Source organism: Dendrobium catenatum, unplaced genomic scaffold (genome assembly GCF_001605985.2).
Source record: "Dendrobium catenatum unplaced genomic scaffold, ASM160598v2 fragScaff_scaffold_47, whole genome shotgun sequence".
NCBI classification, from domain to species: Eukaryota; Viridiplantae; Streptophyta; class Magnoliopsida; order Asparagales; family Orchidaceae; genus Dendrobium; species Dendrobium catenatum.
In genome coordinates, this window is record NW_021318509.1 from 96,948 (window position 1) to 169,036 (window position 72,089).

The 72,089-nt window shown below is 34.1% G+C and overlaps 2 protein-coding genes across 3 annotated transcripts; one reads left to right on the top strand and one right to left on the bottom strand.

Moving 5' to 3' along the window:
• Positions 1–4,355: 4,355 nt before the first annotated feature.
• On the bottom strand, positions 4,356–33,092 carry LOC110105874 (protein CHROMATIN REMODELING 19). 2 transcript variants are annotated; one of them, XM_020835543.2, is made up of 12 exons: positions 32,396–33,091; positions 32,187–32,304; positions 25,580–25,620; positions 25,244–25,494; positions 24,978–25,158; positions 15,931–16,116; positions 15,654–15,827; positions 15,378–15,536; positions 7,574–7,651; positions 6,340–6,476; positions 6,038–6,256; positions 4,356–4,940 (listed from the first exon to the last, which is right to left on the bottom strand). In XM_020835543.2, the coding sequence occupies exons 1-12, from the start codon at positions 32,945–32,947 to the stop codon at positions 4,778–4,780; spliced, it is 2,259 nt and encodes a 752-aa protein (XP_020691202.1). In that variant the 5' UTR covers positions 32,948–33,091; the 3' UTR covers positions 4,356–4,777. The 2 variants fall into 2 exon arrangements, with proteins under 2 accessions (XP_020691202.1, XP_020691203.1); XM_020835544.2 differs by lacking the exon at positions 4,356–4,940 and having other exon boundaries at positions 6,126–6,249; positions 32,396–33,092.
• Positions 33,093–49,063: 15,971 nt separating this feature from the next.
• LOC110105875 (plant UBX domain-containing protein 7-like) lies at positions 49,064–58,822 on the top strand. The gene is made up of 14 exons (XM_020835546.2): positions 49,064–49,286; positions 50,733–50,828; positions 50,923–51,044; positions 51,148–51,231; positions 51,316–51,387; positions 51,470–51,535; positions 51,671–51,751; positions 52,822–52,942; positions 56,547–56,615; positions 56,706–56,774; positions 56,869–57,015; positions 57,603–57,693; positions 58,003–58,175; positions 58,593–58,822. Exons 2-14 carry the CDS (start codon positions 50,742–50,744, stop codon positions 58,755–58,757), a joined length of 1,347 nt encoding a protein of 448 aa, XP_020691205.1. The 5' UTR covers positions 49,064–49,286; positions 50,733–50,741; the 3' UTR covers positions 58,758–58,822.
• Positions 58,823–72,089: the final 13,267 nt, after the last annotated feature.

A 72,089-nucleotide genomic window follows, 5' to 3' on the forward strand; every position in this document is an offset into this window, starting at 1 on the left:
ACGATTGACGGTGCATATCTCGTACCGCCTGGACTAGGGCGAACCTGAAGGCCGAAACGACAATTCATTTTGTTTGATCGATTTACTCAACCAAATGCTATGAAATTTTAAATCTAGTATCTATACATTAAGAGCAATCTTGGGGAAGAAATTTTTTTTCCTGGAACACACTTTACAGAAAGCTATTTAGATCTAGGTGTTTGATCTAATCTAAGGGTTTTTAGGGATTATACCTTGGGGTTTTATGGATTTATGAATACTTTGAGCTTGTAGATTGTCCGCATATCTCCTCCTCCCAAAATCGCTGCTTGAAACGCCTTGGATGGACGGGAATCTGTCTAGGGACGTTCGTAGCTTCGGTTGGCCAGAATCCTCTCCATCGGCAAGGATTTAATGATGGGTTTTGGTCGAGAAAGGTGAAGAGAGGTGGTGGGAGTGCTCTCGCAAAGTCTCAGAGCCTAAGAGGGTCTAGAGAGAGAGAAGAGAGAAAAGTCCCTCATTCAACCTTAAAAACATATATTTAAATGTCTAGGGTTGGAACCAACAGCCCTGATCAAATCCTGGGTCAATTGGGAGGGAAATCTACTTGATTTGGTCGTAGTTTGGGTTTGAAATCCAAGGGGGGGGGTAAATGTCATTAATGGGCTCTTAATGGGCTTAAATAGGTCATTTTGACCTATTTAAGACTTGGGTTGACCAGGTCAATGGTTAACATGGTCAACCTAGTCAAATAGGTCAAAGGGGATGTGGGTTTGAGCCTAAGCAAGGTTTGAATTGATTTGAATTTGATTTGGACTCTAATGGGTCTTAAATGGGTCAAAATGACCCATTAAGGCTTGGATTGACCAAGTCAAAGATTGACTTGGTCAACCTTATCATTTAGACCCATTGAAATGATTGGAATGAGTCCAAGAAGGCTTGAAATCAGTTTGGAATCAAATTGGGCTCAAATAGGATAAAGGGGTCAGTTTGGGTCAACCAGGTTGACCCATGACCTGGGTTTGGGCTCAACAAACTCAGATTGACCCATTGAATCCAATGGAGGAGATCTTGGGTCCTAGCTTGTTTAATTTGACCAAGTCAAACTCTTTGACTAAGGGTTTTGACAAAATCAAGGTCAATATTTGTATTGACTATGGCAAATATATGGAGGTCAACAGTACTGATGCACAAGGTAGTCACTACAAATACCGAGAGATTCCTCAAGTATGTTTGGATATGTGTTCAAAATTAAAATTTTGTAATGACTTATAAGAATTAATATAAAAGATACCTCTTGAAGAGAGAGTTATTATTGGAAGAGATTTAAATGAATATGTTTGTAGAGATATTGATGATTTTAAAAGCATTCATGATAACTATGAATTTGGAGAGACTAATGAAGGTGGCATGACTATAATAGATTTTTCTTTAACTTATGATTTTATAATTGTTAATACTTTATTTAAGAAAAGAGATAAGCATCTAATCACTCATAAAAATGGATATATTATAACTCAGATTGATTATTTTCTTATAAGAAAAATCGGTCATTTAGATTGTAAAGATTGTAAAGTTATTTCGAGTGAAAGTTTATGTACTCACATCACTTATTAGTTTTAGAATTTAACATGAAGGGGCATAAAATAAAAAATAAAGTAAAATATTATCTTAGGGGCATTTAAAGAATATTACCAAAAATATTTTTGAGAGTAAGATTATAGATCTTAAGATTTTGTCTGTAATAAATGTTGTGAAAAAGTAGCTAGTGATATTAAGAATTTTGTAAAAGATATACTTGGAGTATAAAAAAGAAAAATTCTTAATAGTAAAAATAGTTTGTGGTGAATCAAAATGTGTAAGAAAAGATAAAAAAATAAGAAGATTTGTTATAGAACTTGATTTAAATGTAAAAATTATGATAATTGGGAAAGATATAAAACGGTTCGTAAAAAATCTAAGAATATAGTATGCGATACAAAGATCTTAGCTTTTAATGATTTATATAATAGATTAGATACTAATGAGGGCGAAAGATATATGTATAATTTAGTCAAACAAAGAGATATAAATATAATAATTTAGTTAAAATGAAGTGCATTAAGGCTGAAGATCAAAAAGTTCTTTTATTAGAAGAGGATATTCAACAAAGGCGAATGAGATATTTTACTAAACTTTTAATGAAGATTATGAGAATACGATTGACTTAGTGATCTTAGCACCCTAAATAAAATTTTTTTTATCGACGTATTAATAAAATTGAAATTAGAGAGGTTATTGGTTCGCTGAAAATACTTCATAAAGATATTTCCAACTGGATAAATTTTAAATTTAATCTACCGGAGAGAATAAAATGTCCTTGTACCATTAGGGGATGTTTGATTAATGTGAAAATTTATATATACAGTTATCTAAATGCAAAAAAATTTAAAAATTTAAAACTTTAGTATTTCTTTTGATAAATAAAATATATAAAGTAAAATTTTCCAGATCTTGCTTATTTTCGCCGGATTTTTTTTTCGCAAATGACAACAGTACTGAGTGGTGGGTAATGACCCAGAGCAAATGCGGACGGTGATGAACAAGCGGCGGTTACCAGTAGCGATGGTCGGCAGCAAGCCGTGACCAATGGCAAGCAAAGAGGTAACCGACTATGCGGATGGGCAGCGGTTATGACAATTAACAATATATTTTTAAAATCAATAAAATTTAACTATTTTCAAATACATCAAAATTAAACTAGAAAGCTTAAAGAGCTCTTCTTTATATTATTATTTGGGTAAATCTCTAAGATTTCATTTGGAATGACTTACTTATTGCTTCTCAAATCAACTTTTTAGTACATTTTTTTTTTTCTGTTTTTAATTAGAAAGCTAAAAACTATCTCAAACAAAACCTAAAATAAGCGGCAAACAAAAAATTTCAAGATGCATGCATACCATAAAATAAAATGAGGGATAACAGAAAATTTTATATCAGATAAATATGATCGAAATAGAGCTATGTTTGGAAGAAAATACACTTAATTGTTTTTAAAAATATAGCATAAGAACAATTATAGATAAAAAAGCGTGAATTCAACTATAGATAAGAGTGATACAATATCAGTTGTAGATCAAATTCCACACAGCTAATCAATATTTAGTTAAAAGATCACTGCCACAGATCTGACCTTACCTTAATCTAGAGAACCAAAATCTTTACCCTTAGTTCATTTGGGATAACTTTTGACCACTTTCGAAATAAATTTGTACTAAAAAACAGCTTGAGAAAATAATAAGAAAATTGTCACAAACGAAATCTTAGGTTTCAGTTGGAACGGTTTTCTTAATGCTGCTTAATACAGTTTTTTATACAAAAATTTTAATTTTTATATTAAAAAACTGCTTTAAAAACAGTAAGAAAGCTGTCCCAAACAAAACATTAATTTAAGAACATACAACATAGAATGAAAGATACAAGAATAAGATAAATATCCCAAATTAATGCGAAAGAATCATGAATCAAAGAAAAATTCAATAATAATATGAACAGAAATTACATAAAAATTTTTGAACCACAGAAATAACACCTCATAAAATACAGGAGAATGAATGAAGGGAGAAAGATAATCCATAAGGCCAGCACAATAGAGTAACGTTAAAAGGTTAATGATGAAGACACTATGTTACATATCCTTAATATAGTATTTATAGAATAATAAGTATAACAATTCTGCATTAAAAAAAAAAAGTATAACAATTCTACATACCTAGCAGAAGCTTTTAGTCTTTCAGGCCATCATCAGTTTTGCCCTGCACGGCACTAAATGCAAGAGGTGGTTTACAAGATTCGATGTAATGAGTTTGGCTTAGACCATCTCCAACCGAAAATATCATTTTTCACTTCACAATGCCGTGAAACTAAAAAAAATGCTGTGATTCATCAAATCCAACTCCAATTTTGCGAAGGTAACATTTTTTCTTCTTTTCGCGCGTTTCTTCAGCAAGTTAGGTAGATATAGAAAAATAGCGGAGATGAACGGTGCAACGTCAATATTGGCGTCCCACTGTTCACCCGCAAGCAAATAGCGGAAGTTTAACCATTCCACTGGAGCTCTGCGGCAACGTCATTCAAGCGTTTGGAGTTCGGTTGGAGATGCCCTTACAATAGTTCTTTTCTTTTCCTTCTCTTTCCAATACACGTTTAAATTCCTTTCCATACCAACATATAAAGGAACCTCGGTGTAAATTCTGTACAAGATGCAATTGTCGGGGGGAAAAAATCTAATTTCAGTTCAGTAATTATAAGGTTAGCCTAACACGGAATTTAGAGCTGAGAAATAGAAATTCAGATCCTCATGAAACAGTTTTGCTCGTCGTAATAAAGAGCCAAACTTCAAGAGAAAGAAAACTTATCTATATTGCTCAAGAACATGAATGAAGTTATCATGAATATCTGAATCTGAAATTGGATATTTGCAACATTGCATTAATCTGCTAAGCTAATCAAAAATTCTGAGAGTTTAATATGTCACTCAAATCGTAGTGTTAGCAGAAACTTCCTAAAACTTGCTTTGCAGAAACCTTGAAATGTAAGCTCTATCTCCTGTCATTAAGTTTGTTTTATATGCAAAAAAAAAATGACTTTTACAATAGAATAAAGCCTCATAGAAGCTCATGGAGGTGCAACTAGTACTCTTTGTGAATGTAAACCCACTATTAATTTTGAATTTTGACTATTCAACTGAGGATGGATATGAAAGCATGATGGTTGAAAAAGAATTTGATTACTTAGCACCTATTCTGCGCAGCCAAACTCAAACAAGAAGAAGGGATGACAATATCTCTCCCATAGTCTTTTGAGGCACATCATTTCCATTTTCCAATTCTGTGCCTGACTCCAGAACAGCAGCATCCAATACCAGCTTCCGCCTGGCAATTTCATATATGTTTTCATCAACCGTGCCTTTAGTCACAAGCCTGCAAAATAAATAATATTTATACTATAACAATTTACACTGAAATTCGTGTAACCTACACAATAAGCATTAGAAAATGTTGATTGAATACTAACGCTGTATAGGAAAAAAGATTTTTCCTCCAAATTCTAAATTTAGACTTAAAAGGTATGCTAATTACACTACAGGATCAAAAGTTCATATATATAATAGGTACTTCCCTATTTTAGTAGAAATTAAGCTATTCAGTTGAGAAAGGACATGGAAGCATGATGTTTCAAACAATTTTGGACCTTACACAAGCCTCATATGAAAACACATTACACAAATATCATAAATTAAGAAAGCTTCACTAACCAGTAAGTACTTGTTTTGAGTAACTTCCTCAGGAGTTCACAAGGGCTATCAAAATCAGGTCACGGGTCGGGTTCGGATCCAACCCGGAACTGACCCGGCACTATTTGACCCGACCCGTTTTTGCAAACGGGTCGGTTTTTTTGGACCCGAACCCGACCAGCTTCAAGTATGTTTTACTAAAATTTTGTTATTTAATTCAATTTATTTAAACCTAAATCGAATTAAAGTACTTGTTTTGAGTAACTTCCTCAGGAGTTCATAAGGGCTGTCAAAATCAGCTCACGGGTCGGGTTCGGATCCAACTCGGACCTGACACGACACTATTTGACCCGACCCTATTTGACCCGACCCGTTTGCAAAAACGGGTCGGTTTTTTTGGACCTGAACCTGACCAGCTTCAAGTATGTTTTACTAAAATTTTGTTATTTAATTCAATTTATTTAAACCTAAATCGAATTAAAGTAATATTTACTTCAATCAATTTAAAATAAACCAAGCTTAATTCAGTTTTGACAACATGATTTATTATTATTTTTTGGAAATAGCATTTACTTATTTCATAACAATACTTTAAAAGCCTCCTAAATCAATTAAAAATGGCTCAAACCGGGTTTCTGGGTCAACCCAAACCCAACCCGGTTCAGGTTCGGGTATACACGAACCCGAAATTTTTAGGTCGGGTCTTTGGATTGCGTCAAATATTATATCCTAACTCATATTCCCGAAATGCACAAATCATAATTCTGATAATTAGCAGGATACCTGTAAATAGTAACAGGCTTAGCTTGTCCTATACGATGACATCTATCTTCAGCTTGACGATCCATTTGCGGATTAAAATCCATATCATGTATGATAACTGTATCAGCTCCAACTAAGTTCAGGCCCTGCCCACCCGCCCTCGTGGAAAGCAAACATGCAAAGATGGAAGGGTCATTGTTGAAAGTGTCCACAATTGTCTGCCTCTCAGTCACCTGAGTACTAAAACATACAGATGAAACAGTAACATAACTGGTTTCAATCAACAGTAAGATAAAGATGCTAAACATGCAAAAAAGCGTTACCTTCCATCAAGACGTCTGTATGTAACTCCAATGACCTCCAATGCCCATTCAAGTATGTCCATCATTGCTGTCCATTGACTGAATATAAGAACCCTATGGCCTTCAATGCTTAAACGGGGCAGAAGCTCTGCTAATACCTACATAGGCAAATAATCAACAAGGAGATAAAATGAATGACAAACATAATTTGTTTAACAATTTCTATAGGATGAACATGGTAAAGTTCTCCGTTGAATTAATATGAGAAACCTATGCCCCTCCAATGCTTAAATGAAGAAGACTTACAGTTCTTCTAAATCTTACATAAACAAATAACAAAATAAGAATGCGAATGAGTTCAAAAGTAACTTGTTTTACAATTCTTAAGATTTTTCATAAGAATGAATTAAATCGATAAATAAAAAAATAAATCATATAACTTTAGGATGGGTCTTCTGCAATAAATGCACATGTAACTCCTTAACAGCATGATCGATCTGTACAGAAAAAGAAAAGCATGCCAATAATATGTCGCCAAAATGCTGCAACTTCGTTAGTGTTTCATCGAAGAGATTGCAGGATTGTGATGGCAGGCTTATCATACTCACCAATTAAAGGACTTTAGAAATTGCAAGTTTTGGGATTTAAACAACCAGATGTCAGGCTTTATAATGACACATCACAGCAAGTGAAAAATTTTGCTCAGAGGTAATAATGGTTTCATTTGAGCTAACAAAAATGAGAGATGTCAGCAATAAGAGGACAGTGACTGGAGGGGGGCTGGGGAGTAATATGTGCACAAAAAAAAAAGAAGTCGAGCAAGAGAAGAGAAGGATTATAAAAATGATAAGCAGCTTAACAGAGATTGGTAAAGATCCACATAGTGGAATAGCAGGGTGCATGCAGAGCATAACTAACCAAGGTGAAAGTTGTAGCAAGAGGTTGGGAGATTTTGGTAAAGATACAAGGTAGTAAAATGGTAAAGGTCGTGATAGATTTCTGGCTTAAAAATGGCAAAAGTTTTTGCAGTTACCAATGAAACTGATCAATAGCAATCTGGGAAGTGGATTTGTTTATTTCAATATGAAAATGACCAGCAAAATAGATATAATTAGCAGAAATGAACCTTCCAAACACAAAAGCTTCAGTTTTTACAAATTCCCACTATCCTGGGGGCTCTATAAAAAAAAATTTAGAAAAGAAAAAACCAAGAGGAAATTCAAGTTGGTGCTAGCCACACAAGGAGGATACAAACCTGACATTTTGCCGATCCCAAAACATGTTCATTTGTAAGAGCATCCTTAACACCCGAATCACAATATGATAACAAAAGCTGCAGATTTACAAAAGAAGAAATAAGTAGAGAATTTCATGAAATAACCAATCTAAGACCAGTTTAACTGAAAGCCTAGAAGCAAGGCTAAAGTCGATGATGAACAAATCTGAAATGGTAGGCCTCATTTGAGCCAATCATTCTAATATCCATATGAATAAATGGTTAGAATGAGACCAATAATCATATTATTACAGCATCTCCTATAACTCTCAGCACTCAATGTAAACGTGAAGAACTAAATTGTACCTTTATGCATCATCTTCAAAATTATAACAACAATATGACGTAGGACTTAAATGCTTAGGTAATGTTAAATAAGAAGTTGCACACTTTTATTTGAGAGCAATATTAAATATTAAACTTGTAGTAATTTTAAACAATGAACGAAAACGAGAGGGGTGAAACTAGCTTAAGGCCAAGTCACACAATTAGAAGTTAAGATCACAAAATAATCGATTATTCAAGCATAGCATACATGAAGGACTTTCAACGAAAAATCCTTAAATTAACAATGAGATTAGTAACTAGTTGGGCCCACTCACTCACTTGAAATAATTTGGCTTATGGAGAAAGCATTCACAATCTAAATAATGCCACAATCAAGGGAGAGTAAGTAGGTAAAAGGGAAAGGGGAAGAGTTTACCCAAAATCAGAAGATATGAGGCAACGGCGACGTTATGTTGGTTGCTTCTGAAAGAGGACAGCAATAGGAAGCCTTCTCACAAGTCTGGACAACAAAGTAGTGTATTCCAGATGGCGGGACAACAAGTGAAGGTGTGTTGGACGACTGGACAGCCAACTCAAATGTTCTAGTCAACAAGATACCAAGCTACCGTGTGCTGTAATTTCTGGACACCAATTTGATTGGTTCTCGAATACAGGAAAGCAATCTTGCGATGTTGAAATCTTGTAGTAGTTGATGCTTGAAAGGATGAAATTAGGGTTTGGTCGATTAGTTTAAGTGGGAGGGGATGGGGTAGTGGCCGACCATAGGAAGGAGGGGAGGGAAACAAATTCAAAAGTATGAAATTAATTTCAGCCTTAAAGGGAGGAAGTAATTGGGAATTGATAGATTGATTTGAGGAGCATTAATGGGCCTAATAAATAAATGAGAGAGAGAGAGAGAGAAAGAGAGAGGGGCAGCCAAGAGGGGAAGGGAAGGGCCCACAAGCTTTAAAGAAGATTGGAGGGAATTGACGGGATTAAATAAGTTTCCAATCTAATTCACGTTAAATTAGGAAAGATAACTTAATACAAATTGTCCTTCTAATTTAAGTCCAAATTTGAATGGCCTTTGATTGGAGGGAATTTCCTAATATAATTCATCTTATCTTAGGAAAGAAATTTGAAATTCAAATAAAGAGAATATCTTCAAAACTCCCCTAATTGAAAATGTGTCATGAATGGAAAGTATCAAATGTGGGGCTTGGAATTTGGATGCTATGGCAAGGGTGATGTGGCCGACGGTTAGGAGGGGACTAGGGCTAGGACCGGCGGCTCGCGGCTTGTAGGGTGGAAGAGGGGGTGGCAAGTCTAGGGTTTGAGGTGGTGGTATGGGGGGTTCGGCCGAGAGAGGGATATGGGAGGTGGTGGTGTGGGGGGTTTGGCCGAGAGAGGGATATGGGAGGTGGTGGCTGACAGTTTAGAGAGAAGAGAGGGGAAGAGGTTGGTGGAAGAAGTGGACCACGAGCCCGGACGCTTCCAGCGGCTAGTGGGTAATACGCTGCCCTTACCTAGGGACTTCAAACTCTCACCAAACTCTCCAAGCACTCAAAACACAATTGCAAAAAATTTCTTGATAATATTCACCTCCCTCTCAAAGAAGGAGGCTTTAAATAACCAATACAATGAAGAAAATACAAAAGACCAACTTGCCCCTAGGGCATACACATGACTAGGCCCTAAAGTGAGGGTATAAAAGGAAAGTTACAATATAATTCATAACCATAATAAACTAATACATCAATAATAAATCTAATACAATGATAATGAAAAGTAAAGCGGTGCCATCGTGGCCGTAGATCGACGGCTCCGTCTCTGGTGGACTCTCCAAGGTCGGACGTCCTCATCACAATACATTTTCAATATCATAAAATGCATACTTGATAATTTCCTTCATATTACTTTTCTATAACAATATCTTTTATTTAACATGTTCTTTAAATAGAATTTCTTAATAAGCTAAATTACATGCAATTCATTGATGTATAGATTGCACTTCAATTTGGTAAGTACTTCTAAAAATACTACATTTGAACCTATGAATGATATTACATTAGGTTCCATGCATACCTATTCTATTAATTTTTTTATGCCTAAAATGCATGTTTATAAGCCTATCTTAGGGATCTCAAAGTAACGAAGCAAGGCATCTCTCCATGCTTCATCTACCTCATACACAATTCCCACAACTACATCAAGATTTTAGGCCAAATTTGAATATCAACCGCACAGTAGTGCAATAAAAATTTATTTTAAAGATACTCCAATCATTCTCAACCATATTAGAGTTTTTTTTTTTTTGCTCACATTTGTCGAGTTTTTCTTAGTTCTGATGTTTTCTTTTTCAATCTTTTTTATGGTTTATTCCTTATATTACTAGTATTCTCCTAAATCCTTTTACATTTTTTCATAATGCAGCATTTAAGGGGTCTTCAATGCATTCATGTTTTGGAAAGATTTAGGATTTTGTCACGCAATGTTGCCTTTATAAATTTTTTTGGAAGAATCTAGTTTTTTAGTGTACTTCATTCTTCTTGCTACTTTGTGAATGTTATACGTTTAACTTATAAATTAAGAATAAAAGCAAACCAAAAATCGTAGGCTTTTAGCAAAGGAGGATGGATTTATATCATTCCATATACATTATAAAGAGGATGAAGGAAAAATAGAAATTTTGAGGATACTGATAAAGATCTTATCAGATAAAAAAGGGAAAAGCTGATTAAGAGTTTTGAATGGAATCATATAAATGGAATATTTACCATGAAAAGTTATTATGAGCATAGTTGATGTAGAATGGGAAGAGGTGGGGGAGATAATTTCAAAATCTTAAATTAATTGCCAATTTTGGTGGGAGAGATTTAAAAAAAAAAATTGAATTTCAAACATGAAGAATAAATGAGGGAAGAGGTAATTAATATTCCCTAATCTTAGGCCGTAAATTAAGGAATAAATAATTAGAGAATGGGAGGGAAGGTGGGCTGGCCAATGGAGGGAAGAGGGGAGCGGCCACATTCAGCGTATGTGGATATTTGCATGGAATGTTGATTGATAATTTCAAATCTGAATTAATTTCAAATTTGCATCTATTGAGGATGCTTCCTAAAATAGATGTAATAATTAGGAAAGCATTTGAAATTTGAGTATGGGATTAATTAATCAATCAATTTCAAAATTGATTAATTAATTAAATAAAAAAACTTCCCAAAATTAATGTAATTAATGAGGGTAAATTTGAAATTCAAATTAGATTAATTCGAATTTGAAATATTTCCAAGTTAATGACAACTTAAATAAAGAAAGAGGGATTTTTTGGAGGTAAGTGAGGCTCAGAAAGGAGCTGGCCGGCGGGTGGGCGGAGCCTTGGTGGATTTTGGCCAAGGGGAGGGAGGAGGAAGGGAGGGGCTGGTGTAGGACAATGGCGTGGAGGTGATGGGGTGAGAAGATCAGCGCCTTGGTGGAGGGCTTGAGGAGATGGCGGTTTAGGGAAATTAGGAAAACAAAACAAAGAAGAAAGAATATATATATATATATATATGTAACCGCGAGCCTTGAAATCTTTTGAGGACTAACGGGTGATGCGTTGCCCTTCACCAAGAGACTTCAAGCCACGAGCCCGAACCCATCCTACAGCTGGTGGAAACTACGATTTCCTCCATAGGGATTCTCACTAACCACCTCTCAAGGAACAAAAGTGCAGAACAAAATTTTATTAAAACTCCATCATATTATTACACTAGCAAGGGCCTCTATATAGAGGCATCAAAATAAAAGAAATTAAAATAAGACGATTATGCCCCTAGGGCTTACATAATATTAGACCCTTAATTAAGGGTAAATGCAAAATTAAAATAAAAATTACAAATAAAAATTTAAGATAATGTAGGACGATTAAAGTCGTTGATCTTCAATTCCTCGGATAGGCATGGACGATAGGATGTCCGCATCATTCTCCCGGGGTGAAAAAGAGCTCGACTCCGTCGAGTTCATGTCCCAGGTGAGCAACCATTCTCTGATACCAAACTGATGTAGAAAGGGAGGAGGTGGGGGAGGTAATTTCAAAATCTGAAATTAATTGCATATTTTGATGGGAGAGATTTAAAAAAAAAATTGAATTTCAAGCAAGAAGAATAAAGGTGGGAAGAGATAATTAATATTCCCTAATCTTAGGCCGTAAATTAAGAAATAAATAATTAGAAAAGGGGAGGGAAGGTGGGCCGACAATTGGAGGGAAGAGGGGAGCAGCCACATTCAACATATGTGAATATTTATATTGAATGTTGATTGATAACTTCAAATCTGAATTAATTTCATATTTGCATCAATTGAGAATGCTTCCTAAAATAGATGTATTAATTAGGAAAGCATTTGAAATTTGAGAATGGGATTAATTAATCAATCAAATTCAGAATTGATTAATTAATTAAATAAAAAAACTTCTCAAAATTAATGTAATTAATGAGGGTGGATTTGAAATTCAAATTAGATTAATTCGAATTTGAAATCTTTTCAAATTAATGACAACATAAATAAAGAAAGAGGGATTTTTGGAGGGAAGTGGGGCTCGAGAAGGAGGTGGCCGGCAGGTGGGCGGAGCCTTGGTGGATTTTGGCCAAGGGGAGAGGGAGGAGGAAGGGAGGGGCTGGTGTAGGCCAATGGCGTGGAGGTGATGGGGTGAGAAGATCAGCTCCTTGGTGGAGGGCTTAAGGAGGTGACGGTTTAGGGAAATTAGGAACACAAAACAAAGAAGAAAGATATATATATAACCGCGAGCCTTGGACTCTTCTGAAGACTGACAGGTGATGCGCTGCCCTTCACCAAGGGACTTTAAACCACGAGCCCGAACCCATCCTACGGCTCGAGCTTGAACCATCCTGCGGCTGGTGGAAACTAGGATTCCCTCCATAGGAATTTTCACTAACGTCCTCCCAAGGAACAAAAGTGCAAAACAAAATTTTATTAAAACTCCATCATACCATTACACTAGCAAGGGTCTCTATATATAGGCATCAGAAATAAAAGAAATTAAAATAAGATGATTATGCCCCTAGGGCTTACATAATATTAGACCCTTAAGGGTAAAAATTGGAAAAATGCATAATTAAAATAAAAAATTACAAATAAAAATTTAAAATAACGTAGGACGATCACGGCCGTCGATCTTCAGCTCCTCAGATAGGCATGGACGATTGAATGTCCGCATCAATAGCTTTATTTTGTGTTGCACAGGGTGTAAATGAATCAATTTGAGCTCAAGTCACCTCCACTTGAGCTTGAGCTTGATTAAATAATAAAGTTCGAAATCGAATTAATTCTATGAGTTTGAGTCAGCTCAGGAGCCAACTCATTTATTATGAAAGAGAAAAATCATTTTGATTTGAACACCTATTGTAATGAATGACAAAAAAAGAGACATTATAGGAGAAATAAGTAGAAATCACTTGATGTAAGTTAGTCAGATGTCATTTATAAATACTTCGGTAGGTGACTTCCCATGGATTCAACATTTACTAAGAAATCAATATGTATACTTAATGTATTTTTGGTTACACATCTCATGCATTTTACAGAAAATACTTGTTAAGCTTTGCTATGTACTCAAAATAAAATGGCCATTCTAGAAAATAAAGGTTTTATCGAATCTTGAATTGATATAGTTATGCTCCAAGTGATAGATGGATTTATAAGCTCAATAGTAATAAGAGTGGATAGCATAATATCACATAATACATAATAATAGAAGATAAGTTTTATCAAATCAATGATAAAGAATGTACATATAGATGAGAATATTACTAATATCAATCAAAATTAGGTGGACAAAATGAAAAGGTGCCCCTAAAATATTAATTAATAAGATAAAACCCTGAAAAAAAAAAGAAATTTTTTATTTAAAAAAAGCTAATAAGAGTAGTTTCATAGCATGGAATTCTATAGTGGACAACAAGTCACAAACAATCAAGTGTGGTAAAAATGAGAGTAATGATGAAAAAATAGTTGCGCCTAACTTTACAACATGAAATGAGTGGTGGAAAAAGAAAGTCCATGATACCAAACTGATTGGTGTAAGAAAACTAGAATATTATGATGAGTGAAGGAACAAGGAAGGATATTGTGCCTAGTGTTATTAAAAACACGCTTAAAATCTTGCTTTAGAAGCAAAATGAAACGATGTGCTGCATATACATTGCTTGCCTGCAAAGTGTGAGATCACAACAAAATGTGGGTTACGTCTTTTTATGAAGCCTTACCGTTGTTCGCTCATCCTTGGCTCAATAAAATATCTCATACCAGACTATAGGATCATATCAACATCCGCCATAATAAATTAAACACAAATGCTCGCTTATCCTCAATTCCTCATTGGTTCATGTAGTCACTACTCATTGATTATCTGTTCTCTCCTTTAAGAGCTAGTTGCTTCTTGACGGTTATCTTCACGCTCCCTTGCCTGTGGATTTTCTTATATGCTTCTCATTCATTTTTGTTGCTAGCACTTGCAGCTGCTTCTCGAGAGTAGTCTTTAGAATACTTTGCTTCATCTTCACGCACTTCGTCACTTCACCCTATCTCCATCTCTCAATCTCTAGCAGACTTGCCATCTTAAAAGCATTAATGATTTTTAAATATTTTTTCATCACTTCATTATTTTTTATTCTTTTTTAACTATGAATCACTATTATTGAATGACTCATTATTATATGTAGTTTAAGTTTGTTTAATTAAATAACTATTGTAAGAACAAAATGCATGGCATATTTGACTTACAAATCATGATTGTTCTAGTTCGTAAAAAAGTTGCTTCGTTAAATGAAGCAAAAAGGAACCCTTAAGCATTGCTCTGCACCTGTGCTTTAAAAACATTAGTCATACCAAATGACCATATGACAAATCATGATAGAGAAAACATTTGAAGATATACCTATAGATACCTAGATTCACATGATTTGATACAAACAACAAAAAAATAGAAAATGAAGGCATAGAAATAAAACTACTCTATAGGAAACTATGTTAGAATTTGTTTAAAAATATTTACATAAACTGTATTAGAAGACACTTGCAGCTCTCACCAAGTATGAAATAAGGATAAACAAAGTCAACCCATTATAGTTGCTAAGGCTAAGGATGATAATGATGATGTTGCAAAAAAAATTTAAATAACAAATAACTTATTAACAATCTTAAAAAAGTAATTGAAATTAAGGCATCCCTAAGAACATAAAAAATATCCAAACTTTCAGTATAAATCAACCGTCCCAAATGACATAATGATAACCAGAACATCTTTTCCCACATAAGTTTTTCCAAAGTCGAGGCTAAATAATTAGTCAAAACTTATTTATATCCAACGGAAGTGGATTGTGCTATTTGACGCATCAATCAACCTACCACAAATAATTAACAGAATGATTCATGTAACAAGCATAACCATATCTATATTTGATCATGAACTTGAAAATATGACAAATAATAATATAAGGCATGGAAAATAAAATACCTGATGAATGGAAAAATCATTGTAGCCATTTATTTCTTGAATAGCTCTCTCTACGGTACATTCAAAGCCAAATACACCCTTTGAATATAATATTTTAGCAATTCGAACAACATCTTCGTCACAATAAATACGCCGAACAAGTAGGGGATGATTTGCAATCTGAATATCACAATGCACTAATAAGTAGAAGTTTTTAATAAAAGATCCATGAAATGTTAGTTATAATGTTGTCCACAAAATATTTGAGATATAGTAAATTAATAGGAAACATAGTACCTTACGGAATTGCATAAAATAATTGGATATCTGACGACTGGGAAAGAGGCTACAAACATTATTGGGTGTCCTAACTGAAGATTTCATGGAACGAGATTCAGAAGCTGCACGATAATCATTTATGGCATCATTATATGCTGCAGATTGTTCCTTTCCCATTACAACATACTCAACCTGCATAATAAAAATGTTCACCACTTAGCAAAGGAGAAGTAAACAGATTGTTAAACTCTGGGAAAAAGCAACGGTTGCAAAAATAAAAAGCCAAAGGACTCACATGCTGTATCTTCGGTACAAGCTGCTGCATTACATCAGATTTTAAGCGCCTAAGAATGAATGGGCCCAGAATGGATTTGATACGGGGAATTAGATCAGTATCTTCCGCAATCAGCAACTTTTTCAAGTCAATATCTCCGGTTGTAAAAATATCAGGCATCATAAATTCCAATAACGACCACAACTCCTGTGTAGAGGATGCCAATGTTTTAAGCACATAAAAAAAATTTTATGAAAATTTCAAGGTCTATAATTTTTCTGAAATTATAAGAAATGGTGTAGGCTCGGAAAATTCGCACCCCGGCCTCTCAACGCCTATTTTGTTGACTGAGAGAGTTTTAACGAGTTTAGGTTCCGAGAAAGATTTTCAGAAGATATATTAGATTTTTAGATAAGACATTACTCAGAGATTTCACCCTCATTTTACGAGAATTTTATAATCTGAGTTCTGATTTCCCATAGGCACAAGCCCCTATGCTTAACTACCTCTCCCGATAACAAGAGAACTTTCGATTAAGGATAGTCATTAAATAGGTCGCAATAATTACCTAACGTATAGTAGCAACAATTTTAGGGCTTGAATTTGATTTTGAATTTTAGAGTTCATGATTTGAAATTCATCATCATAAACTTTAAAGCGGATGATGGGGGAAGAATGACGAGCCCGATCAAAATCCCATAATTCCGTCATCCCAGGCTATCATGGTCCTTATAGTAGATAGTCGATCAACCAAACAGAAGGAACCTTGTCAACGGTCATAGATTGCTTCGTCCAAGAATACCTTATAGAGCTAGGATTGACGTTTTCTAAGATGATGAATTTAAGTCAAGCTTGATTAATAGAGGGCTTTATATCTTATAAAGTGCACCCTATAATTCATTACTCATGAGATTTTTAACCATTCTGAAACATACAGGCTTTGACTGTGACCGTAATATAGTGGTGACATTTTGCAGCAAAACCACCAGGTCAGAGGTCACGTGCCACGTCCCTGCTGGCAATGAATCAATTGAGAATGAATTGTAATACTACATGCCGCAAGACATTTACTCTTTGTGAGTTGAAGTTATTATTCAATTTATCATCCTTGTCAAACTGTGCGAAGTGTGGATGGATTTTAGTTTTAATTTTTTTGTGATTAAATTTCCATTTAAATATTTAGAATTTGTTAGATATTAGATTTTAAAATCTTAATAAGCTTTAAGAATTAAACCCTAGGATTGAGATTTACATTCAACGCGACCATTATCAGGGTGACTCTATAGTCACTTTAAATATATTTGTATTTCCATTGGGTTCAAGGATATTTGAAAGGCAGGGTCCAATCTAGTTGAGATTTTCTATCAACACAGCCATCATCGAGGTGACTTTACCACCACTTTAAATATATTTATATTTCCATTAGGGTTCACGGATATTTTGAAAGACAATGTGCCCTCTTGTTGAGATTTTTTATCAACACGGCCATCATCGGGATGACTTTATTGTCACTTTAAATATATTGTATTTCTATTATGAATCATGGATATTTTGGAAGGCACTAGGGCCCCCTTTGGTTGAGATTTTCTATCAAGACGACCATCATCATAGTGTTGGAGCACTTTTAACAAATCCACAAAGCATTCTCAGATCTCGCATTTAGGAGCTTGCCATAAAGGTTGGAGCACATGTATAATAAATTTTAGTGTATTTTGCACTTCCATTACACTTGGATAATATGTTTTGCTTTCTCATTACATTTGCACAATGTATTTTACATTTACTCATTACTCTTGTATTAGTAAGCTTTGAATGTTGTTCTCGCATAATACATATTGCTTGTTATTTTTATATAATGCATTCTACACATCATTATGGTATAAAGCATTTTACACTTGCAATATATTTACAACACACTAGTATATGTGTCTTATAAATGAAATATGCTAAGTGTTATGTTCAAATTTGAAATTTGTTTGATGGTGTGTATGACTAGCTTATGTAATCAATGCCATTCATGATTTTAGAGTGGTTTGAGAAATTTTGCAATCTCTTTGAATGCAAAATCTTAATGAGCTATGGAAACAATTAACTTCCTCAAGATCTTGGTACCAGCTTTGGTCCTTAATATATTAATTTCCTCTAGTTTAGGAGGCTTTTCTATACAAATAACACATAGGGCCCGAATTGCATGCATCATATATCAAGCCTTCCATTGTTGCAATGCTTGTGGAAAATATAATGCTACAAGACATCAACAACAATTACATGCCAAATGCTATGTTGTATACATTTCTTGAACTTGAAATGTGAAATCTATATTCAACCCTGCCAACATAAGGGTTATTCAGCCCAACTCTCTTTTGTATGTATAGTTGCATCTTTCTCACTTCTAGTCATTAAACGATCCAAAATTTTGAAACCTCCGTTGGAGCTAATCATATCACAGTCTAAAGGAGTTTTTGGGTTTTTACATATTGCTAAGGTCTACTTTATTTCTCTCATTTGAAGAGGCCTGATTAACAACTTCATTTATGGGCATGATAGACTATCCAAATGAAGACTTGGTAGTTCCGTCAAGGTCATTGAAACTACTGCAATACTGATGCTTGCAATTACTAAGAGGGTGAGTAAAATGAGGTAAGCATGATCTCTGAATGATGTCAACAGAGCCTAATTGTTTAATATTAACAATAGATGGAGAAATATATCTTTATCCCCATGTTCAATAGATTCAAAACCCATCTTTAATAACTCTAAATTCCAACTGGATGTGGAGATTGCATCTAAAGAGACAGTTCAAGGGATGGAATTGAATTTAGATCTCCAAGATCTTCAGAATCATGTTTCTCTTTTGTACACAATTGGCATTATATCATAGCAAGGTCTTTCCATTTAAGAAAACTGAGTACATGTCACTTGGTATGTTAACCAACAATCATGTGGAATGACGAATATTTTCATTTGATTAAAAATTGAGCGTGTGTGTGTTTGTGTGTGTGTATATATATATATATGATTTTTATCATTATTATTATTATTATTATTATTATTTAAATTAATTGTGGGGGTTCTTTGTCATTAAAATTTTTGGCAATCTCACAGCATCCACTCCCCGCAAAAGGGAGGTTGGAAAAGCACTTGACTTCATTCCACCTCGGCCGGATCAAAGATATAGACTTTTATGCTTGTACTAGAAAAGCAATTCAATATAGATATAGTCATTTAGAATTCTATTCCAACAACAGCCATTAATTTTAACAAATATCATATGACAAACTTATAAAGATTAGAACTAAAATAGGGTTTGATCTCTCAATTTTCTCACCTTTGATTATTTATATTGACACTTGAAAAGCGGTAATATACAAAGACTCAAAACAAACACACCTTTCCTAATCAACTTGTTAACAAGAACATGCAACCTCAGCAAATATAAATTCAAGTTACTATGTAAATAAATAAAAAAATCTATTATTTTTTTAAACGTGAGAGTGCCTAAAATTAATTGCATATTGCAAAACTAGTACATCAAGACGCTCAAGTTCTTTGTGGATTGTTCAGAAAAACTCACACATCCAAAAAAACTATCGTTCTTACCAAAGATACAATATCACCTAAAACATAATTAAATATCATAGGATTAACCTAAGACGATGAAGCAAAAGGAAATTATTCTTTTAAAGCTTATATTTATCAAGGAGAAACACCTAAATGAATTATGGTGACAGCAACTGAGGCAAAATTTATCTCAAACACCTTTAACATAATTGCAGTAGCCCGCTTTGATATAGAATTCTTTCATGATCTAATTTCTAGGTGTTTTCACAGGGATGAGAAAGGGGAAAGAAAGCGTTGGTGAAAGTAGAACTTCCTTCTATTGTCTTTTTGTAGTTAAATGCTCATGTATATTAAATCAAGATCAGATCTTCTAATTAAAATGTAATATCACAGAAATGGCTAACAAACTTCCTGCATGCTTTTGAACTTCCCTGCCCTATTAGCACAGAACTCTAAAAAGCACATGATACAAGGAAACAAACCACTATCATGAGCAAATTGTAAGTTGGAGAAAATAATGTATGCCCACAAACTCTACCAAAAAATTTACATCAAGCCATATTATTTCATAGAGAACACGAAAGCTCAACTCATATAACATTCAAATCATAGTCAAGAAATTTCAACGCCAATCATATGTTTTTAATTTGCCTTCCTAATTGCCCTCGATTTGAAGTCCAGATAATTGATGCAAGTCCGAAGTTTCAAAGGCTTACAAAACATGAACGAGAAAATCGTGCTTCCAAACGAAAACATGCTATGGCATTCCATTTTACAAGCTTGAGTTAACCATAGTGACGTCCGTTATGCATTCTTACTTTTACCTAAATGCATTTTCAATTCAAATCCCATCATATCAACGACAATGCTTACTAAAATTATATGTAACATATAATATAACTTCCAAGGAATTATCTGGACAAAACCGTCTTAGGGATAGTCTATTTCATTACATGTGCGGGTTCTTGAATTGTGAGTTCAAATATTTGCTTCACATCTAAAAAGGTGAAACGTAATTTCAATTCTTAGAAGCTTCAAAGTTAATTATATTGCTGGTTTTAATGCTAAAAATAATAACAAAACAATTATTAGCATGAGTTAAGATCTCACTTGGTGAATAATGTAATAAGAGAATATCATGGAAATTAGGAGTAAATTTTCTATAAATTAAATTACAGAAAAAATTTTATATGAATCCAAATGTTGGGTACAACAACAACAACATCAAGCCTTTATCCCACTACTTGGGTCGGCTACATGAATCTTTTTTCTCCATTGTGGCCTATTAAAAGTAACACAATTTCTTAAATGATTCATGTCATAATTATTCGACAAGTTTTATGCTGCTTGTCGACTACCTAACGCAACCCTTCGCTTTTCTTATCCAGGACTTGGGACCTGGCAACGGCAGTGTTTGAATCCAAATGTTGGGTAATAAAGAAAAAAAATTGATAGCATAATTGAGCGTGTAAAAATGAAATCATCATGATGAATTTGAAAGAACTAGAATGAAAAGGAGTAGAACAAACATAACATTAATAGAAGTTGAGCAAAATAGAGTTAGCACATCGTGCAAAACTCAACAAGAATCAATGGTGAATAACCATAAAGCCGACATCAAATGATTGGGATAAGATTAATGACGATGATGAAGAGGAATGTAACGCACTGCTAAAGTCCTTCGTCAACCCTTCTCTCAACCATCTCATTTACCCTATGCCAATTTCTATTCCCTGCCTCTAAGCTATTATCCATATGAATTGGACGGTGAGCAAAGGAACTAGAAGTTTGGCATCAAGAATTTCAAGAATTGAAACAACATAGGAGCCAAAACCCTCAGGTACATGCTATATTATAAATTATAAGAATTAGAGAGGGTTAGCTCACTCCAACTAATCAATAATTATTTCCGACAATGCATTTAACAATAATTATTTCCTATAGTGAACTTAAACTGACGGTAGAGAACAATACACTGAAACTCAATGCAGCCCGGACAATCCAAAACAACAAAGTTTAAAGGATCAAAGTTTATACACATCACAGACATCTTCAAAAACTCTTCCATGAAAATAAAATGAAAAGTAGGACTCGACTGCTTTTAAACATTTAAACCAAACTACACTAAAATAAAAATTGTAGAAAAAGTAAAAATATGAAAAAACAATAAAAATTTATTGTTTAAATCTATATAAAATGTGAAGGTATATATAGACATTTCCAAGAGTCTTATAATAGAAATAAATGAAAGCTAATAACAGAAAAGGAAAAAACTCCTTGAGGGCTGCCAATGGGCAGGCACACGGATTATAATCTAAAGACTATAAGAGTATTGATTCAATGGTTAAAATATTAATTCATGGCTCAAGAATTCCTATCAAGATTAGTTGACTTGTAGGTTTCAGAATCTTTCAGCATTCCCCCTCAAACTGAATGGTTTAAATCTACAATTCCGAGATTGATTATAATATTTTTGAATGTGAAGTTGCAAAATCTTTTAGGAGAAGGTCAACTAGTTGATTTCCTATTGGCACATATGGAGTAAAATCAACATAATTTCGAGTTTCTTTTTTATAAAATACATATCCACATCCATATATTTGGTACGATCATGTTGCACGGATTATGAGCAAATGTTGAAAACAAATTTTTATCATTGTATATCTTCATTGATCCTTCCCATTTGATATTTAAATCTTCCCAAAAAATTTTGATGCATAGAAACTCACATATTCTTTGGGCAATAGCTCTAAATTCAGATTTAGCATTGGATCTTATGAGATGTCCTCCAAAAAACGTACAGCATCCAGCCACAATCTTCTATCTACTTATGATCCTGCATAATCTTCATCAATATACCTTTCAATTTATAAAATATGCTACCTTTTATATAAAATTCCTTTGCCTAGACTTGATCTTAGATATTTAAAAAATTTATAAGCAGCTTGAAAATGAGACTCTTTCAGTCTTATTGCAAAAGTTATGTCTAGACATGTGTGAGATAAATAGATCAATTTTCTAACTATTTTTGATATTATCCCTTGGTACTTCTTTTCCTTCATCATCTGCATTCCATTTTTTACTAGGTTCAGTTGAGGTTTCATAAGGTCTGCAATCAGTCATTTTTTATTCTTTCAGTAAATCTATAACATATTTTTATTAAGAGATGAATATTCCTTATTCTGATTGTGCAATTTTTCATGCTTAAAAAGCATTTGAGCTTGCCCAACTCCTTGATCTCAAATTCTTCAATAAAATTTTTCCTTACAGACTGTTTTTTCTCTATTGTCATCACCTGTAACAATTATATCGTCAATATGTACAATGTGAATTGAGATTATACTGTTAGTAGAGGTTTTATGAAGAAAGTATAATCCCCTTGACTTTATATGTATCCAGCTTCATTTTTTACTTTTGTAAATCTGTCAAACCTTCGAGATTATTTAAGTTCATATAGAGCATTTTCTAATGTGCACAATTTGTTTTTGTGAAAAAACTATCAAATAAAAACAGTGGATACATACAAACTTCTTCAACATTCCCATAAAAGAAAGCAATCTTTACACCATATTATTGCAAAGATCATCCACGATTGGTCATAAGAAAATTTTGGATATATATTACATTCATTTTCATAATAGGAGTAAAAATTTCTTGATAATTGATTCCATATAATTGAATATATCATTTAGCTATCAATCTTATTTTTTATTGCTACAGACTTTCATATGCTCAATATTTAACAGAAAAAAAAAACATTTCCATCATATAGTTTTCTTTCTTCTTAATAGTTTGTTGATCTCTTAAACGTATTTTTTTCAAAGCATTTATTTCTTTTCTCATGAAAACTTTTTAATTTTTGTTTTCAAGTGCTAAAATAGGGTTTGTGGTATTATAATAGAATTAGAGCTTATGCTTGGAAGGAAGGCTTTATGGGTAGGAAATATTTTTTGAAAAGATATGCACTGAAGATAGGATATAGAGGAGAATGCTTAAAAAAGTATTGATCATTGCTACCTATTAACAATTTCTAGCCTTGAGCTTGTTGGAGATTGGACTGGGCTTATTGCTTCTTGTATAGATTTGAAGGGGTATAGTGTTTGAATTTGTTAGAGTTTGTGTTGCTGGAATGTCAAAGTGAAAGAAAGATGTTTCATTATCTTACAACTGAGAGTTCTCCCCCTAATAATAAGTTTGTCTAAAAAAACTTTTATCTCATCAAAAGTGACATCTTTTGAAGTAAAAACTTTTTTAGTGACAGGATGATAACACTTATGTACTTTTTGAGTGAAGGTAAAGGCACATTTGAGGGCTCCATTACCAAATTTATCTCTGCATTGTTTGTGAATGTGGACATAAACAATGCATCCAAAGATTTTTGGTGGAATTTTTGGTAGAAAGTTATTTATGGGAAAAAATTCAGCTAGATAATTTAGGGGACTTTTGAAATCAACCACTCTAGAGAGTATTCTATTGATTAGGCATGCAGCCGTTAGGACTGCTTTTACCCTGTATCTTTTTTATGCTTGATTCTGGAAAAGAGAAGTCTTAGTAACTTCCATAACATGGTGATTTATCCTTTCCATCAGAGTGTCAGGATAATATGATTAGTGGATGATGCTTTCTTTATGGAAGAAAGATGATAATATGTGATTAAAAAATCACAAGAATTATCAGTTCAAAATACCTTGATGTTAGTATTGAATTTTTTTTTTTAATTACGACAATAAAAAAGGAGAGAAATATTACAACAACAAAATTTTATTTGATAAGATATACAGTGAATGAGGCTTGTAGCCCATGGAGTTCTCCCTAGTTTCATTTTCATCATTCATGAAAGTTGACTCCTAAAAAGGGAAGTCAGAGAAATCAAATATAATGAAGATAAGGAAAAATCTTTAATAAGAGGAAGAAAAGGAGAATAAATGTTGGGAGAATAATACCCTAACCTCACTCTAAAATTGTGTCAAAACAAAGAAATATGAAAAAAAAAACTACTTTGAATTTTATTCTTTGATTCTATACAAAATGTGGAAGTATATATAGATTTTGTCAAAAGCCTTAAAATGGAAACAAATCAAAGCTAATTAACAAAAAAAAGAGGAAAATGATCCCCAAGAGAGGTCAACCGCTAGAAGAGAAAGGCGAGGTGCATAGATTGCAATCTAAAAGTTATAATAGGATCAATCCAACAATTAGAACCATTAATTCAAGTGCTCAAGACTCCCAACCAAGATTGATAGATTTGGGGGTCCCACTATCTTTTTACAAAAATAGTATAATGTCTACAAATAATCTCCATGATAACAAAGGTAATAGAACCTTTTCCCCTTACCCCAATCATGCACCACTAAGATATGCATCATATGATAAATACTTAAGCTTGTAGAAAGAAAAACTAAAAGAGTACATTTGTATGGAAGAATCAATAAGAAAATTCAAATAACATAACTACTACAGAAACATTAGCAGGAATAAAAAAGACAAAATAGCAAAGGTGAATATACATGCAAATCATTTTGAAGAGGTGTTCCGGTCAACATTAGACGTTGTCGAGCACCTTTTGCAACTGACATAAGATTTTTCCATCGAAAACTATTTTTATCTTTCATAACATGAGCTTCATCTAAAATTATGCAGCTCCATTGCCACCGTTTCAATACCTTACGGTCATCTTTCTGCTGTGAACTGCGAGAAAAAGCAGTGTAGGTAGGCATTTAAGGACAAGCCAATACTTAAATAGCATATAATGATAAGAAAAGAATTTGCAAACCTGCGTCTTTCAAAAAGCGAGTAACATGAAAGCATTACATTGAAAGGTGGTGGCAAACCAGCTTTGCCCATAGAACTTAATTCTTTTGAATAGACCGCCCTTCCAGCTCCATGGAATAAGATAACAGAAAATGTTGGGCACCATCTTTTCAATTCTCTCTCCCAGTTCTCTAAAACAGAAGCTGGGCATACAATCAAATGGGGACCAGGATCATCATTTAGGTGCTTCAACAAAGTTAAGTATGTAACTGCCTGTAGACACGGCAAAAATCAAAACATTTTGGATACAAATGAAAAAACTAGCCAAATTTCTCTTCAATATTTAAGCCCAATTTACCTGCACAGTCTTACCAAGCCCCATTTCATCCGCCAATATGGCTGCACAAAACAAACAATTAGTAAAAAATATTTAATTCAAGGTAAGTGAGCTGTGAACTAAAAGATCTATATTTAGTATCTAATGAAGCCTCGCATTTGATGAAAAAAAAAATACCCGATAGTAGAATAAATGAAATGAAATAAATATAAAATGCTAAGCTTGGTTATTAGAGGAATCTTATAGAAGCAAATCAATTCATAGACAAAACCAGAAGTAAAAAAAAGGGGGAAAAGGCAGTAAATAAAAACACAACTATTGCCAACAGAAATAAAACTCATTGGCAATTATCACAGAACAATTGAACCGTTAAAACTTCAATAAGCATGATCTCTCTAATATTTCCATGATAAGATGCCCAAATAATAATCATAGATGATTTTTGGCGATCTTACAGGAAGTTCCTAATAGATATTAAATGCTTCCTTTTAAAACTTAAAAAGCCTCCAAAATCATTGAATCTTTGGAGTTTTTTTTATCTATTAGAGACTCCTAAGAATATCAGAAGGCCTATGTTGGATGTGTTGCCTGATTTGACTTGGTTCTATAGTAATTCTCCTCTTTTGAGTTTGCCAAAATGGATGAGGCCCTGGCTTTTTATCATTTTCTTCCGCAAATTAGTTAGAGGATGATATGTTTTGGAGATCAAATCAGCACCCAAAACAGCCACTAGAACGAAATCAGCACTAAACAGCGAAAAACAGTCACCAAAATCAAGAGAAAACAGCAATGGTATGCAAGAACACACTAATAAAGCTGAAATAATAATCTTCAATCAAAGAAACACAAGATAGAATTGATTCACTGTTCGAGAAGTGAATCGGCTCTCCCCAAATTTCCTATCAGCAACTAGAAACCCAAAATCACCTAAGAAAAACTAATTCAAAAAATTCTTCACATAATCCCTCCCACATACAAACTTTCCCCCTTAAAATCAGCCCTAATCCCGCCATAAATGCACCTCACATTTCCTCTAATGATCTCCTATAGGTTTGAAATGAGGTGCTAGGACCCACAAAACAAGAGCCTTTTTTCTCTTGAAATGAGGTGGGGTCCACAAATGTATCAGAGGGCAGCTCTTCAAGCTCCATCTATAATAGAGGTTTCTACACTTTCGACAGTTCTTACTAAATTGCTTTTTGAAAGACAAATTTTTTCCACCTATTGGAAGTCTTCGTGTAGCTAAAAGTACAACATTGTGCAACTATGCAATCTCGACCAATCCTTCATTTCCTTCACTTAGTTTTAGTAAATTGGCAAATTTAGTAGCAATGTGTTGGAGATGCATCTTGCTTCTTGATCAGCTTTTGCATATACATGTCACTTTCTTTGCTCGTGGTAAAGAGATCATGACTTCTCCTTCTTCGACAAGCCAAACCAACAACAAACGGGATTTCTGACTGTATTGATAACTCTACATGCTTATCCTATTGTTAGCACATCTGTTATAAGTATATTGTATGCTTTTTCTAAGTAGAAAGATTTTTTTTGCATCATTTGTACGTTGACATCATCATTTTTATATAGATACGAGCTGCCAAAGATATCTTGACAAATGTCACATGGACCCACCAAGCATAACATCTCATTGATTTTTAATTTTTTATAAACTTCAAATGACACTGTAGATCAATCTTCATCTTAACTCTCTTCGGAATCCAACTCAACTAAAAAGCAATGATATGGAGTATAGTGGGCAATCCCAATTTATGTATCCAATTTAAAAGAAAAGGATAGATTCTTTTGGCTGCTAATTGATGCGTTGATCACCTCTTACTTCATCTACATCCACGGGGTGCAAAAATCCTCTCGTGTGCTCCCTATTCGTAGGCAATTTACAGCCATAATTAAAAAAATCAGACCGAACCAGCCGATTTAACCGTGAGCAATCAGATGGCCAGTCTGAACCAGCATAAGAATCGGCTTTGCATCAACGCCATCATCTTGGCCCAACTGAGATCGAAGATTAAGAGCACACATAGTTAATTTGCAATTTAAAAATAAAGTCCTAAGATATACATCATCAATGTTTATACCTACACAAAATTTATTCCCAAAATAAATGCCTAATGTAGGAACTTTGTGGCACAAATTATTCTTAGTGTTGCCTCAAATTGTGCTACTTCTTCCACCTACCTTCTACATACCCCATTGGATAGGGTTTTTAAAAATAAATTGCAAGAATAACCTTCAGGTCACCTCCTGATAATTAGTTATCTAAAGATTGGCATTTCAACATGCTAAGGTCTGATGGCTTAACTTTAGACAAAGGCAACATTGTCATTGGTGCCATACCCACATAAGGTGAAGATTCCAACTGACTGATTCATGCATCGAGCTTCTCAGCATCAACAACCTCATCATAAGTAGGAATCTCTCCTTTGGCTTCCTCTTTGCATGGACATATCCTTCCTTAACAAGTGGTAATCATTGTCTCATCTTCATCCTCTCCATTTATGTTTGCATCCATCATGGAAGAAGGAGAATTATGACCCACTAGTCACAATGATTGTTGTTAGCATTTCATCCACACAATCATGGTAGCCAGCTTAGGCTAGCCACTTGATCGATTAAATTTGGTGTAAAATCAATGTTAGCCACTGATTGGATTTCTATTACTTCTTCTCATATTTCTCTTAACCTTTAATAGTCTTCAAGACAAGACGCAGCTATCTTCAATCTTCATATCACTTCTTCATTTGTATCACGTCAAGGATCATTGCTCTAGTACCAAATTGATCAATAGCCAACTCAACATTATTATGTAAGCATATAATGAGATCCCGTTTCATATTTGAAAGGGCCTTTAGAAAATTTTTCTGGAGGATTCCTATTGATCTATCAAAATATCAAAGATACATCAAGTGTTGTTTCAAGCTGTAGATGACTTCCCTTCACTGTTTTCTCCTACTTGCTGTGGCCAGCAAGTTTTCTCTCTGTTTTGTAGTCATCTTTCACTGGAAGGCAAGCCAACCGCTAAATTCTGCCTCTGGATTACTGTACAACAGCAAAACAGCAGCAAACACAACAGCAGAACAGCAGTGGAAAGCAAATTGTTCAGCAGCATCACACAGCCAATTGGCAATGCTACAGTATAAATGAAACAGGAGAGACAGCAGCATGGGTGTTAAGGGTTTCAACTACAGGACCTGCAAAGGTCTTCTTGCAGGTTTTACCTACAAGAAAAGGAAAATGGAAGGCAACGTCCTAGCAGAAGGAAAGGAAAATAAAAGAAAGAATTTTTAGGACGAAAGAATGTTTTGGGAGACTACAATTTCCCATAGAAGCTAATGGGAATTTTGACAATAAAAGTTTTGGGAGACTAAGAATAAAGTTTCATTCAATCCAAACTGAATTTTAGAATACAACTTGATATTTATTTATAGAGACCCAAGGAAATCTAAAACTTCATTCAAATTCAAAGCAAAATAATAAAAAAATTAAACCTCACAAGTGGTTAACAACCCTTGGATTCTCTCCTTAAAAAATGATCTACCCTTGAGATAAATAGGAGAAATTTGTGGAATGAATATTGGGTCCCCCCTCCTTAGAATTTAAAATTGCAACTTTGTAATTAAGCCCCTCCGCAATTTAAATTAGTAAATTTATTATTTCAATATTAATTTTGCAAATTTTCCAAGAGCATCCTAGAACATAGTTCCCCAGTTTTGGTCGTTTTGTATTCTAAATCAATTTTTTTCCTTCTTTTATATATTTGATCTTTACTCTCTTTTCTTTCTCCTTGCAAACATGGACCTTTGATCTATGATGCACCGACACGCCTCTTAAAGAGGGTATACAGTGTCGGACACGTGTCAGACACGGACACGCGTCGGACACGGCATGGACATGTGTCCGACACGGCATTGGAGTGCCGCAATTTAAAAAATTAAAATCAGACACGCATGTCCGGTTATTAAATGATAAAATCATTCGTTCTATTTAGCCTTTTCCGCGAACTAGAAGCCCTATTTTTCCGATCCACGAAAGAAATCTTCTAGGGCGGACCAGGAGAGCTCGCAGTCGATGCCAAACAAAGCCCGCTGCCTTCGCCTCCCGTTCCTTCGTCATCTCTGCTCGAGCCGAGGCCAAGCAGAGCTTGTCTTTCCCATTCCTTCATTCTTGAGTGATTTCTGCGGTCATCCGAGGCAAAGTTCGCAATCAAGGCCAAACAGAGCACCTTCTGCGCGCAAGAGAGCCAAGACCTGTAAGTGAATTTCGCCATTTCTTCTCTTCATTGTTGAAAAGTCTAATGCACATGCTCAGTACCGCTCAGTACATGCTCGGTACCGCTTAATATATGCTCGGTACCGCTCAGTACATGCTCGGTACTGCTCAATATATGCTCAGTACATGCTCGATACCATTCAGCACATGCTCGATACTACTCAATATATGCTCGGTATCGCTTTGTACATGCTCGGTACCGCTCAATACATGCTCGATACCGCTCAATATATGCTCGATACCGCTCAGTACATGCTCGGTACTGCTCAATATATGCTCGGTACTGCTAGGTACATACTCGGTATCTTCTCATACAAACAACTTACGAACTTTAAAAACCATTCTTGAAGATAGGTGAAGCAAAAGCAACATACCTTTGCATTGTTTGGCTCATGCATTAAATCCAAAGTATATTTATATTCATCTTTTAAATTAATTTAAATTTGTTGGTAAATGAACAGATAATTTTATATGTTTTGTATTATTTGAAGGTATTCAAGTAAAGAATGACTTTAAGAAGACCCTCAACGTGTCTCACCACAAAAAATTTAGAAGTTTCAAATATGAGAAAGATATGTCTGAAAAGATATTTCCCAAATAAGGAGGCGAGAAGAAAAATTAATAAAGAACTTGCAAAGTTCTTTAGATATTTAGAGGATTTTGGTGATCAAGAATCTTTAGTTGATAAATGGATGATAGATCCAAAAATGTGGTGGTTGATTCATGGAGCTTCAGCACCGCTTCTTCAAACAATAGCAATAAAACTTCTTGGTCAAGTATCATCCTCTTCCTGTTGTGAGAGAAATTGGAGCACATACTCATTTATTCAATCAATGAAGAGGAATAAAATAACTCCACAACGTGCTGAAGATTTAATTTATGTGCATACAAATCTTTGTCTTCTATCAAGAAAAATCCCACTTTATATGGCAGGTGATAACAAGATGTGGGATGATGCTGGAGATAGGTTCGAGTGTCTTGATGATATGGGATTATTGGAGGTTGCAAATCTTTCTCTAGATGAACCAGAGTTGGAAGCAATGATATTCAATGATGATGATATTGAAGGCCAAAGACCAACATCTGAATCTATTTCTATCATTCCCTCTATTGAGTAGTTGGACCTTCATATTGTATTAAATTATTTTTTGCTTATATTTTTGTGGTTGTATTAGACATTTTGTACTAAACATCTTTATGTTATAAGCTAAACAAGTTATCATGAAATTGATTTATTATTGCTTGTCATTTTTACTATAATATCATCTTAATTTATATATATTATATTAAAAAATTATTATGTCGTGTCCATGCCGCACCCGTGTCCTATATTTTTATAAATTGTCGTGTCCGTGTCGTGTCGTGTCCGTGTCGTCGTGACCGTGTCGGTGCATCCTAGCCTTTGATTAGGTTGTGATGATCCACTGTCGATCATTTGATGGATATCAATAACTTGAAAAAAAGCTTCTTATGTTTTTCATTAGGAGTAATCTTGATCCTAGCAAGAATCCTAGAATATGGTGGTCAAATTCATACCTTCTAGAGGTGGAATAATAGACTAGCTCTATGTTTTTCTCCTCCCTTTACATGCACAAATTTTTGTTGTCTTCTAAAGAAGAAAGCATCCCGATGCTACAAACATAAACTATCCAATATTGCATAGCATACACTTAGTGATAAAACTTCATAGACTACCTCATCAGAAAAAATGTCAAGAAAAAGCAAACTTAAGAGTACATTGCCTAGTGACCTAATAAACATTACTCTTTTGAAACCAACTCCGTTTATAAGGTTTTGGATGCTTGGTAGAGACTAGACCTAGTTTCTTAACCAAAACTTCAGATATAAAATTCTTTTCGATCCTGTGTCCAAAATAGCATTGAGGATGGTAAAATTTACCTAAAGCTTAAGGGAAAAAGTTACTCCCAAAGTTCCTCACTGCATGTGCATACTGCATACAACATCAACAACATGTTTCTTTAGTAATGGTAGCTTTTTCAAGGCGTGTTTTTTTTAGTCATTCATCAAATTCATATTTTTAGCGCCAATTCTTATTATTAGCAGCAAATGCAACAAAAGACAGTAATAAAACGTTAATGGAAGGTTGTTAGGCAATAAAATATAGGGAAATTTACATCCATACCACTTTATTTCATGCTATTTACATATCTAACACCCAAAACATTAATATTACATGCCTATCACCTATATACAACTTAAATATCAAATATACCACTCCTATTCATTTCTACCATTCATAAAATCCTATAAACTTAAATATATCATTCCATGCACCCAAATTTGTTCTAAAATCTATATACACTGATTATACCGGACTTACCTCCGCCAATTTTCTTCCTGTACAACAATAAGAGAAAATTTACGCCAACAAGCTGATAAGGCTTCAGATTCGGCTCAAAGCCCAAATCTTCACTAGAACAAGCTTCATCAATATCATCCTGTTAGCCCACATAAGAGGAATAAATACCAACAACACAGTTCTCCCCACAGACATAATAAACTATGCTTTCCAAAATTATCAGTCAGTACCTGAGTAACAATCCTAATAGAAGAAGCCTCCACCTCCGCATACCTATCAATAGCTGAAACAGAGGAGCCATATAGCTCCCGCCTCAAATCCACCGATATCTTTGAGCACTTGTGCAAGGCCCTGCCGACTACATCGAACTCCTTATCCTCCCATTTTTCTTCTTCCTCCTCTTCCTCCTCTGAACCAAATGAAAACTCTTCATCATCATCCTTCTCTACCGACTGGACTTCAATAACATCATCCCAACCCTCGGGATCGCTGTCCTCGTCCACAACGTACCGCCGACCCCGACTGTTCCGCGTTGCTCGAGTGGCCGGCAACCCGTTCCGCTTCCCCACCTCCTCGTCTTCGTCTTCATCGTCATCATCCAAGTTCACCACGTTCGTCGAACCGATGCCGTTCTGGTGTAAGAAGGCATTCTGTTGAGGACGATAAGCGAAGGATTCAATTGACGGAGAAGAAGAAGTCCTTCCCTTCTTCAGAACCTTCGAGGGATTAAAGGAGTGGTTCTCCCACTCCTCGTCGGAGATCTCGTCGAAGGCGCGCCTCATATGGGCCTATGACTGGTCTGTGGTCGGATCAAGAGAGCACGGGAAGAGCTAGGTCTTAATGTCTTATACTGCTAAAAGAGCTCGTGGAATTGGGACGCTAACGTGCGAACCTGATGGAGATTGTCCAGTACAGCGAGCAAGGACAGGATTTGTTCCCTAGTGATCAAAAAGACACATATTTGCTATTATAAGATGGATCTAGGTTAATATTCATATAATATCAAAATTATATTAAAATATATGCATAACAAGATATAATTTATTTTAAACTAATCAATAATTATATTAATCTTAATGTTAACAAAGAAATCAAAAGTATTAAGAGGTTGTTTGGTTGGTTGGATTGTGTAATGTATTTAAATAACATGCATTTCAATAATTTAACTATTTGGTTGGATGAATTTGAAATGTAATATAATTTATTTATGAATTTTCTCTATCATTGTAGCTGCAAACTTGTACCAGACACAATCGCTTGCTGTCATCATCGACTGCCACTAGTTTGTCGCTATGACCATCAGCCACCAAGTCATTGCCACTGCCACTAGTTGCTCACCAATATTTGTTGTCAACTATTTCCACCACTTATAGCTTGCATAACCTATTTGTCATCAACTGCCCATTGTTATCATCACCAGCGCTACTAGTCATCATCACCATCCATCGACCACCACCATCATTAGATTTTATACTATAGGTTGTTTGCTTAGAAGTAAAATGAGTGTAAAGAAAAGTGAATGCAAGGGTTTTGAAAAATTCAGTGTTTGGTTGAATGAATAAGAAATGCAAAGTAAATTATATTAAATATAATATAGAATAATATGGCTCATTTTTAGGTAAATGATTCTCACATTTTTTAGGTAGACGATATCCATATAAAAGTTGTTTTTTGAATTCGCTTTCAGGAGGTTTTAGTCATATGAAGTACCGGCAATATATTCGTCGATCATTTCTATCAGAAAGCCCGACAAAATTTGCAGGTGGATAATCTGTCAAAATTTTCAACGGATTTAACGCTAAAAAGGTTGTTGAAATTACCGGCGAGTCTGACTGCTAATCCGCCGGAATAGTCGACAGATTTCTTCCGCCATAAAGCTCATTCTTATTTGTCATATTGAGGTTTCTGGTAGATTATCCGCCAAAAATCCACTGAAAACTTGTAGCATAAAAAAAAAAGCGACACATTTTCTTAATTATTATATAACATAACAATCCTGCAATCATAAAGGTCATAGATGCACAGAAAAGTAAAACATTTTACTAACTCTTACATCATTTTGCTTTCTTTTCATCTCAGATTTTGCTTTAAATTTTGATGCATTGAAATAGCGGCATATAATCTCTGATAAAATCATCTTTGTAGTATAACATGCATCCATTAACACATTAATCTATTTTTGTATATGTCAAACAAGGTTTGAAAACTATTTTTTTAGTCTGATATAAATCTGTAGTAATTATGTCATATTGATCTCCTTAAGCAACCCAACGAATTGATTTAAACATTTATAGAGGATATTATATTTTATCTTGATGCTTAACATCTTCACACCATCAAATAACTTTGAGTGAGTAGTTCACCCCTTTCAAATTAGTGTTGAGCAGCATGCAATAAATCATAGAACTTGTGTGCATTCTTATTTGGTGACTCTTCTATATATTATTCAAATTATGTCTCAGTTGCATCCTCGAGCATTCAGATGTTTTATTCCTCAACTATATTTTAACTTGTAGATGGGTCGCATCAAGAGTCAAAATGTGGCTCATACTCATCATGAGAAGTTCAATATCAATATTTTAGTATGAATCCTCTCCGATATAGATCAACAATTACCTCATTTGGTGTGAGTTACATTCGATTTTTATGTTTAGAACACTGACAATAAAACCTTCCATCCGAGATAAAGCAATGAAGTTGACAAGCTGTCAATAAAAGAAATTAACCTCATTAACGAACTCATCTCTTAAAATCTTATGTCCTTACACCAATCGATTATACATCTAACATCTTTGATTTCTAATATCCATAATATGAAAAATTTATCGTACACCTAATATGAAGTTATTAAAGATTGTTTTTGTAACTTGTGATTTGGAGATACTATTAATTACAGTTAGCTATTCTCATTGAATTTTCATTATTTTTTTTATAAAATTATCAAAGAGTTGTTGCAAACATTATGCTAGCAATGTTGTCATGCCTTTCTTCATAACAAATTAGGTGAGGGTTCTTTCTTATACCTCTCATGCTTTCACCATCACCTTCCATCTCTTACCACTTGGTGCATGATTTTTTATAATCTTGAAATGGTTTCTTTTTTTAGTGAGAGTGATATCTAATTCACGTAGGTGACATATGGAGGAAAGATCATTATCCATTATTATACATCCAAAATAATGCCTAAGGGAGAAGAGACCTAACACTATATAAACACCCTCTTAAATGGCCAATCACAAAAGAAAACGTACATACATTGGAGGCGAGGATGACTGGGTCTAGGAGAGAAAGTTTGATGGATGAGGAATTGCGTTGGCGAACGGAGCACAGGGGCCGACGAAGAACGGAGTACTATTGATGATTTTTTCTAATGGGAGCGGGAACAGTCATCGATGGTGACGAGCAGAATGGGAGAGAGCGGACATCTTTTTTGTGTCGAAGCTATCACCACTTGCTTGCTTTCATATTTTTGGTCTATAAAGATAATAAAATAAGCAATAAGTTGAATCTTTAGTTAGACTATACTCTAACCATGCTGTGTAATCATTAAACCATGCAGGATTAACCTACGTAATTTATTTCTAAATTTTGTTTGTGGGAATTCATAATCTTGAGGTTGACAAAACCCTCTTAATAAGTATGTTCTTTTTAGTGTATCTCTATCATTTGGATGATAATCATAATTTTTTTTCCATAAACCTTGGTCAACTAGCAATTCATCAAAATTTTCTACAAGAAGATATTTGAATTATGTATTACATCATCAAAAAATTATCATCGGGCACGAATCTTGAGGCAAAATCAAGTTGGAAACTTCCAAAATTAAATCTGGAACCATCTGAACTTTGATTTCAGCAAACTTACAGTCAAACTGAGCTTGTTGGAAATACGAACCTAACTACACCAAATTCAACTCAATACGAGCCCAAAATAGTTCAAATCAAACATCTGAAGCACATTCAGAAGGTTCAATCCATAATTTGGATTACCAAACAATTTCCAAATATCGCATGCTTATAGCCGAATCGAGCGGCTCGACGAGTCGAATCCAACGAGCCCAAGATCATCAAATTCTGAATTCATTAAAGCCTTTAAATGCCTAATAAATGGTCCACGGTCAAGGGATTCAACATCGGACGTCCATTCAAACAACTCTCAATTTACTCCTGATCCTCCTATTTACTGGCCATGCCATCCTAAAAAAACTATAAATTGACCCTCATTTTTCTTAAGAGGGGACCCAAGCAAGAAGAGAGGAAGAGAAGGAAAGAAGAGAAGGAAGAAGCTCCTCCTCGACCACCGTCGGAGTTCCTCCCGACTTTCAAGTGATGTAGGAGTTCCGTCCGAACTCCAAGTGACGTCAGAGTTTCGTTCGAGTTTCAAGTGACGCTAGAATTCCGCCTGACCTCTAACTGACATCGAAGTTCTGTCCGACTTCCAAGTAATGCTATAACTCTGTCCGACAACTGACGGACACCAGTTTTCTGAAGTCAGTATTCTAATATCCATTTGCAAATGAATTTCAACATGAGAGTTGATTGTTTTAATCTGATCTTTCTAAATTTTAAGGACGAGTCAGCTTCTTGTAACTCAAGCAAACACTAGTGAGATTCTTTCAACTGGGCGTGACCCCGTGATTTTTCCCTTTCTAGGATTTTCCACTTAAAAATCCTGGTGTTTTATTTCTCTTCTGTTTGTGTGCTGAATATCCATACAACGCTGAGATGTAAAATTCTAAATTTATCGCTGCGTATATTCTAGCCATCAATAGTTTCATCACAATTTACATCTTGCTCAATTACATCAACTTTTCTTTTGAAATATCTCTCCACATCTATAACAAAAAGGGATTTTTACATACCTAACACTTAAAAGTTCGCTATTTACGTATTAAACATGTAAACTTGCATATTTACACTCATACCACCGAAAACCTACTTTGCTCTCTAAAATACCATTCCGTCACTATTCCGTCTCCCAGTTCGTGAAAACCCTCCCGCAAACCTTCCGCATTGTTATTTCTTCGCAAGAAACTCCATTTCCTTCTCTCTCCTTCCGGTCGCCAGTCATAGTCGACGCCGCCGATGTGCTCTAGCCTCCGGATCTCATCCATAGCAACGGATCTCTTTCCATAGCAAGGTGAACTCTCTCTTTTCCTCCTCTCGATTCTTCTTTCCATAGCAACGGATCTCTTCCTAATCATTCCTAATTTTTTGTGTTTTGCTGCTTGTTCCTAAAGTTCTTCCTAATCAGCCGTAAAGTTATATCATTTTCATCATTTATAATTAATGTATGTAAGTTGTTTGATGAAATGCTACTAAGAAAACAAAATGAATCCTCATCCTATATAGTGCAGTTTTAAGGCAAGATATAATTTCTCATTGTCTCTTTTCATGTTTGTTGTTTAATGGAAACTTTGTTTAAAATGGAAAAACAATTTCATAGACATTTTTTTTAGTTTGTTGTAGTTTGTATATGCTTTAGTTTACTACATTTACCTATTTGAATTTGTTTTGCAATTTTAAATTTCTCACATGAGTTCGAGCCGCTCCAATCCATCACCGAGAAGGCTAGATAATCCATTCTATTGTCATTGCAATATGCAATGTAAAGTCTATACTTGCTACAAAGCTAATAATCATGGAAGAAAGTTTTATAGATGCCCCCGAAACAGATCGGAAGATGATTGTAGATTTTTTAAGTGGGTTGATGAAGAAAATGATGGAGACGAAGAATTGAATCGCTTAAGGAGTGCAACTGGATCAGAAGTTATGTTGAACCGGATTTATATTGAACCGGAGTGCTTAAGGAAGATGATCGCAGTCTCAATTACAAATGAGTTACTTCAAATTAAAATGTTGTTGGTTATCTTGATTTCGCTAGTTGGTGTTGCTATTGTCGTCAGTTCTCTATCGAAGTTGTAATTGCAAATGAAACTTATGTTTTAATTAAACTTATGAAGTTCTGTCTTTTGTTCACAAAAATGTTTGTCTTGAGCTGTGATTGAATTTTTTTGTTTTAATGAAACTTATGAACTGTTATTGAAGTCTGGCCTGTCTTTTGTTCTGTTATGGCCTGTCTTTTGTTCTGTTATAGCAGAATTGTTTGTCTTCAGCTGTGATTGAAGTCTGGCCGAACGCGTATGCCCTGTCTTCTGTTAAGCTGTGATTGAAGTCTTCAGCTGAGATTGAACTCCTGTCTTTTGTTCTGTAATATATCATAAATGCAGAAACTCTTAAATAAAGTAACATGAGCATTCAATTGTCTATCTGATGTATGCCCGCACTGGTACAAAATTCTCATTTATATCTGCAGCAGAACTTCAAAAAAAAACATGAGCATTCAATTGTCTATATGTAGCAGAACTTCAAAGTAACCGTTGGCTGAGAAAAAAACATGAGCATTCAATTGTATTTTTGTAGCAGAACTTCAAAAAATTATGAGAGCAGCAATGCGTTGTGCAGATTGTATTTCCGTCAAAAAACATTCAAAAAGACAGACCAAAAAATGTTATACATAACATTTAATTAATCTCAGAACTGAATTCTGCCCGCCGTATGGGTAACTTTGCCGATAAATTAGATTGAATATATTCTCCATGAATGTTCAGTGGCTCCTTGCAAGTGCTCCTATGGTGACCCCAAGAGTTACAACGACCACATTTATGGCTTATTTTTTATTTCTTTGTAACTTCTAAGAAGTCTTTAATTCGTCTTTTCTTTGGTCTGCCCCGAGGCCTGAGTGTGATGGGAGGTAAAACAAACATGCTATCATTCGCTACGAACCATTGTTCCTTCCCCGGAAGTGGTGCAATAGGTCCATCGTAAGCCATTTTGTACCTGCAAAACTTATTGTACTTAATACAAATGCATTAAAATTAAAATTACTTTAAGCATATAACAAACCTATAGCTGTAGTAGTGCTCATCCACGTATGTATGCCACAAATTGTGAAGGTTTGTTCCAACAAATGCAGCCGCATGTGTACAAGGTAGACCAGAGACTTGCCAAAAACCACAGCTACAGAAATGATTTTCTATGTCTACCTCATGACGATCAAAACTTCCTTCTACTTCGGCTTTTGTTGAAGTTGACTGACGTATAATGAAATGTTCTTTTTTTGTTGTCACATCTCTAATATAATCTTCAATAAATGGAACCAAAGGGCCCTTCCAAGAAGTAGAATGTAATTTTCGCTGAGCTCGTTGTTCCATCATCATTCCCCTGATCATGTCGATCAAATCCACAACGGGTTTATTCCTTGCCTCCTCTATCCAAGAGTTAAAGGATTCAGCCATATTATTTGTGTTGTAATGATTCTTAATATGCTTTGAGAAAGTAGCTTTTGACCACTTGCATGTCAAAGAGATTAGGTAGGAATGAAGTTCAGGACTAATGCGGTATATTTCTTCAATCTTTGCATTAAACTCAAGTTGAGTATAACAATTTGCAGCAGTCCACACCAGTTTCTGTAACCTATGGCTATCATCATAACGAATTTTTTTTTATGTTTTTCCAAAGATATCTCATGCAAATTCTGTGCTCAGCATTAGGAAAGACAACTTTAATTGCTTCGCCAAGACCTTTCTCCATATCCGAAATGAATGCTAGATGTTCAACATTAACACTAAAAGCTTCAGCCAAATTCATTAAAAACTATTCCCAACTTCTCTTTGATTCTGATTCTGTTACGGCAAATGCAATAATGTAAAGACCATTGTTACCATCCAAACAATTCGCAGCCATTAGCACACCTAAGTACTTTGACTTCAAGTGGCAAGCATCGATACCGATTAAATATCGACATCCAGTTAAGAACCCATCAATGCAAACTTTGAAGCAAAGAAAAAACCTCTTAAAGGAATGATTTTGGTTGTCACATATGTATGTTATATGTGAGCCCGGATTCCTTTTGATTAGCTCTGACTTTAATGTGGGCACCCAGTTGTAATTTTCATCTATTGAACCAAACAATTGCTCTCTAGCTAATTCCCTCGAACGCCATATTTTCATGTATGGTAAAGACAGACCAAAAGTGGTCTATAAGTTATTGCTTATGTCTTTTGGTGTAATATCAGGATTTCTTTTTACAAGATCTTTGATTTCATGAGCAATCCATTGTGGGCCTCCGAAGGAGCACCGCTCGTGGGGTACGAAGGTAGAGGGTACGACCGCACTATCCCTGTGGGACAAAACGATCGCAGACCTCTACACTCGACACGAACAAGTCGATGGGAGGGCAGATTGGATCGCGTATACGACTGACCATTGAGCTCTGACTTTAATGTGGGCACCCAGTTGTAATTTTCATCTATTGAACCAAACAATTGCTCTCTAGCTAATTCCCTCGAACGCCATATTTTCATGTATGGTAAAGACAGAGCAAAAGTGGTCTCTAAGTTATTGCTTATGTCTTTTGGTGTAATATCAGGATTTCTTTTTACAAGATCTTTGATTTCATGAGCAATCCATGTAGCAGTTGCTTGCTTGTTTCCAGCTCTGTTTACCCCCGGACATAAATGTGAACCTTGTAAATTTCTAACTTCGAATGAATGCCCATCTGAACATAATGAAGCATGAATTCTCCATGGACATCCATGGTATGTGCAAGTGGCAATAACTCTTGATTTATCACTAGCTTTAATCTTGATACCAAAGTTCTGCAAAATTGCATTTGAACGAACAGCTTGTTTAAAACTTGATGAATCCTCATAACGTGAACCAACACTTAAAGAATGTTTCTCTTCAACTTGAGGCGCAAAGCCACCATCACAAAACCCATCTATTATAATGTCATTGTTCATTTTGCTGCTCGCACTTAAATCCTGCAAATCAGCATTTTGAATGTTCTCAAAAGTATTCAAACTTTCATCAAAATCTTTCACTATAACCACCACCTCAACTTTATTGTCATTACATGAACATGTAAGCATGTTAATGACATCTCCATCGTTACTAATCGACATGTAAATCTTAGGCGAGGTTCCATTAACATGGTAGTGTAAATCATAGGCTTCACCCCGCAACCACCGGCAAACAGATTCAGTTTGTTCTTTCAGTAGCAACAAATTAATATCAGCTTTCTCGAACCTCAAAGTTTTCTGAGACATCCAGTCAGTAATGAAAAAAACTTAATTAAAATAATAAAATATAGGCAAAAAGAAGCAGGAAAAGCGGGAACAAAATGACGGGAGAAACAGAACGGCGGAGCAACAGAAGGGCGGAGAAACAGAACTTGAAAAAAAATTAAGTTCAAACAAAATATTCTCTATAATCGTTAACCTAAAAGATTAATCCTTTACCAAATTGAAAAAAACCATTACCTGAATTTGGAACGGCGGAGAAACAGAACTTCAAATGAGAAACAGAACTTCAAATGAGAAACAGAACTTGAAATGATTTTGAATTGCCTGAGTATGAAACGGCAGCCAAATGAGCAAATGATGTTTGCACCGGCCGGAGAAACATAACTTCAAATGAGAAACGGAACTTGAAATGATTTTGGATTACCTGAATATGGAACGACGACCAAATGAGCAAATGCTACGTTTGCATTGGCCGGAGAAACAAAACTTTGAATGAGAAACAGAACTTGAAATAATTTTGGAGATGTATTCGTATATTAGCTCTGGCAGGATGTTTGCACCGGAGTCGGACGGGAGAGCTGCAGGAAATGCAAGAGAAAGTAGCTTGGTTTTTCCCGCGCGCCAAAAGTCGCGACTTGGCTTTGACGGGGGTAGACGGAGTGCTAGGTTTGATGAGGGAGTAAGTACTACGGTGATATAATAGTAAAAATAAAAGTTTACATGTTTAATATGTAAATAGCGAACTTTTAAGTGTTAGGTATGTAAAAATCCCTTTTAAATAATTGCCACTAAAGCTGCCATGAAAATTTGTACAATGATTTACATTTGCCTCTTTAGGTTAGTGATGTCTGTTAATATGACATTTATAAAAATGTCATTAAAGTATAATAAACAAATTTATGGGGTTTATTTAGCTATTATTGACTCTTTTTTAAATGTTAGGAAAGTTTTATTTTTTATAGGGTGAGAACAATAATGTAATGCTTGAAGAATAATATTTATGATGCACTAATCAGTAATCACATAATTTTACTGGGAGAGCCAAAAAATTTCACCTTATATTCATACAAATAACATCTTATATGGACTCAACATAATAATATATTTTAATATAACTCGCTCTATATTTTTAAGCATTAAAATACATATTATTAAACAATTTCTAGAGGGAAAAAGAAAGTACAAAATTTTAATATTTTATTTTGAGAATTAATTAGTAGGTTTGTTTAAGACTTTCTTATTACTTTCTAAAGCAATTTTTTAGTACAAATATTTTATGAAATATAAATTTTTGTATTAAAAATTTACTTTAGAAAACAGTAAGAAAGTTATCCCAAATAAAATTTTAATTGAAAAAATTATTATATTGCAACCTTAATAAAAGGTGGAGAAATAGGGGAGGATATCCCATAAATTTTTTTTTCTTGCTTCAAAATTTGTCCATCTGGAAGAGTAGGTGAAAAGAGAGTCACAATAAATTTTTTTCTATAATACTCATATATTGATTGCTCCATTTTTAAAGATGTTAGTGTCACATTTTCTTATAAAAAAATCATTGTATCTTTTCTTATTTGCAAAATAAATTTAAAGTTTGAATTATTCTTAAATTTAAATGATGGTCAAGATGATAATGAACTTCTCTTATGAAGGGAACAAACAAGTCTAGTTGAGCTCGAGTTTGGGCTAACTCAAATTTAGTTCGTCAACTTAGAGGCAAGCTCAAATTCAAACTCGAGCTCGACTTACCATAGTTACAGTGGGCTTGAGCAAAGCTTGCTAGAGAATGAAGTCATTGTAACACCCCACGATATCCCTACTAGCAACATAGAGTATCACATAGAAACTTAACATTTATAGTTCTCAACATCTAATATTTTTAATCACTTGAATAATTATTATATTACATTCGCTGAACAATACATTTTTCTTAAAAAAATTAAAGCATCTAAACAGTCGAAATAGAATCACATAAATAATTATAGAGCCACTAAAAAAATCAAAATATATCACCCAAAATTTGAACATTTACATACCTCACATGAAGACTCACAAACACTAATAACTAGTAAACATAAATATTCAATAACATGAGTCTAATCTACTTCAACTTTTTTCTTGTTTTTTCTTGTGTAAAATAACATCCACTATAAAATTGATGAGCTATGAAGCTCATAAAGTTATGCAATTTAAATAAAAAATTATATACAAGATTATATGAAAAAAATATAATTGAAATCATAACTAAATCAACTCACAAATATTTATAAAACCACATAAAAATCATACTTATAATCATATTTTATTTTATTTGAAGCCTTTGTCGAATATCATAATTAGTCTTCTAAGATTTTGGCTATCATTTTTCATATGATTAGCTTTCATAAAAATATTCAATGGAGCCTAAATAAAGCTAGTATTATCATCATTGAACTATATAGAGGTCCATTTTGCCTCTTTTAGGATCACGTTTGCCCCGCCTACTATACATGTATAATCTTAATTTGATATTCACTAGGCTTTCAAATTTAGAACTTATATTTGCTTTGACATGTTTCATGCTTTCATATAAGAATTCTATCATTTATATTACTTGCAATAAAAGAATAAGTAGACATTATATGATTTAGTGCTTTCTTTTCAACATATGATCAATCAGGAAAATATTTATTTACTCATTTTATATAAATTTTTAAGTGTAAAATATTCAAATTCACATATGATTATTCATATTTGAATATTTGAATATTAACAAATTCTAACAAAATCATTAACTTAAACACATGTTTCTATTTAATTTAGTCAATTACAAGTGTACATGTATAAAATAACAATATTTACTTTTTAAATTAAAATTGCACTTCTTCAAATCTTAAACCTTTAACTCTTTTTTTTTTTTTTAATTACATACAATTCACTTATCTAGTTCTTTAATTTCCATAATTTATTATTAAAATAAATTGCATAAAATCAACTTATACTAACATAATAATTTATCTCGAAACCAATTTCTCTCCTCCATATATACTAATTGAATCCTAACAAAATTAATATAATTATCTTTGGAAACTTTTACTAAGTTCCAGAAATTTGAAGGACAGCAACAAACTTAAAAAAAAAAAAAAACTTTATAATACAACCAATTACGTATATGTTTCTTTTTTTACTTCTTTCCTAAATTTCTCTAATTTTCTTCTCCCTTCTTCTATTACTCCACAAAAAGTGCCCATAAATAGCCATTGCAAACACCTCTTCAGGAAACAAAAAAGTAACTTAGACGGATTTTTTTAATGTTTCTTAATTTTTTTTTTAAATAATAGGAAAATTAACTATTTTTATATATTAACTTTATACTTTAATTAATTAATTTTCGGTTACTTCTATTGCAGTTCTTAATTTAAACTAACGTTAAGTTAATACTTAAATACTATTTCGAGTTAATACTTAATAAAAATAAACATTCAGTTCATAATTAATAATAATATAGTTGATATATCTTCAAAAAATTATCTTGATCGGGCATGAATCTCGAGCCAAAATCAAGCCGGAAAATTAAAAAATTAAATCTGGGATCATTTGAACTCCGATTTCAGCGAACTTACAGTCAAACAGAGCGTCTTGGAAATACAAACTCAACGACACTAAATTCGGCTCAATTCGAGCCCAAATGAGTCTAAATCATGCACATGAAGCGCTATTGAAAAGTTCAAATCACAATTTGAGTTACCAAACGGTTTACAAATATGATTGAATCGAGCGACTCGACGAGATGAATCCAACGAGCCCAAGATCGCAGAATTTCGACATCATTAAGACCTTCAAATTTTCGACGAACGGTACACAATCAAGGGATTCAATATCAGTCATCCATCCAACCACTCCTCATTTTACCTCTAATCTCTCACCTATATACGAGTCATGCCACTCCATAAATCTACAAATAAACCTCTCATTTCTCTTGAAAGGGGACCCAAGCAAGAAGAAGAAGGAGAAGAGAAGAGAGGGCGAATAGGAGGGAAGAAACTCCTCCTCGACCATCGCCGTCGGAATTCCTCCCTACCTCCAAGTGACGCCGGAATTCTGCCCGATCTCCAAGTGACGCTGGAGTTTTGCCTAAATATCATCTAACGTTGGAGTTCTCCTCGGTCGCCAACTGATGTCAAACTTCTACCCGACGTCGGACCTCCGCTCGTCGCCAAGTTTCTACCCGACGCCGGACTTCTGCCTGTTGTTGGACTTTAGCCGAACATCTATCCGATGCTGGATTTCTACCTGATGCCATCCTTCTGACCTTCATTATCAGACAATATTTCTTCTAACCTCCGTCCCCCGCCGACTACGGTCCTCTTGATTTATGTCGCCCACCGACTATAGTCCTTCCGACCTCCGTCACCAGCCGATTACGGTCCTCCTGACTCACGTCGCCCATTGACTACATTCCTTCCGACCTCCATCGCCTGCCGACTACGATCCTTCTAACTTACGTCACCCACCGACTACAGTCCTTCCAACCTCTATCGCCAGCAGATTACGGTCCTTCTGATTTATGTCGCCCACGTACTACAGTCCTTCAGACCTCAGTCGCTAGTTGACTACGGTCTTTCTAATTTACGTTGACCACCGACTACAGACTTACGTCGACCACCGACTACAGTTCTTCAGACCTACGTCGCCCGTCGATTACGGTCTTTTTGACTTACGTCGCCCACTAACTACAGTCCTTCTAACCTTCGTCGCCCACCGACTACAATCCTTCATACCAAACAAACACATCATCAGTGATTCTTTGTATTCTCATAATATAATGTACTCTATAAGATGTACATCAAGTTAAGGTCTTCCCCCAAGGAAGGGCCTCATTTGTAATCAACTGCAATAATAGTGAATTCATTCAAACTGTGCTAGGCCCCACAATTTTTTCCCCTTTTTTAGGGGTTTTCCACGTAAAAATCTTGGTGTCTCTAGTGAATGATGCACAATATCTTTTTATCTGTGTGTGCTGGATCTTTGTATAATGCTAGACATTAAACTTTATATTTCTCTACCGCTGCGAATACTCCTTGACGCAACAATAGTGATTATAGTAATTATTAGTTAATAGTAACTAATAGCAATTAAACTTTAATATAAAAATTTAGGTTAATTTAATAAATCCAAATCTATATTTTTACATGAAACTTTTGGGTATTACAGTCATGATGCTTAGTCGATGGAGTTATAACGACCTCGAGCTTGACTTGTGAGCTTGACTCGATATAAAATGAAGTTAGGATGCTTAGTCACTAGATTTATCGTGGGCTTGAGCTTGACTCGTGAGCTTGGCTTGCCAGTGAAGAAGAACAAGATTTCAGCTCGTGATCTTTGCTCACCAGAGAAAGGAGAAAGTAAGGAAGCTTGGCGATGGAGTAAGGACCCATTTAATAATATATTAAGGCATCGTTTGGGACAACTTTCTTATTGCTTTGTAAAACTGTTGTAAAAAAGTAAATTTTTTAAGTTATTGTAGAAAACAACTTTCTAGCATAACTTTTTAAAATAATGAAAAAGTAGTGGCCAAATAAAAATTAATAAATTTTGATTGTGATATGAAAAGTAAAATAGTAAAAAAGTTATCACAAACGAAGCCTAAATATAATTTGCTTTTCTTTTTTTCTTATCAATTGAAATTTATTAATATTTTTAATCATAGTTTTAGAAATTTCTTACTGTTTTCTATAGTAGTTTTTTAGTAACAAAATTTATAGTAAATTTTTTTTTTGTGCTAAAAAATTACTTTAAAAATAATAAAAAAATTGTTCTAAATGAAGCCTTAATTGAAGAATTCCTTGATTAAGAAGTATATAAAACTTATTTCCTTGTGATGCTCCCTTAATCAATAGTGGAGAAATAGGGAAGCATGTCCCATACATTTTTTCTTGCTTCAAAGTTTGTCCATCTCTAAGTGGAAAGAGATTCATAATAATTATTTTTATAATATGATCATATATTGATTGCTCAAATTTTTATTAAAGATGTTAGTGGCACATTTCTTTTATAAAAAAAAAAAAATCATTGCATCTTTTCTTATTTGCGTAAAGTTTGAATTATTCTTAAATTTAAATGTTGATTAGGATGACATTCAACTTCTTTTTATGAAGGGTGCAAACAAGTCGTGCTGAGCTCGAGTTTGGGCTAATTCAAACTCGAGCCTGTTTAATATGCCGTAAGCTCGTTGACGAATCAAGTTTAAGTTGGCTCAATATGTGGCTTGGCTCAGTTGCATCATAATGATGAAAACATAAATTACCTTCGATTGTTTTTTTTTTTTTTCGATAAATAAATTATCATATTTTTTATGTTTATTTTTTGATGATCAATTTTCACATAATTCATGATAATTGCCAAGAAACTATCAGATTTTTAGCTTCTTTGATCTAATCATTTACTTTATCCATACTACAAAAAAAGTCATTGTTTGTTTACGCATGTGATGTGAACATTAATGATCAAATAGTCTTATTAACTTATAAGCACATTAACATATATTACTTATATTTGTGGTGCAAGGCCTTTTCAATATAGGCTAAATCCATCCCTTATGTACAAAAATTTATAGATATTAGATAACCTAAGTGTCGTATTTTTACTACAATATTTCATATTAATGTAAAGGCATTTAATACAACGCTATATGGTGTCGAAGGTGGCAATATGAATAGAATATATAGGCTTTGTTTGTGATAGCTTTTTTACTGTTTTCTAAAATAATTTTTTGGTACAAAAATTTATAATTTAAGAAACTTTTGTATTAGAAATCTGCTTTAAAAAGCAGCAAGAATGCCATCCCAAATGAAACCATAATATAGGTCAAATCAAGATTTTTTTTTTAAACTTTTGGCTTTAAACCAAATTATAGGTCAAATAAAGTGAATATAGCAAATGATCTAATCTTATCGTAATCCTAGCATATGTGTGTTAGTATTCTAGTCAACAAGAGACATTGAAAAAAATATTTTTTATAATTGATATCAAGATTAGGGGTGACAAAATTGATTGACGAGTTGAGTTCGGGCCCGACCCAAACTTGATATAACCCAAATCCAATCAACCTAAATTGAACTGTTTAATAAATGTGTAAAAAGGAGTGTTTGAAAACCGGACCATACCGGCCGGTTCGATCGTGAAAGAGTTTTATGGTCGGTTCAGTCCTCCTGAAGAAACAGTCTTGTATCAAACCGGTCAAAACCAGCTGACCGTTGAACCGGTCCGATTCTTAAGAACCGACCGGTTCAACTAATAATATTTTTAAATACTTTAATTTAATATAAAATATTTAATTAATTTAAATATCATATATTTTATTTAACAATAAAATTTTAAATATTTAATTACATTATATGTTAAATATACACATAATCTTACTCATATGATGCCATAATACCATGTGAGCTCTTAACCATTGGATACAAGAAAAGGAATATAAACAACACAACATAAAACTCCTAAGTGATGTGGACAACTAGTAGTTTTTAGTTTTAACTTTCAACAATATATGCATGAGATTTATTTGAATAAGAATTTATTGGAAAAATTTTTTGTAGAGTATTAAAAAAATCATTATAATAATTTTAAACTTCTTAAATTTATAATTAATTATATATTTATAATTATTCAAATAAAAATAATGTGGTATATTCTATTTTCTGATATTAACTTCGCGTTAAAAAATTCTGATCTGTCAAACAACAATTTTAAAACTATCTTATACCAAAATTAGAGAATAAAAAGACGAAACTTTAATCTTTCTAAATATTTTTTAGCGGGCGACCCGCGCTGCCCTTCAACTCCCTCTTCTTTCGCGCATTCCCCTCCACTTTCGCGGGAGATTGAAACAACTTAATCGTTAGGTCGGCGAGGGAAAGCTTATAAAAACCTCTCCCAACTATTCCAATGTATCCTTCTTTCGATCATAGATTCCTTCGCCGTTGCTCTTCCTCTTCCACCTTCAGAAATCTTTTCTCTGATCAACAATCCTTGGCTGCAAATCCACAAACGAGTAGGTAAGACTCAAGAGATTTATATTTTTCCTTTTGGTATTCGTACGTTCTCGAGATTTTTATTTTTGTTAGGAAATTAGAAGATATTTGCATTTCTCTGTATGATTCTCTGCTAAAATCATTAAAAGTTGAAGTAGGCATGTACTGTGAATGACATTCGGTTGTGTTCATTCTTCAATTTTTGTTTTTTACTTCAACCAAAACAAGAAAAGTGAAATGTAAGTTATAACTAATTACTTCTCAACCAAATAAGTAGATGAAAGTTGAATTTCTATCAAAGTTCTTCATCATTATTTTTTATATTTCGTTTTCCTTTTTCCTCTTTCAAGTCTTTCAAACCAAACAAATTGAATGATTTTTAATTTGAGAGGCTGGGAAGTAGACCATTTTGTATGAAAATCTTCTTGGTTAGTCATTGTATTTTGATATGTTTAGATTTAATTAGAGAGACAACAATATATTTCGGCAATATCGGTAAAATTACACAGAAATGTTTATTAATTTTATTGTACACATTTCAAAGCCTTTTTAGATAATTGATATTGAAATAGTTGGGAAACTCATGATGAGTTTTAATACTGAGGATGGTATAATTTGTGGAAGAGCTTCCTTTGGCAAACTCCTTGGCACATTCCTTAGTGAAATCTTTTGGCGAGTTCAGTAACGAGTTTGTTCTGAGTAAGCAAGCTGCCTTAGGATATGCTTCAATTGCCAAGTTCTTCAAGTGTAGATCTTCTCTTCTGACAACTTCAGCTTTGAGGTGATTTTTATTTAGTTGAATTTAATTGAATGCTTTTTTAGATGACATAAGGCTTTTAACTGGTTTGTTTTAGTGCTTAGTGATCCGTTGAATTAGGGTTTATAACGACAATAAGATTGATTAAGTTGTCCTAGATGCATTGGGTGCATGTTGAAAATCGATAGTGTTTATGATCTTCTTCTTTTTATCCGTTATGTTAGCCATGAGACTTTTTCACAACTTCAACTTCATTTATAAAATTATTATTTAAAAAAAAACAAACAAACCGATTGGCTTACATCTATTGCTAACATTGTTCGATAAATCAAACTGTTACAAATCTGCAATCAAAAACATTATAGGAAAATATATAGAGCAGAGAAATCTTGAGGTAGAAAATGCTATGTATTTCACCGTGGAACGGTTCAGTGAATAATACACTTATATATGGAAAACTAGTAACAGAATGCTGTTAGCAAAGGACATTCCTATGTGGCTTGGCACATGTAATGGGAATATTCATCATGTGCAGAGTAACTATTTGAAAGTGATAGAATCTTCTAGATGCTTTGCTGTAACACAAACAACCCCTTAATTAAGAGGGATTTTTAGATGAACATAGCTTAAAAATATTGCTTTCATATTTACTCATTATTTTGCTCTTTATTACTCTATATTTGTATAAAAAGTATATTTCCTTTTCATTTCAGTTCTTTGCAATGGAGGCCAACAAACAGGAACTTGTCTCCAATTTTCTTGAGATCACAATGTGCAATTGCAGAGTTTCTGCTTTGAAGATCCTTGAGGTTCATAGTTATATTTGTCATTAACATATTTTTATTATAAAATGATTTTTATCATGCAATGCATGATGCAAAAATGTTTAATTATCTTCTACAGGATGTAGAATGGAACATTGAGGCTGCTATTCAATTGTTTTTTGAGGGTGGAAGCTCACATGGAGAATCGGCAGTGCTACCATCTAATCCTTTTTTGTATTCAGATTCCACTATTGTACCTACGTAAGTTATTTGTGATTTTTTGAAATAATTTCTGTATTTGTTTCTTTGGTAGGTTTTTGAAATATTTGAATTTGATTTTTGAAAAAAAAAAAAAAATTTGTAGTGGTTGGGGCTCAGCCGATGAAGATGAAGATGAAGTTGATGATGGTCAAAACCATTTTGACCTTGATGCCACTATCCAACCTAGGTAAGTCGATTTTTTTTTAATATAAGTATGGAATTGGTTTCTTTGGTGGTTTTTTGAATAAAGTAATTTTGAAAATGGGGTTAGGTGCACAGCGAATGGAAATGTAAGTGAAGAAGCTCTAGAACGTCTGAATTTATATTCCGGAATTGTACCTACGTAAGTGGATTTAAGGCTTGATTCTTTAAACTAATTTTTGCTAGCATTTGAAATATTTTATTCTAAAAAAAAATATTTTCAGGGGTTGGGGTTCAGCAGATGAAATTGAAGTTGTTGAATCTCAGGAACATGATGATAATGAACATGGGTATAAATGAGTGTGATAATCAACCATTCATTATTTCAATCATACAACATATTATTCCTCTGATAATTTTAATAATATTGTAATTTCTCTTCTTACATGAATGGAATGTTGATGTTGCGGACTTGCATTCATTAGTGTTGATGGAGTCCTTGAATATCCCAATTTTTCACCACTTAGTAATGAGAGGCTTTATGATGATGATTCAGAATCAGATAGGTATGTTGATCTTATTCACTATTTTAAGATTGTATTTAGGCTATTTCATTTAGCTTAAATGAATGTTGTTTTGTAAGCTTTTTTTTCTTTTAAAATTTACAGCTTTATTGTGATGTATGAAAATTATATCTTAGATTTTAGTATGTTTAATTTTTCACTTTGATGATTTCTCTATAGTTTTTAAATGTGAATGTAGAAAGGTTATTCAATTTTCTTTATGTAGCAAATTTTTAGTTTTTAGCTTTGCACAATACTTAAGTATGAAGTTTGTGGTAACAATTTTGAGCTAAATAAGTGATAATGGTGTGATTATAAAATGGAAAATGCATGCAATACTATATGCGTGCTGAAAATGTTGAAGAAGGAAAGAAACTAATTTTGCATGATACTAAAAGAGTAAAAGTAGTTTTGCATGTATATAAATCATTGATAAATATAAGATTTGTTAAAATGTATTTAGTTAAAGTTACCAAATAGCCAGTAGTTAATAGAACTTCCAGGCAAATTATAAATAGATTTTGTATTATTGTCTATAGGTCATATAGGTTATGATATGCTGAATCACAAGGATCAAATATTACAGAAATGATGAGTTTCTAGTCTAAATGTCTTTATCAAAATTATTAATAATCCACATACTATTGTAATTTTAATCTGTCATAAGGTGTAGATATCTCAGTTACCTGAATTTTTTTTAGTTAAGATATTTGTTGGCATTATTTTGCTCCATCATCCCCTTTTGTGTTGTAATGTATTAGTTTGGAAGAATTATGATTTTTTTAGCTAAAGAGTTCTTTCTCTCTATTATAGTTAGAAGTTTAACTTTTTGCTTGTATGACATTTAATTAGTTACTACAAATAATAGCTTATACTCATTAAGTTGAATTTTAAATTTAGTTATTTAATTTAGGACTAATTCAACCATAATAGTGTGCTAGAAATTGAATGGACTTTATCAAATGATTAGTTTTGAGCGAGTGGTCTATTTTTTATTTACATTTAGCCAATTAAGCAATGCATAGCATTATTTTTAAAGTTTTTATTATACTTGTCAACTTATGTAATTGTAGGTTAGAGTCAAGTTCTGGGACATCTGAAGATTATGATTCGAAAGAAGAAGAATATAACGAAACAAATCTCTCTATGTTGCATGGACGTCCAAATTACATTTTTCACGGGCACTTTCATGAGGTATACAAACTATAGCATTAAAATTATCTTCTTATGATACAGAGAGATTGCTTTTTTTCTTCTTAATATTTTATTTCCCTTTGTGAATTTCTATTCAATTAGAAAATTTGTTATAGTTTTCAAATCGGCTTAATTTTAATCAATGGTTTTTTTGGTATTGTATTTTAATTGTAACTTAAATATTAATGTTGTTGGAACTATTTGATACTTAAATTCTTTTGTTTTAAACCCTCACTATGGGGCCTATACATTAAATAAATATGAATATTACAAGTCTTTAGTGAATCATCAACCCTCTAAAAATACATCATTTGAAATAAAACCTATGAGTAGTCTATCCAATCTACTACAAGAGAAAACAAAGAAAAGAAACTAAATAAAAGAAAAGAAACAACAACCAACAAAGGAGTAGAAAGGCCAACAGAGATGAAAGAAAGCCAAGGAGGAACCCAAAGAGAGAAGCCACCCGATCAGGAAAACCTGAAAAACAACACTATATCCACAATTAACAAAATTAAATTATAAAGGAACCTGCAAAAAAGGACACCACAACCTCAACCCAGCACCCCTTCTAAACAAAAGCCAAGCACCTCCTTCACAACCAGCACCACAACAAGGCCTCCCTACAAAATAACCAAAACCACAGTGAGCCGGAAAACCCACATCCAAAGAAAACAAACCGAAACCCAAGCTAAAGTAAAAAAAAGAAAGAACTATTTCTTTTTAGACTTCTTTCTACAACGTTTGCCTCCACCTTGACCAAAAGTTTTTTCAATAATACGATTAACATTCAAATTGCAAAATTCCTGAGCATCCTCATTTGGCCCAAAGAAATCCTCCCCATCACCCCTGCAAGGTGAGGAGAGAGACTCCTAAAGCCAATTATTTTGATTCGAAATAACTGTCAATTGAGCTTTCATGACCTCATTTGAAATAAACAAAACAGTGACTTCAAAAATATGCTTGTTTAATGGTTCCAACAAAGTCACAGGAGAGTCCACAGAAACAACCTCCATACCAGAGGAATTAATTGCATCCCCTACTGCAATAGGCACATCAACACCAACCAAAGAGCTCAATACTTCACAGCCCCCAGCAGCAACATCTATATGAACACTAAGAGAAATAATAGGACTAGCAACACAATTAACCATACAATTATTAGCTTCCCTTAACCTCATTAACACTGCAAGATGTAGCCAAAGGATGAAAATCCTCCACATTAAAAATAGGCTTAATTATAGCACCATTAGGATCCTTAAACACCCCAATTAGAGCATCAATAGAACCATGCGCCCCAATGTTATCCAAAGAATCAACATTAGCAATAGCATGCTCCTTAGCAATAACCGTATAGTTTGCCTCACTATTATCCTCATTAAGAATCTTATGAATAACATGGATAACATTTAAGGAAGGAAGAACAATATTAACCAAAGTATCATTATTAACAATAGCATTCTCTTCAAAAATAACATTAAGATTAACCGGATTAGCAGCATTAACACCAGCATTCATCGAGGTAGAGGAGGAAATAAGACGACAATCACCTTTGATATGTCCAATACTTTTACATAGTGCACAAAAGGAGGAAATTCTTCCATGATTATATTCTGAATATAACCTAATTTTTTAGGACCTAACCAAACATTATCAGGAAAACTTTTAGTGATGTCAAGTTCAACTAAAACACAGGCAACAAAGGAATGGGAGCCATTACAGGTCGCATTATAAACTTTTAGCGGTCGACCAAAAAGTGAACCAAGACCATGAAGGATACGAGGAGAAAGTAGGTGAGGGGCACATGTTAGGGAAGGAGATCCAAATAGGAATTACAGGAGACTCCACGGCAATATCAAGGAGGGGCGACCATTTGATCAATTTCGTATAATAGTTATTAACAAGTTAAGATCTATGGAAAAAAACTCTACTGTAATCCAAGTCATTAATCAACTTAATCAAAATGTGAGAAGAATCCAATAAAGTAATGGAGAAATCGCTAATAAGTTTTAGATTAAAGAAAAACCTTTGGATAGAGTCAAGAGAGGGGTCGTGAGGGAAAGAAACCAACTAACGCAAAATACAGAGCCGTTGCAAGGGTGAAAATTTCTTCCTCAGAAATCCATAGAAACAACAAGCCATGAAAAGAGGTAGGTTTTAGATCAAAAAACCTCGCATCAAGGGAAGAGCCATAGAGAGCATTGTGGAAAGACTGCGACTTGATTGGGCCATCCAAAAATCCAAGGTCGACCAAGCGATTTACCACCATACCAGCCAAAGTGGCCGGTGGTGGACGAATCAAAAGAAACGGGAAAGCAAAAAATAGCACAAAAGGAAAAGGGGAAATAGAAGACTTCCTTGAGCAAAAAATCGACGAGGCAGAGCCTCCAGCAGCGCCGAGGATGCACTAGGGAAAAAACCCTTTGACACTTAGATTCTTTATACCCCATATGAACTTTTTTAGGTTTTTCTAGGAGATGTCAATTACATTTAGTTTTGATTGTGACATAAACACCAAAAGGAACATCCAAGGGATCACAGTCACTAGACTTATGTTCTAGCATTGACTTGACAACATCTACCAGTTGACCTCTAACTGCTTTACTAACCATCTTACAACTTCTAGCCTATCTCACGATCCCACGATCTCACATAATTGTTCCCATTTACAGCACAAAATGATCCCAGCACTCTCAATACGCTCTCACGCTCACTTTGCAATCGAAATCAAGATTTCTTTCTTTCTCTCATGCTCGTTTCCCTCTATGTCAGAACGACACCAACATCCCGTCTCATCCTCTACAAACGAACTCACTTGCGAGTAAAGCCGAGCTCAATGACCCTTTGCTTACAACTCGAGCCTCCTCTCTCGTCTGTCTCGGCTTATTAAGCCTGATACTATCAACCACCCTTTACAAGATTAATTTTAAGATGGATAACTCAGACACATACAGAGTACATATATGCTTCTTTTCCATCTATCCAGCTCTAGGGTGGTTTTGCCTCTTCTCCTTTTGAGTTTGATTGAGCTTTCACTTACACATACAACTAGGTGGGTTAGTGGTATTGTTAATCAAGCAATATGTAAGTTCAGTATTTTGGACTCATTATCATTGTTGTGATATCATGTTATAAGTCACCCCCCCCTTCCTCTCATGTGGTGTGGTGTAGAAAACTACCAATATTTAGGTCACCTTTACTTCTCTAGGTTTGCGAGGTACCCTTGGGCGATACAATCCATGGTGGTTGATAAGGATTCTTATGATTATAGAAGTCTGATCATCTTCTTTGACTAAGTAGCATGGGAACTATAACGACTTGGGATGATAGGAAACTATGGAATATTGATCATCTTTTCTTAAATCAACTTATTTTTTAGGATAGATTTCACATATCTGGGTTAGATTTCCTCCCTAAGATAGTTCTTATTCTTTAGGATAAACATCCTTCATTCCTAAGATTCATTATAATATCTTTGATAAGTTACTTTCCAACAGTTGAGAGGGGTTTTGTTTTGTTGCTATTTTTTCTTGAATTTTATTTTTTTGTTTTCTTTTAACTACTAATTAACTATTGGTATTAACAAGCATTATTTTATATGCAGGCAAAAGTCGAGTCTTCCCATCTTGATAGATGGTTATTAGTGAATGTGCAAACAAGGGAGGAATATATGGTAGTCATCCTTAAAACTTCTTGTGATATTTCTTTTTCAATATTGCATTGTAATTAAAATAAGCACTGATTTAACTATTGCCCTCTTCAGCTAAATAGAGAGACATGGTCAGATGTCACTGTCCAAGAATTATTGAGATCACATTTTTTATTTTGGGAGGTCTGTAGTTGTACCATGTTTTCGTAGTTAAGAATTTAGGATAAAGTGTTCTTTTACTAATGATTGCATACCGTATCATGTTATTTTATTTTAGATTAATGACAAAGACACTATTGAGGGACAAAAAGTATGTTGTTTTTACAAGTTGATGACATTGCCTGCAATTTTGGTCGTTGATCCAATAACAGGAGAGAAAATGTATGCTTGTCATGGAATGAAGCAACCAGATGACTTGCTAAAGGTAAAATTTTACCAATTTCTTACATAAAAAAGTTTCTCTAGGATTCAGTGGCAGTTGGTTTGGTTTGGAATTTTGCATTTAAAAAATGTGATGAGCTGGGTGTTATGCAACTGTGACTGTTTGATTCTCGGAAGTTTTCTCATTCTATTGGTGTGAGATTTAGGCTTTATTTGAGACAATTTTTTGACTGCTTCTTAAAATAGTTTTTTTTTTTTCAAAAAAATTTATTTTTTGTACTAAAAAGTTGCTTTAAAAAACAGTTTGAAAGCCGTCCCAAAAGAAGCCTTAATTTTTCCTTATTTTGATAAAAACATTTCCATAACTATTTCTTATGTATAATTTTTTTAGTATCTAATTTTTGCTGAAATTTGTGGATATTTACGGTCTTTTTATTATTAATTAGATTTAGGCTATGCTATCTTATGTTTTAATCTAAATAATGTGCATTGCTCGATTATTTAATAACTTATGATCTTTGAATGCTCAGTATCACTTTCTCTTGGTAAAGTTATTTTATTTATTTATTGTAATCTCTGCTCTCTCTCCCTATAAAAGTGTTATATGATGCTGAAGCCTTGTTTTTTTAGGATTTGATGAGATTTTCTGATAGAAGTCCAAAGCAGAACCTTCAAGCAAGCACACGAAGAGAAAATGCTAGTGCTTCAACACACCAAACAGGTTGGCTACTAATATGCTATAGGTTCTTTCGATGAACTGTTTTGTGAGAACTCATAATATATCTTGATTTAATTTGTTTTTAGCATGTTTTTTCTCCTTAACAAATTTAGATGCAATAGAAATAATTTTCATAGCAGTTTATGATTAGTTCAAAACATCTATCCTTTAAAATTTAGTTTCTTAATGGCATATTGGATCTGCCAAATTTTTTATGTTGCAAAAGTCTCCACAAATATGAAGTAAAACCTAGCTAAGAACAACAATTTTATCTTCTTACTTATACAGATGTCCAAATTTATGCTTTTTCAGAGGCAAATGAGGTGTCACAACCTAAGGAAATCAATCTAGAGCCCACAACTAAAACAAGCTATCCTCCTCTGCCAGAAGAACCTATAGAAAAGAAGCACACTTGCAAAGTAGGAATATGTCTTCCAAGCGGCGAGAGAGTGCAGAGGAGCTTCTTAAAAACAGATTCGACAAAGGTAAAGTTATTGTCAAATAATTAATCATAAAGCTGATCAATTTTTTGTTAGGAGGAATTATTCTGTGTGGACACCAAACAGTCCGGAGACCAATCAGAACGTGCCACATCACTCGGTACCGAGTGGCACCGAGCACCGGTACTGAGCAAAAAACTGACATGGTGCATTCTTGTTGGTTTCCAGACACCTTCTGGGTCCGCACATAATATTTTTTCGTCAGGATGGGCTTTAAAGCTCTTAGATTTGCATCGATATTAGCAATATCTATATGATATCTAAAGGCTGCACAAATATCCATGTAAGATTAAAAGTTTTGAAGCCATCTTGACATAAAACGTATTATCAAGATATCCTTATGTAATCTTTTTTTATTATGATATTGCATTTATAAATTTTATTTTGATTGCTTGTATGCAGTTGTTATGGTCTTTCTGTTCAACTTTGTTAAAGAAAGAAGAAGAATCTCAAAGTTTTTGCTTTATAGTTCCTCGTTCTCCTATGTTATTTTATGATACGGACACATCCTTTGAGGAGGCTGGTTTATCCAACACTCTGTTAAGACTAAGCTTCAGAGGAGATTAACAGATGATTAGCTGATGTTATCAACATTAAATTTTTAATTTTTATATATTTTTTTTATTCTTTGATTTAAGAGGCTTATTGTAATTAAAGTTTTGTTTGGTATGGTTTTCTTACTGCTTTGTAAAACAAATTTTTAGTATAAAAAATTTTTAAAGTAGAGATTTTTGTACGAAAAGCTATCCCAAACGAAGCCTAAGCGTTAATTCATTTTTTTAATGAGTTCAAATCTTGAACCTCGTTTAGAGGACAAAATTGTATGACACTGCATTGTATATTAAATTATTTATTGTAATTTTTTTTATTTTTGAAATTCCAAGAGAATTTGTTAATAATCGCTTTAACTTTAAGGAAAGGTGAAGAAATATGATGATGATGATGATGATAACATTATAATTTAAAAAATAAGAATTTTTTTAATAAATTAATATTAATTGCATTATTTTCATAAATAACACTGCCGTTGCCAGGTCCGAAGTCCTGGATGAAAAAAGTGGAGGGTTGCGTTAGGTAATCGACAGCCAGCGTAAAACTTGTCGAACAATAATGACATGAATCCTTTAAGAAGTTGTGTTAATGCTAGGGCGTCCCCTGGAAGCGACGTACTGTATGGCCTGAATACAGTGACAATTGTGCAAGGGCCGCTGCACCGGCGCTCGGGTGCAGTGTTAAATAGGCAAGGGTTCCCACATCAAGGACGGATGTGGGCAAAGAAGCTAGTCCATGAAATTAAAATTAGGATAGAAACTTGGAATATAGGCTCCCTTACAGGAAAATTAATTGAATTAATAGATATTAGGATAATGGGAAAATGCGGCAGACCTATTTCGGTTGGGTTACATCAAGGATCAGCCTTAAGCCCATATCTTTTTGCTTTAGTCTTGGATGTTCTCACTAGACATTTGCAAGAGGATGTACCTTGGTGTATGCTTTTTGCTGATGATATTCTTCTTGTTGATAAGACTAGAGATGGAGTTGAAGGTAAACTTGAATCCTTGGGGGAAGGCCTTTAGCTTGATGTACATCTTATATAGTATATTACATGATGTGAATACAAAGAGTCAATGTTGACGTGTTTGTTTGGTCGGGATGATTGATCATCAGTGTAAGTCGGAAGGATCGTAGTCGGTGGGCGACGGAGGTTGAAGGGACTATAGTCAGTGGGCGATGTAAGTCAGAAGGATCGTAGTCGGTGGATGACGGAGGTCAGAAGGACTGTAGTCGGTGGGCGACACAAGTCGTAAGGACCATAGTCTGCGAGCGATGGAGGTCGGAAGGACTGTAGTCGATGGGCGACGTAAGTAAGAACCGTAGTTGGTGAGCAACGGAGGTTGGAAGGACTATTGTCGGTGGGCGACGTAAGTTAGAAGGACCGTAGTCGGCGGGTGATGGATGTTGAAAGGATTGTAGTCAGTGGGCAACATAAGTTGAAAGGACTGTAGTTGGCGGGCGACAAAGGTCGTAAAGACTGTTGTCTGACGACGTAGGTCGAAAGGATTGTGTATCGTAGAAGTCCAATAATGGACATAAATCCAGCATCAGATAGATGTCCGGAGAAAATCCAACAGCAGGTAAAAGTCCAGCGTTGGGTATAAACTTGGCGACAAGCGGAGGCGCGACGTCGGGTAGAAGTCCGACGTTAGTTGGCAGCCGAGGAGAACTCCGACGTCACTTGGAGGTTAATTGGGCAGAATTTCGACGTCACTTGCAAGTCAGGCAGATTTGTGGCATCCTGTGGAAGTCGGATAAAATTCCGGCGTCCCATGGAAGTCGAGCAAAATTCCAGCGACTCGTGGAAGTCGGGCAGAATTCCGGCGGTGGTCGAGGAGGAATTTCTTCCCTCTTATCTTTCTTCTTTTCTCTTCTCCTTCTTCATGCTTCTTGCTTGCCTAGCTCCGATCCCCTCTCAAGAGAAATGAGGGGTCTATTTATAAATTTATGGAGTGGCATGACCTGTAAATAGATGAGAGATCTGGGGTGAATGTGGAGTGGTTTAGATGGACAACCGATATTGAATCCTTTGATTGTGGACTGTTCATCAGACATTTGAAGGTTCTAATGATATCAGAATTCAGCGATCTTAGGCTCGTTGGATTCGTCTCGTCGAACTGATCGATTCAACTATAAGCATGTCACGTTTAGAAATCGTTTGGCAATCCAAATTGTGGTTCGAACCTTCCAACATGGCTTCGCGTCCTCGATTTGGACTCATTTAAGCTCGGATTGAGTTGAATTTGGTGTTGTTAGGTTTGTATTTCTGAGACACTCAGTTTGACTATAAGTTTGGTGAAATCGTAGTTTAGATGATCCTGAATCTAATACATCACACAACCAAAGTATAAAAATAGGCCAATGAAAATAAAAGTACAGTCAAAGGATTACAATTATTGACACTATAATAATGATTTGATAAATTTAATAATTTTGTGACTTAAGCTTTTATTTTCTTATTTTAATTTGATAAAATTACATGTTTTATTAATGCATTCAGTATATTGAATTTGTTGGAAACTTGTGGTTTTTATTTTTGGGTTGTTATTTCTTAAAAGTAAAGAAGCTTTTTAAGTATTAATAATTTATCTTCCAAATTAGGACTTGCTTGTTCGTTAATTTTTACTATTTTTTCATCCCACAACAGCAAAATTTATTTATTTGATAAAACTACTTTTTTTCTAAATATGTTCTGAATACTACTATTTTTGTATTTTTTTTCAAAAATTTTTCTGTTATTAACTTCTCAATATAAAAAAACTCTCTTCTGTCAAACAACAAATTTATAACTAACATTTACCAAATTTAAAAACAACTTAATGGTTAGGTCTGCGAGGGAAAGCTTATAAAAACCTCTTCCAACTAGTCCAATATATCCTTCTTTTGATCATAAATTCCTTCGCTATTGCTCTTCCTCTTCCACCTTCAGAAAAATTTTCTCTGATCAACAATCCTTGTCTGTAAATCCACAAACGGCTGAATAGGAGAAACATTTTTGAATCGGTGAAATATTTTCGATCTTGCGGAAGGGACGAACCGAAATTTTGTCGAGCTCATCGTCAACGAATAATTCGTGGCCGCTCGTCCTGATTGATAGTGTCCGGCGGCGAACGGCAGGTAAGGCTTGTTTTAATTTGATTTGAATTTTATCGATTTGCGTGTAGGAATTACATTGGGCAAATTTATAGTTCTTCTTGGATGATTTGGACGTTCTGAATACAATGACGCAGTCCGTTTTGCGTTCGAACGTCGTTTGAGAGACGTCGTGCATTATTTTCGGGAGTCGGTCGCCAATTTTTGACTGGTCGCACTCGATTCAACTGCGAGAGGTATCGACCTAAAGGAATTTGATGTTCTGGTTATAACGAAGATGTCCGTTCGGCGATTGGACATCATTTGACCCTTCAAATGATTAATTGTGTCAACACGTACACGCGTCACTTTATCACCGATTTTGTTCTTTTCATACGCGTATTTGATTTGTAAGTCAACACAACCTAAATTGAATCGTTTAATAAATGTGTAAAAAGTATCAACCTGAACCCAACCTATTAAGCCTTTTTTTAATAATTATTAACTATAAATTTATGATATTTCATAAAACATAATTAGATTATACCTATTACTTACATACATGTAAAAAGAATATATTAATATAGTCATTTTGATATAAAAATATATCTGTGGGACCACTTGAATCAGACTTGTTTAATAAATGGCCGAAAAACTAGATTCAAATCTGACTCGTTTATTAAATGGGTAATCCATAACATAGATTTTTTGTGCAAGATCACTTATTGACACCTATAGCAATGATTTAATAAATTCACGAATATTTGCAATTTTGTATAATTTGCATGACTTCAGCTTTTATTTTTGTATTTTAATTTATTGGAATCTATATTTGTATTAATTCAATATGAATCATGAATAAACTGAGCAAAATACTCATCAATTGCACACGAAAAAGTTGGCTACTCTGACCATAATGATAGAAAAATCTTTGCAACAAATTGTGGTTATCATAAAAGGTATTTTTCCTTTTCATTTCAGTTCTTTGCAATGGAGGCCAACAAGCAGGAACTTGTCTCCACTTTTCTTGAGATCACAATGTGCAATTGCAGGGTTTCTGCTTTGAAGATCCTCGAGGTTCATAGTTACATTTGTTATTAACATATTTTTATTATAAAATGATTTTTATCATGCAATGAATGATTCAAAAATGTTTAATTATCTTCTACAGGATGTAGAATGGAACATTGAGGCTGCTATTCAATTGTTTTTTGAGGGTGGAAGCTCACATGGAGAATCGGTAGTGCTACCATCTAATCCTTTTTTGTATTCGGATTCCACTATTATACCTACGTAAGTTATTTGTGATTTTTGAAATAATTTTTGTATTTGTTTCTTTGGTAGGTTTTTGAAATATTTGAATTTGATTTTTGAAAAAATAAAATAAAATTTGTAGTGGTTGGGGCTCAGCCGATGAAGATGAAGATGAAGATGAAGTTGATGATGGTCAAAACCATTTTGACCTTGATGCCACTATCCAACCTAGGTAAGTGGATTTTTTTCTTAATATAAGTATGGAATTGGTTTCTTTGGTGGGTTTTTTGAATAATGTAATTTTGAAAGTGGGGTTAGGTGCCCAGAGGATGAAAATGAAGGTGAAGATGCTCAAGAACATTGGGATTTTGATCCCGAAATTGTGCCCACGTAAGTGGATTTTAGGTGTGATTCTTTAAACTAATTTTTGCTAGAATTTGAAATATTTTATTCTAAAAAAATATATTTTCAGGGGTTGGGGTTCGGCGGATGAAATTGAAGTTTTGGAATCTCAGGAACATGAGCATGGGTATAAATGAGTGTGATAATCAACATTCATTATTTCAACCATACAACATATTGTTCCTTTGATAATTTTAATAATATTGTAATTTCTCTTCTTACATGAATGGAACGTTGATGTTGCGGACTTGCATCCATTAGTGTTGATGGAGCCCTTGAATATCCCAATTTTTCACCACCTAGTAATGAGAGGCTTTATGATGATGATTCAGAATCAGATAGGTATGTTGATCTTATTCACTATTTTAAGATTGTATTTAGGCTATTTCATTTAGCTTAAATGAATGTTGTTTTGTAAGCTTTTTTTCTTTTAAAATTTATAGCTTTATTGTGATGTATGAAAATTATATCTTAGATTTTAGTATGTTTAATTTTTTACTTTGATGACTTCTCTATAGTTTTTAAATGTGAATGTAGAAAGGTTATTCAATTTTCTATATGTAGCAAATTTTTAGTTTTTAGCTTTGCACAATACTTAAGTATGAAGTTTGTGGTAACAATTTAGAGATAAATAAGTGATAATGGTGTGATTATAAAATAGAAAATGCATGCAATACTATATGTGTGCTAAAAATGTTGAAGAAGGAAAGAAACTGATTTTGCATGATACTGAAAGAGTAAAAGTAATTTTGCATGTATATAAATCATTGATAAATATAAGATTTGTTAAAATGTATTTAGTTAAAGTTACCAAATAGCCAGTAGTTAATGGAACTACCAGGGAAATTATAAATAGATTTTGAATTATTGTCTATAGGTCATATAGGTTATCATATGTTGAATCTCAAGGGTTGAATATTACATAAATAATGTGTTTCTAGTCTAAATGTATTTATCAAAATTATTAATAATTCACATACTATTTAATTTTAATCTGTCATAAGGTGTAGATCTCTCATTTACCTGCATTATTTTTAGTTGAGATAATTGTTGGCATTATTTTGCTCCATCATCCCCTTTTGTGTTGCAATGTATTAGTTTGGAAGAATTATGATTTTTTTAGCTAAAGAGTTCTTTCTCTCTATTATAGTTAGAAGTTCAACTTTTTGCTTGTATGACATTTAATCAGTTACTATAAATAATAGCTTATAATCATTAAGTTGAATTCTCAATTTAGTAATTTAATTTAAGGTTAATTCAACCATATTAGTGTGCCAGAAATTGAATGGACTTTATCTCATGATTAGTTTTGAATCAATGATCTATTTTTTATTTACATTTAGCCATTTAAGCAATAAATAACATTATTTTTAAAATTTTTATTATTCATCTCAACTTATGTAATTGTAGGTTAGAGTCAAGTTCTGGAACATCTGAAGATTCTGATTCAAAAGAAGAAGAATACAACGAAACAAATATCTCTATATTGCATGGACGTCCAAATTACTTATTTCACGGGCACTTTCATGAGGTATACAAACTATAACATTAAAATTATCTTCATATGATACTGAGAGGTTTCTTTTTTTTTTCTTTTTAATATTTTATTTTCCTTTGTGAATTTCTATTCGATTAGAAAATTTGTTTTAGTTTTCAAATCTTCTTAATTTTAATCAATTGATTTTTTTAGTACAATATTTTAATTGTAACTTAAATATTAATGTTGTTGGCACTAATTGACACTTATTTTTTTAAAACCCTCACTATAGGGCATATACGTTAAATAAAATGAAGATTACAAGTCTTTAGTGATAAATATCCCTCTAAAAATACATCATTTTGAAAAGAAATAACAACTAGCAATAGAGCAGAAAGGCCATCAGAGCTCAAAGAAAACCAAGGAGGAACCCAAAGAGAGAAGGAACCCGATTAAGACAACTTGATAAACAACACTAGATCCACGATTAGCAACAGACCATTATAAAGGAACTTGAAAAAAAGGACACCACAACCTCAACCCAGCACCCCTTCCAAACAAAAGCCAAGCACCACCTCCACAACCAGCACCACAACAAGACTCCCTACAAAACAACCCAAATCATAGTGATCCGAAAAACCCACTATTAATTCTTGTTGAATCTTAATTAGGTTGTTAAACCTAAGCTAATGTCCTAAGGCTAACTAAGATGGAGGTGAATTAGTACTTTTAAAAATTAGTTCTTTGATTTAAAAATTCAAAACCAGTATATAATTTGCAAAGCAAGTTAATTAAGACTTTGAAAATAAAATTTTCAACCATGGAAAAATAAAACTTGCAGTAAGTAAATAAGCAGCGAAAAAAATAAAAGACACGAAGATTTATTGTGGTTCGGTCAAACATGAACTACATCCATTCCCTTAAGATTCCCTCTCCATGTATTGCACTATACCACAAGTGTCTCTCCTTTTGCCTCCACAGCAAGGCGAAGAAGTCTTTACAAAACTCTCTTACACTAATCCCCGGTGCAGCAGAGAATCGTCGTCCTTTTACACCCTCCAAGTGTAGACAGAGTACCCTCATCCTTTCACACTCTCCAAGTGTCGGCAGAGTACTGTCGGTTGTTCACACTATCCAAGTGTAGGCAGAGAACCTTCGTCCTTTCACACTTCCCAAGTGTCAGTAGAGAACTGGATCTTATCCTAAGATCTTCTCACGAGTAATCTAAAAAGACAAGAGGAAGAGTGATAACAAACAATTACAATGAGATCCTTACCTTTGAGTAACTCTGTGAACCTCCACATTCCAATTGCAAGAAATCTCACTCAAACACTCTCTCACACTCTCTCTTACAATTGCCCTTGAAAAATCACATAGACAGATGATAAGATTCGATTCACGTCAGTTTTAGTGGACCCTATTATACAAAAGACATGAAAAATCATCCTGAAAATTGAAAATTTCAAGTTTAGACGTACATGATCGTATTGTACGATCATATGTTCGTACGTATGAACAGTTTAAACACTGTTGCGTACGAACCTATTGTGAATTGGTACGAAATCATTTTGTACCCGATCATCGTCCGGTACGAAACAAGTTCCTCCGGTACGAACATAAAATTTTAAATTTCGTCTGTACGAACCGTCGAGATGAAACGAACGAAACCATAACCGAGACGTTAATCCCGGTACGAAATTAAATATCGTACGTACGATCTTTGTATATGGACAAAATAGAAATGTTTGTCCCTGGACGAAAATAAATATCGTATGTACGATCTTCGTTTGAGGACAGAACAGAGACGTTCGTCCCTGGATGAAAATAAATCTCGTCTGTACGATCTTCATTTGAGGACAAAATAGAGACGTTTGTCCCTGGATGAAAATAAATATCGTCCGTACGATCTTCGTTCGAGGATAGAACTAGACGTTCGTCCCTGGACGAAATTAAATATCATTCGTACGATCCATACTTAGAAAATTTTTTGCCCTTTCTGTTTGTACCATTGCTCGCTGGAGGAAATAACTAATCAGATCATTTCGTACGAAGTTATATCGTATTGTACGATCAGTTTTAAAATATGAATTATAAATCACTCTTCCGGTGTGTGTGTGATCAGTTTCTCAATTACAATTACACTCTCTCAGACTCAATAAAATGAAAAATACAGACTTCAAATACAATAAACTCTAAACTGATCTTGTTTTGAGATCTTCAGCAATCCAGAGTATGATTTCCCTAAAATGTTAGTACACGCAGGAGCAAAATAAATCTTTTAAAAATATGTTAGGAGAAATAATAATCAAATCAATGATATTTGATCATAAAAAACATACAAGTTACAAGAATATCAATCATGCAAAAACTAAGTAACAAATATCTCAACACCCACAACCAAAGAAAACAAACCAAAACCCAAGCCAAAGTAACAAAAAAAAGAACTATTTCCTTTTATACTTCCTTCGATGACATTTGCCTCCACCCTGTCCAAAAGCTTTTTCAACAATACGATTAACATTCAAATTGAACAATGCCTCAGCATCCTCATCTGGCCCAAATAAATCCTCTCCATCACCCACGCAGGGTGAGGAGAGAGACTCCTCAAGCTAGTCATTTTGATTCGAAATAATTGCCAATTGAGCTTTCATGACCTCATTTGAATTAAACGAAACAGGGACATCAAAAATATGCTTGTTTGATGGTTCCAACAAAGTCAGAGGAGAGTCGACAGAAACAACCTCCATACCAAAGGAATTAATTTCATCCCCTACTGCAATAGGCACATCAACACAACCCAAAGGGGTCAATACTTCACAGCCCCCAGCAGCAGCATCCACATGAACACTAGGAGAAATAATACGACTAGCAAAAGAATTAACCATACAATTATTAGCTTCCCTTAACCTCATTAAAACCGCCAGATGTAGCCAACGGCAAAAAATCCTCCACAGCGAAAACAAGCTCAATTATAGTACCATTAGGACCATCAAACACCCCAATTAGAGCATCAATAGGACCATGCGCTCCAATGTTATCCAAAGAATCAATATTAGCAATAGCATTCTCCTCAGCAATAACCATAAGGTTTTCCTCACAATTATCCTCATTAAGCATCTTATGAATAATAGGCGTAACATTTAAGGAAGGAAGAACAATATTATCGAAATTATCATTATTAACAATAGAATTCTCCTCAGAAATAACATTAAGATTAATGAGATTAGCAGTATTAACACCAGCATTCATCGGGGTAAAGGAGGGAATAGGACGATAATCACCCTTGACACGTCCAATAGTTTTACATAGTGCATAAAAATGAGGAAATTCTTGCATGATATATTCTGAATATAACCTAATTTTTTAGGACCTAACTAAATATTATTAGGAAATTTTTTAGTGATGTCAAGTTCAACTAAAACACACTTAACAGAGGGACGGGGGCTATTACAGGTCGCATTATCAACTTTTAGCGGTCGACCAAAAAGTGAACCAATACTGTGAAGGATACGAGGAGAATGTAGGTGAGGGGCGCAGATTAGGGAAGGAGATCCAAATAGGAATTATAGGAGACTCAACGCCAATGTCAAGCAAGGGAGACCATTTGGTCAATTTCATATAACATTATTAACAAGATAAGATCTATGGCAAAAAAACTCTACTGTAATCTAAGTCATTAACCAACTTAATCAAAATATGAGAAGATTCCAACAAAGTAATAGAGAAATCACTAATAAGCTTCATATTAAAGAAAAACCTTCGGATAGAGTCAAGAGAGGGGTGCCAGAAGGGAAAGAAACCAACTAACACAGAATGCAGAGGGGCTGCAAGGGTGAGAATTTCTTCCCCGGAAATCCATAGAGACGGTAAGCCACGAAAAGAGGTAGGTTTCAGATCAGAAAATCTCACATCATGGGAAGAGCCATAGAGAGCATCGCGGAAAGATTGCGACTTGATCGTGGAAAGACTACAACTTGATCGAACCATCCAAAAATCTAGGGTTGATTAAGGATTTACCACCATACCATCCAAAGTCGTCGGTGGTGGACGAATCAAAAGAAACATGAAAGCAAAAACACGACAAAAGGAAAAAGGACTTCCCTAAGTAAAATACCGACGAGGCAGAGCCTCCAACAGTGCTGAGGATGCGCTAGGGAAAAAACCTTTTGACACTTAGAATCTTTATACCCCATATGAACTTTTTTAGGTTTGTCTAGGAGATGTCAATTACGCATACATTTAGTTATTTGATTGCGACATAAACACCAAAAGGAACTTCCCAGGGATCACAGTCACTAGATTGATGTTCTAGTATTGACTTGACATCATCTCCCAGTTGAGCTCTAACTATTTTCCTAACCATGCATCTCGCAACTGCCAGCCTACCTCATGATCCCACGATCTCACATGATTGTTCCCATTTCCAGCACAAAGCGATCCCAACCCTCTCAATACGCTGTCATGCTCTCTTTGCAATCAAAATAGAGATATCTCTCTTGCTCTCGTGCTCGTTTACCTCTATGTCTGAATGACACCAACATCTCGTCTCCTCCTCTGCAAACGAACTCACTTGCGAGTAGAGCTGAGCCCGACGACCCTTTGCTTACAACTCGAGCCTCCTCACCCGTCTGCCTCGGCATCTTAAGCCCGACACTAGCAATCTCCTTCTGCAAGATTAATTTTAATATGGATAACTCAAACACATACATAATACATATATGCTTATTCTCCATCTAGCCAGCTCTAGAGTGGTCTTGCCTCTTCTCCTTTTGAGTTTGATTGAGCTCTCACTTACACATGCAACTAGAAGGGTTAGTGGAATTTCAGATTAAGCAATATGTAAGTCTAGTATTTTGGACTCATTTTCATTATTGTGATCGTGTTATAAGTCCCCCCCCCCGCACACGAGTTTCTTATGTGGTCCAGAAGACTACCAATATTAAGGTCACCTTTACTTTTCTAGATTTGTGAAGTCCCCTTGGGCAATACAATCCATGGTGGTTGATAAGGATTGTTATGATTGTATAAGTATGATCATCTTCTTTGACTAAGTAGCATGGGAACTATAAAACTTGGGATGATAGACAACTATTGAATACTGATCATCTTCACTTAAATCAGCTTGTTTCTTAGGATATATTTCACATATCTAGGTTACATTTCCTCTCTAAGATAGTTCTTATTCTTTAGGATAAGCTTCCTTCTTTCATAAGATAAATATTTTCCTAAGATTCCTTATAATATCTTTGATAAGTCACTTTTGAACAGTTAAGAGGGGTTTTGTTTTGTTGCTATTTTTTCTTGAATTTTATTTTATTCTTTTCTTTTAACTACTAATTAACTATTGATATTAACATGCATTATTTCATATGTAGGCAAAAGTAGAGTCTTCCCATCTTGATAGATGGTTATTAGTGAATGTGCGAACAAGGGAGCAATATATGGTAGTCATCCTTAAAACTTCTTGTGATATTTCTATTTCAATATTGCATTGTATTTAAAATAAGCACTGATTTAACTATTTCCCTCTTCAGCTAAATAGAGAGACATGGTCAGATGTCACTGTCCAAGAATTATTGAGATCGCATTTTTTATTTTGGGAGGTATGTAATTATATTATGTTTTAGTAGCCAGTTACCATTAGTTAAAAAAGCATAATTTTGATTATACTATATTAAGAATTTGGGATAAATTGTTCTTTTACTAATGATTTCATATCGCACCATGTTATTTCATTTTAGATTAATGACAAAGACAGTACTGAGGGACTAAAAGTATGCTGTTTTTACAAGTTGATGACAATGCCTGCAATTTTGGTCATTGATCCCATAACAGGAGAGAAAATGTATGCTTGTGAAGGAATGAAGCAACCAGAGGACTTGCTAGAGGTAAACTCTTAGCAATTTCTTAACATAAAGAAGTTACTTTTGGATTCGGTTGCTGTAGGTTTGGTTTGGAATTTGCATTTAAAAAATTTGATGAGCTGGGTGTTATGCAATTGTCAATTGTGATTTTGATTCTCGGGATGTTTTCTCATTCTACTGGTGTGAGCTTTAGGTTTTGTTTGAAACGGCTTTCTTACTATTTCTTAAAGCAGTTTTGTATTACAAATTTTTTTTTTTGTACCAAAAAATAGCTTTAGAAAGCAGTAAGAAAGTCATACTAAAGAAGCCTTAATTTTTTCTTATTTTGATAAAAAAAATTCTTAACTATTTTTTATGTATAATTTTATTTAGTATCTAGTTTTTGCTGAAATTTATGGATATTTACGATCATTTTATTATTAATTAGATTTAAGCTCTGCTATCTTATGTTTTGAATTAAATAATGTGAATTGCTAGATTATTTGATAACTTATGATTTTTGATTGCTCAATATCACTTTCTCTTTGTAAAGTTATTTTATTTATTTATTGTGATCTCTGCTCTCTCCCTATGAAAGTGCTATATTATGCTAACGCCTTTTATTTTAGGATTTGATGCGATTTTCTGATAGAAGTCCAAAGCAGCACCTTCTTGCGAGCACACGAAGAGAAAATGCTAGTGCTTCAACAGACCAAACAGGTTCGCTACTAATATGCTATAGTTTCTTTTGATGAATTGTTTTGTGAGAACTCATAATATCATGAATTAATTTGTTTTTGGCATGTTTTTCTCCTTGACAAATTTAGATGCAATATAAATAATTTTCTTAGCAGTTTATTGGATCTGCCAAATTTTATAACTATCAAAAGGCTCCATATATATGAAGTAAAACCTACCTAAGAACTGCAATTTTATTTTCTTACTTATACAGATGTCCAAATTTATGCTTTTTCAGTAGCAAATGAGGAATCACAACCTAAGGAAACTAGTCCAGAGCCCACAACTAAAATAAGCTATCCTCCTCTTCCGGAAGAACCTACAGAAAAGAAGCACATTTGCAAAGTAGGAGTATATCTTCCAAGTGGCAAGAGAGCACAGAGAAGCTTCCTAAAAACAGATTCGACGAAGGTAAAGTTCTTGTCAAATAATTCATCATAAAGTTGATCAATGTTTTGTTAGGAGGAATTATTCTATGTGGACACTGAACAGTCTGGAGACCAATTAGAATGTGGCACATCATCTGGAACCAAGTGTTATCAAGCACCGGTCTGAGCA

What these genes read in the sequence shown, in the direction of transcription:
- LOC110105874 (XM_020835543.2), bottom strand. Translation starts at nt 32,947, where the DNA reads ATGAGGCGCGCCTTCGACGAGATCTCCGACGAGGAGTGGGAGAACCAC. An exon ending in CTATTAGGATTGTTACTCAG is followed by an intron (nt 32,305 to 32,395) that starts GTACTGACTGAT and finishes GTGGGCTAACAG; the next exon opens with GATGATATTGATGAAGCTTG. An exon ending in TCGCTTTTTGAAAGACGCAG is followed by an intron (nt 25,159 to 25,243) that starts GTTTGCAAATTC and finishes TTTTTCTCGCAG; the next exon opens with TTCACAGCAGAAAGATGACC.
- LOC110105875 (XM_020835546.2), top strand. Translation starts at nt 50,742, where the DNA reads ATGGAGGCCAACAAACAGGAACTTGTCTCCAATTTTCTTGAGATCACA. An exon ending in GATGCCACTATCCAACCTAG is followed by an intron (nt 51,232 to 51,315) that starts GTAAGTCGATTT and finishes AAATGGGGTTAG; the next exon opens with GTGCACAGCGAATGGAAATG. An exon ending in CATGATGATAATGAACATGG is followed by an intron (nt 51,536 to 51,670) that starts GTATAAATGAGT and finishes TGCATTCATTAG; the next exon opens with TGTTGATGGAGTCCTTGAAT.